Source organism: Durio zibethinus, chromosome 13 (genome assembly GCF_047325235.1).
Source record: "Durio zibethinus cultivar Kanyao isolate XHJ-2024 chromosome 13, ASM4732523v1, whole genome shotgun sequence".
Classification (NCBI taxonomy): domain Eukaryota; kingdom Viridiplantae; phylum Streptophyta; class Magnoliopsida; order Malvales; family Malvaceae; genus Durio; species Durio zibethinus.
In genome coordinates, this window is record NC_143174.1 from 16661850 (window position 1) to 16733938 (window position 72089).

Genomic DNA, 72089 nt, shown 5'->3' on the forward strand with positions numbered 1-72089 from the left:
TTTAAAATTTAATTTAAAAATTAACATAATTATATAAAAAAATTTAACCACAATTTCATAATTTAATCTAACAAATATAAATATTTTAATATGCATAAATAATAATAAAATAATATATAAAAATTAAAAAAAATTAAAAAAAATTTTTTTTACCTGAACCGGACCGATCAACGGTCCGATCAACGCACGATTTGGTTCGGTAGTTCGGTCCCGCAGTTCGATCCGATCTGGGTGAATTAACGGTTTAGCACCGGTTCAGTTCGGTCTAGGCGGCTCGATTTCGGGTCAGTCAGACCGATCAGAGGCTGATAAAAGAAACGGGTCGAGGGTCGGGTGCACGGACCCCGAGTCGGGTCACGGGTTGACGCGCGGATCCTGGGTGCTTAAAATGACATCGTTTTGGGCTTTATCAAAACGACGTCATTTTGGTTTTCAGTGTTTATATAAAAGGTTCAAAATTTTTTTTTCACTCATTCTTTCTTTTCTTCTTAAAAAGAAAAACCATTCTTCCTCTGTTTTTTTCTTCAGGCGATTGGGGCCGGTGGCCGTCCGTCGTGACGGTCGTCGAGGTCCTCATCGACGGCAAACTTCGGCCACCGTCAATGGTGCAGAAAAATTTCAAAAAAACTCTCACGAACTCCTCTCGACCTCATGAGCAGACATCTGACCTTCTTTTCACCAAAAAGAGTCTCAATTTCCCTAGATATGCTTTCAAAGTTTTGATGAGAAATTTTTTTTGTATTCTGACCCTTTTTTTTTTTTTCGAAACTGAGCCCCTATTTTTTTTCTTGCAGGAAGCTTGGTGCTGAGTTCCTCCCTATGGAAGGACTGTGTATTTTTTTTTGTGTTTCTGCTAAAATTTTTTTAAAATAGAAACTTTTTTTTGCTTTTTTTTTTTGTAAAAATTTTTACCTTTTTTTTTTTTTGGTTCCTCCTCCTCCTTGTTTGCAAGCTCTATTTATAGAGCTTTTTGGGATTCAAATCCCAGATCTTCTGGGATTCGAATCTCATTTTTTTCAATTGAGAAATCACGCCTGTCGTTCGTGATTGATGGCTTATCAATCAGCAGTTGGCAGCTAGCGACGGTAATTTTAGACTTTAAGAATTGTGCATTTAATGCACTAGATTTGAATCGGATAAGGAAGAAGAAGAAGGAAAAAGAAAAGAGGAAAGAAAGAAAAAAAGAAGAAGAAGAGAAACGTAAAAAAACAGGAAGAAGGAGAGAACAAAAATAAAATAAATAATAATAATAATAAAAATAAAAAATGGTGTTTACAGTTGCCCCTCTTTGCCTATTTTTGTGAATCAAGAATAAGGCAAAGACAAACAAACAACCATTTTGCTTGGAAAGATGAAACATTGAAAAAAGAGAAAAAAAAAGAAAAAATTTTTTTTGTTTTTTTGTTTTATTTTTGGTTCGACAGAAAAAGGCCTCCTCTTAATAGAGGTTCAATCAATATTTTTAAAAGTTTAAAAGGTTACTCTTAGCAGAGGCTTAACAACTTTAAAAATCTCATATCTTGAAAAGGGTTCCTCTCAGTAGAGGCTCAACAACTTTAAAATTCTCATATGGAAAAGCTCCCCTTAGTAGAGGCTCAACAACTTTAAAATTTTCTTAAAAAAGCTCTTCTCAACAAAGGTTCAATAACTTTAAAATTTTCTTTTAAAATTTTCTTGAAAAAGCTCCTCTCAGCAAAGGCTCAACAACTTTAAAATTTTTATCTTGAAAAAGCTCCTCTCAGTAGAGGCTTAACAACTTCAAAAATCTCATATCTTGAAAAGGACTCCTCTTAGCAAAGGCTCAAAAACTTTAAAATTCTTATCTTGGAAAGGGCTCCTCTCAGCAAAGGTTTAACAACTTTAAAATCTCATCTTGAAAAGGGCTCATCTCAGTAAAGGCTCAACAACTTTAAAATTTTCTTCTTAAAAAAGCTCATCTCAGCAGAGGCTCAAAACTTTAAAATCTTTAAAATCTCATCTTGAAAAAGCTTCTCTCAGCAGAGGGTCAACAACTTTAAAATTTTATCTTGGAAAGGGCTCCTCTCAGCAGAGGCTTAACAACTTTAAAAATCTCATCTAGTTTTAAATTTGAGTTCTCATCTTTGAACAAGTAAATTTCTCTCTTTTGAATTTTTTTGTTTGATCATTGTCTTTACCAAAATCTTGTTTTTCATTAAGAAATGGAAATTTTCTATCTTTGTTACAACTTCTCATGAATGCATGTATTGAGTGCTCTAAATGCAATGTATGTAATGCAATCAAAATTATTCATTGTAGTAAAAAGGTTCTCAAAATCTCTCACTTTTTTACTTCAAAATTCTCAACAATTGCTATATGACCAATCTGTTCTTAACTTCTGACCATTATATTCTTCATTTTTCTTCTTCTAAAGTCTGCAACATCAATGTCTTGTCATGCTTTCCTCATCTTTTTTCATTTGCCTTTGTCAACTTTAAAAGTAATGCTGAAATCTTTCATGTTTGTTTTTCTTTTCATCATTTTTAGTTCAAGACAAATAAAATGTAATCACACATTTCTCTTATTCATTTGTACGATGAACAAAAATATCAGACAAGGATAAAAGAAAGGATAGGTGTATTTCATTAAGCTAATAACAAGTGCATGGCAAAGTGTTTGAGTTGAAACAAAGGTGCCCAAATAATGATCACAAGATAATCATGAACAAAATATTTCCAAATTTAAAAAAAAAAAAACTAAATAAGATGATTTCTTTGATCATTCAAAGTTTGTTAAACTATACTTGCCCCTGTGTTATGAGATCTTCTTCTGATGATGCTTCTGCTTCACATCCAAGCTGTCTTTTCAGGTTTTCAGCTTAGATAAGTCATTATTTTTTTCTTTTTTTTAAGTAAAATATTTCTTCACAACATCTGAATTTATTGGGGTAGGTAAATCACCTCCATCCATTTTTGTCAAAATCAATGTCCTACTGAAAAAGGTTTTTTTCACCATATACGGGCTTTTCTAATTTGGTATCCATTTTTTTCGATTATCATGTTGATTCGAAAGGATTCTTTTTAGCACTAAGTCTCTTTCCTTAAAGCAACGGGGATGAATTTTCTTGTCATGTGCTCTCATCATCCTCTTTTGATATAATTAATCATGACAAAGTGCTGACAGTCTTTTTTCTTCAATGAGGTTTAACTGCTCATAACGATTTCGAACCCATTCTGCTTCCTCTAACTCTACATCTATCAGGACTCTCAGTGAGAAAATTTCCACTTCGACCGGTAGCACAGCTTCCATTCCATATACCAAAGAGAACGGGGTGGCCCCAGTAGATGTTCGAACTGATGTTCTATAAGCATGCAAAGCAAAAGGTAACTTTTCATGCCAATCTTTGTAAGTATCAGTCATTTTCTTTAGGATTCTTTTGATATCTTATTCGTAGCCTTTACTGCCCCATTCATTTTCGGACGATATGGTGCTAAATTACGATGGCGAATCTTGAACTGAGTGTATACTTCATTCATCATTTTGTTATTTAAGTTTTTCGCATTATCAAAAATAATTCTCTTTAAAAGCCCATATTTGTATATTATCTCTCTTTTTATGAACTTACATACCACATATCGGGTCACGCTAGCATATGATGTAGCTTCTACCCATTTGGTGAAATAATCAATCATCACAAAAATGAATCTATGCCCATTCGAAGTTTTTGAAGTGATGAGACCAATGACATCCATGCCCCACATAGAGAATGGCCACGGAGGAGCCAGAACGTGTAATGTTGATGGTGGAGCATGAATTTTGTCAGCATAAATATGACATTTATGACATCTCCTAACATAATCAATACAGTCACCCTCTATTATCAACCAATAATAGTCAGCCCTCATAATTTGTCTATCCATCATATGACCATTTGTATATGCCCCACAAACTCTATCATGCACTTCAATAATCTTCTTTGCTTCAGCTGCATTTACACATCTTAAGGGCACTTGATCTCGACCTCTTTTGTAAAGGATATCTCCATCAATAAAAAAACTCATAGCCAATCTTTTGATAGTCCTCTTATCATTTTCTGTTACATGTTATGGGTATTATTAGCTTTTAATGTATTGCATGATATCATGATACCATGGCCTCCCATCAACTTTTTTTTCAATACCTGAGCAATGTGTTGGTACATCTTTTACATCTAGCTTGATGGGTTAGATTTCAATATTTGCATCTATTTTAATCATTGTAGCTAGAGTAGCCAGTGCATCAATAATTTGGTTTTCCTCTCTAGGTAGATGCTTAAACTGAACTTCTTTAAATTGCTTGACTAACTCAAAGATGTAGTTATGGTACCAAATCAACTTAGAGTCTCTTGTCTTTCATTCACCTCGTAACTGATAGATGACTAGAGCTGAATTTTCAAACACATCTAACACTTTGATCTTCTTTTCAATTGTTGCTTGTAGACCCATAACACAAGCCTCATATTCAGCCATATTGTTTGCGTAATTAAAATTTAACCTGGCTGTGATGGGGTAATAATGTCCATTAGGAGATATCAAAATTGCCTCAATACCATGACCTAAAGTATTAGCAGCTCTATCAAAATACATCCTTTATGATTTTTCAAAAGGTTCATTTTCTTCAATGGCCATCACATCCTCATCAGAAAATTCTAATTTCATTGGCTTATAATCTTCGACTGCACGATCAGTAAGAAATTCAGCTATTGCACTCCCTTTAATAGCCTTTTGAGTCACATAAATGATATCATATTCTGAAAGCATAATTTGCCACCATGCTATTCTTCTTGTCAATGAGAGTTTTTCAAAGATATACTTAATAGGATCCAGCTTTGCTATGAGCCAAGTAGTGTGATAAAACATGTATCGTCTAAGCCTTCGAGTTGTCCAAGTTAATACACAACACATCTTCTCTAATGGTGAATACTTGGACTCATAATCAGTGAATTTTTTACTCAAACAGTAAATTACTTGTTCTCTCTTATCAGTTTCATCTTTTTGCCCTAACATACATCCCATTGAATTTTCATGCACTGTCAAGTACAAAATCAAAGGTTTTCCTGGCATTGATGGCACAAACACAGGTAGATTTGATAAGTATTCTTTGATTTTATTAAAAGCTTCTTAGCATTCATCATTCCATTCTCTAAGATCATATTTTCTAAAAAACTTGAAAATAGGATCACACTTATAAGTGAGTTGAGAGATGAAGTGAGCAATATAGTTTAATCTCCTTAAGAAACCTCGCACTTCTTTTGAGGTATGAGGAGGAGATAAGTTTTAGATGGCTTGTATCTTATCTGGATCAACTTTAATTTTTTTTTCACTAACTATAAAGCCAAATAATTTTTTTGATTTGGCTTCAAATGTGCATTTGATAGGATTTAACTTCAACTGAAATCTTTTCAACCTGTCGAACAACTTTTTAAGATTGACTATATGATCCTTTCTTTCATGAGATTTTACGATTAAATCATCCACATACACTTCTATCTCTTTATGCATTATGTCATGAAAGAGAGTCACCATTGCTCTTTGATAAGTAGCACCAGCATTTTTCAACCCAAAAGGCATAACCTTATAACAGAATGTCCCTCACATGGTCAAAAATGTGGTTTTTTCATATCATCTTCAGCCATCTTGATTTGATTATAGTCTGAGAAACCATCCATAAAGGAAAATATGGAGTGCCTAGCAATATTATCTACTAGAGTATCGATGTGAGGTAGAGAAAAGTTATCCTTAGAGCTTGCCCTATTCAAGTCTCGATAATCGACACATATTCTCATTTTTTCATCTTTCTTAGGAACTGGCACTATGTTGACTATCCATTCAGGATATTTTACCACTTTCAAAAATCCAGCATCGAATTGTTTCTTCACTTCTTCTTTAATTTTCAGCAGCATCTCTGGTTTTATATGCCTTAGCTTTTGTTGCATCAGCTTACATCCTGGTTTTAAAGGTAACTTATGCTTTACAATATCAGTGCTGTGTCTCGGTATATCCTGGTAAGTCCACGTGAATACATCTACATATTTTTAGAATAGCTCTTTTAGCTTCTATCTTTTAGCTGGTAAAAGAGATATACCAACTTTAACTTTTTTTTTTGTTTTCACCATCTCTCAAATTCATTAATTTGATAATTTTTTGATGGGGTTGAATTGGCTTATCTTCATGTTCTATTTATTTTAACAAATCAAGAGGCAGTGTGTAGTTATCTAAATCTTTCTCATTATCAAGTTCATCAACATGAATTAAATTTTCAAAATCAAATCCGAGATTATTACCATGATTATTTTCGTGTTCATTATTTAGGACCCTGCAAAGGGTAAGATGAAGAGAATATTGGCACACAAAAATAGAATGGCAAGAAAATAATGGACAGAAAAGAATGAAAAGTAAAATGAAGATGAAAATAATAGAAGAAATGCAGATGCATCTTCTAAGTTTTTTATTAAAACAATAAACATAAACACACCATAAAAGATCTCTTAATACTCGTAGACAGTAATAAGAGATTTAAAGTTTCACAATACATTACTTTTTCAAAGTTTTAAAAACAACAGGTAGCTCTGTAACTTTCTAATTATCTAGCTCAAAATCTAAAAGACAAGGGTACACGAACAGCTTTTCACTTCGACTATTCTTTTCTCTATCATCCACCATTTGAATGGGCAGTTTTGAAAATTTTTCCACGAATCTTGCACTTGGGGCTCCCGATAAATCTGGATAAATGAATCTTCCTGAGTGAAAAGAATCATAGAGGTATGGAATAATCATGGGCTCTGACTCCGGCTTATATCTCCTGAGATTAGCTATCCTCTTATCTCTTTTCTCATTCACCATTCTTATTCTGTCCCTTCTTGTTGGCTTATATCCTAAGCCAAATCTATCTCTCTTTTCATATATGACCGATGGCTTCGTGATTCCTTGTAAGTTCTTCCCAAGTCTGGCTTCAGGTCACCATCTTATCTTGGTAAGCTGTTTGACTACCATTTTAGTTATTGTAGACAAGTGTGGCGAATACAATTTAGATCTTTCAGCTATATATGTTGCATTGGTAATCTCGAAAGATCTATAAGAGCATTCCAGAGCTACATCTGTTGATTTCATATAAGGAGTATTTATTAGTTGAGTTACTAATAAATCTTCTTATCCTACCACGCATGTTAGCTTTCCTTCAACAATGAATTTAACTTTATGATGTAATGAGGATGAGACAACACTTGTCATATGGATCCACGGTCTACCCAATAAACAACTGTATGAAGAAGAGATGTCCATAACTTGAAATTTCATGTTGAAAGTGCATGGGCCAATCTACAATGGCACTTCTATATCTTCTAGCACCTCTCTTCTGGTTCCATCAAAGGCTCTCACTATCATATGATTAGGTTTCATATAAGATCCATTAACAGAAAGTTTTGCCAGAATAGTCACAGGCATAACATTGATGGATGAGCCATTATCAATCAAAATCTTAGCTATTATATGACTTTACATTTCACAATAATGTGAAGAACCTTGGTACTTCCTCTACCTTCAGGAGGAATCTCTTCATCATTGAAAGAGATATAGTTTGAAATCGTCAAATTACCAACAAGTTGTTTTACATATTCAACAGAAGCATTGCGAGACACATATGCTTTATTTAGCACCTTCAGCAAAGCATTATGGTGTGACTCTGAACTGAGCAATAATGACAATAACGAAATTTTAGCTGGCATTTTGTTAAGCTGTTCTACCACGCTGTACTCGCTATGTTTTATTAACTTTAGAAATTTACCCGTTTCATTCTCAAATACTGGCTTCTGGCATTCTTTTTCTGAAGTTGCGTCAAGACCACTCTGACTTTCATTTTCTTCTCCTACCTTGGCTTTCTCCTTTTTAGCTTTTTTTAGAGCCTCTAGGGTATAGCACCTGCCACTTCGAGTTATGCCTCCTACACCCATTATGTTGGCAGTATCTGGGTTGACTATGACATCATAATCATACTTTCAAGGTACTACTTTATCATTTTGATATGAAAAAGGGTCAGAAACTTTAATTGTCACCACTGGTCGAGAAATAAGTTTTTCTAGCTTCAATGTTGGCTTCTCATCATAATAGATAGTTACTAGTCTACGCACAAACTTATTCTTTGAATTAATGGTAGACACTTTAGCTTTCACCAACTCTTCTCTCTTTTGGTAAAACTCTATTCGACCCTCATCCATCAATTTTTACACCTCTTGATGGAATTGGTGACAATTCTCGATAGAATACCTCAAAACACCTTTGTGATAATTGTAGCTTTCAGTTGAGTTAATCATTTTAGAGTAATTTTGAGGTTCTATTGGCTTAAACATGTCAGCTTTGACCAATACTTCGAACACCCTAACCATCGGAGTCTTAACTTCATTTATTTTTTCTTTTATATCTCTCTTTGCCCATCAATTAAGGTATTTATTGATGGTCTGGTATGATTTGGTAGAGGGTTCCCATTGACATTTGGAGTCCCTTGTTGATTGGTATCAAAATTTAATACTCCTTCATTGATTAACCCCTGCACTTTACATTTCAAAACAGTACAGTTCTCAATGGAATGACTTGGATTCTCATAATGATAATCACAATGAGAATTGAGGTCATACCATTTGGGAAATGGAGGTTTCATAGGTTCAATAATAATAGGAGCAAGTAGATGTTTCTCAACAAGTTGAGGATACAAATCTGTGTATGTCATGAGAATGAGATCGAAAGTAAATTTTTCTTAGGTATTTCTTGAGGCTTTTGGACCACTATTAGGTTTTCATTCTGGTCTTGTAGGTACATTAAGACAATTATAGGAATATGTGGGTGTCCAAAAAGATGGCTGAAAATAGGATGGATAAGTTGATGGTTGTAGTGGTTGGTATGGTTGATATGGATGAGGGATGGATGTAACATTGTTTATAAAAGGGTAATGGGTTTAGTAGACTGGTACAGGATAGGGCGTGAAACCTCTAAACTATTACCCTACATAGTTTACTGCTTGAGCTTTATTTTCTTTCTTTTTAGGAGCTCCACCTTTCTTTACTCCACTTGTCTCTCTTGTATTGAACTTGCCATTCTTTATAGCACTTTCGATAATCTCACTCGATATCACCATATCTATAAAGTTCTTGGTTGCATTGCCCATCAATCTCTCATAGTATGGTGCTTTCAGAGTATTCATAAATAAAATAGTTGTTTCTTTTTCAGTGAGAGGAGGTTGAACTTGTGTAGCCACGTCTCTCCATCTTTGTGCATACTCTTTAAAGTTTTCAGTTACTTTCTTTTCCATACTTTGTAGAGATAGACGATTTGCAACCATATCCGTGACATGCCGATATTGTGTAAGGAATGCATTTGTAAGCTCTTACCAAGAACGAATACGAGTCCTATCTAATTGAACATACCATTTAGCTGTAAAACCCATAAGATTATCTTGAAATATGTGTATTAACAACTTCTCATCACGAGCATGTGCTGCCATCTTTCGACAATACATGGTCATATGGGTCATCGGGCATTTTGTACCATCATATTTTTTAAATTCAGGGACCTTAAATTTAGGCGAAATGACTATATCAGGGACTAAACAAAGCTCAGTTGCATCTGTGAAACCATAAAAATTCATTCCTTCCACTGCTCTAAGCCTTTTTTCTAATAACCTCATCTTTTTTTTAGCACTATTATCTTTCACTTTCTCAGATATCTTTATCCCTAGCTTTTCTCTTTCTTTGGGATCATCCAAATCAAGAACTAGAATTGGCTCGGATGATTTTTTTCATCATAATAGGATTAACAAAATTTTAAAATTTCTCATAGCAGGTGTAGATGTCATTCCTGGATAAGGATTGGGATATCCACCAGGAATAAAAATTTGTACTTTAGTTCTTTCAAAAGGTTGAGTCGGTTGTGGCTCAAATCCTGAAAGATAAACAGGATCCACCATGTCTGGCGATTGCTTTTAAAAGCAGGGATTTTCTTCCACTGCTTTTTTTCTTGTCAAGTTTCTTAAGCATATCCATTATTGTACTAAGATCCTCTCTTAGTTCTTCTTGAGCTTTTTTTATTCTCTCGAATCGCCTGATCTATTCTTACTCCATAATTCTTGTTTGAGTCCTGGTGTTGTATGAATGACGAGTAGGTTGAGTCAAAATTTTTGAAGGGCGAGCTATTTTTGAACCTTTATTACCACAAATTTTTTTTTAAAAAATCAGAATGCCATGTGTCAAAATTTTTATTTTTTAAAAAAAATGGTGCAAATGATGCATGAATGCAAGTGAAAAAATATTTGCTCCTGGACAAATTTTAATACTAGAAATTTTCATTGATTCCATATAACTTTGATGACATGAGATTTATCATCCTAGAATTATATCCATAGAAGTGTTTGACTTGCTCATAATGGTCTTTTGCCTAGTCTAGAAAGTTTACTAGACGCTGTCCATATTCTCCTACAGGATTGACTTCTTGTCTTAATGTTTCTACCTTTTCAACCATCTCCTATGCATTTTTTACTGCCTTACAAACTCAACTGGTTATGTGCTTTATGTACTGTTGCCTTTCTAAACTTTCTGCTTTCCACATCATGCAAGCATCTCTTTCTGAATCACATGTGAAGATTCAATCTTTTTCCTTTCTATACCACTCATCTATTATTACTGAAATATGGTTCTTGTGATCTTGCAGTTGTAGCTCCAACCCTCGGATTATCAAATAAAGTGATTCTTTCTCATTTAGTACTTCAAAGTGTCTTTTTTTTTCTTTTTTGCAAGCATGGCTTTCAACCTTTCCTTTTCGTTTTGGCATTCCACCAATCTTGTTAAGGTTGTAGAATATAATCCCTTCCAATTCTGACATTCTTGAGAAATTTTGGTGGTCTCCTCTTGCTTTTCTTGAGCTTTGCCCTTCCATTAGTTTATTCCCTATGGACCTCATCCATTTCACATTGTCGACTAAGGTAAGACTTGGTTACTTTTTTAGTTTTGAATTGAACTCGTAACCTCTTATTTTTCTGGTGTAGATCTTTTAAATCACTATTGGCTAGATCCCATTCTTTTATGACTTTTTTTAATCTACTTTTTTGTATCTCTACTTCATATTTAAATTGCCCTACTTTCTCACGAAGTCTCAAATTTTTTGTTTTTATTTCTTCTTTTTCAGCTTCTAATTCTTTTTTGACAAGCTCAACTTCTGATAATTGCACATCTTTTGAAAGATTAACCAATTGATATGAGCTATCATCAGGAGGGAGTACTATGCCTCTAGGCCGCCTTGCTTTTCAAATATGGTAATCAGAAGTGACTTTGTCGATGAGAGGCCCTAACCTCATTCTTCATGTTTTCTTTTATGCTTGGATCAACTACTTCGAGGTTCTTGATGGATTCGGTTCCCCATAAATGAATTCTACTTGGACCAAACCATGAGTAGCAGGAACAAACTGCTTTGCACCAAATTACCTAAGTACCATCAATAGAGTGTAACTTACAATACCCCTAATCCTAACAATGGTATCCATGGCTCATTTCTTCCATGATACAACAAGGGCACACGAGGCATCCAAGGTATCATTCACTCGATTTCATCCCCAGTAAGCTTTTGCAAAAAAAGACCCAATCTTTCTTAGTCTTTAATGTTGACCATTGGCTTTTACAAAACTCTTCGATTGGTGCCTTATTTCAAAGGTATGATTTCAAAAATGCACTCTTTCCACACTTGAAATGACTTCTAACCCATACGTATAATAGAGATGCACATCTTATAAATCGTCCTTTTCCATTTCGTCGATAGAAATTCAATGACCTTATGGTTTCGGCTAGGACTGCTAGAGCGGGATTAATTGCTTGGGTTTCAATTTGCTTGAAAAAGTTTATGATAGTTATCTCAATGTAACCCAAAGTCTTCGGAAAGATTACCATGCCATACAATGCTAGAGCAAACACAGCCATAACTTGATCATCATTTAAATGCTCCTGAATGAAGTTTTGAAGAAAATCCTAACGAATGCTGAGATGTTCACCTTTAAATTTCGTGAAGGAATCAATGGTTTCTACTTTAACCCCTATAAGCTCGATTAACTTTTTACAATAACCTGATTTTGACTTTCAGGTAAATACTTTATCTAGACATTGTAGTTCTATCTCGAGTAAAATCGAATACTCATTGATAGTTGGCACCAAATCTTTCTGATTAAAAGTGAAGCATCTATGGGATGGATCCCAAAACTGTATAGCTGTTTTGACCAGCTGTTCATCAATCACTACTGAAATGAGGGATGCAATCTACCTATACTTTTTACAAAAGCTTTCTTTTTTTTCTTCACTTAATTGACCCCAGACAGTAGCTAGCTCTTTTAAATCATTCTGTGTGAGATCTAAATGCACTTTCTCGGGTAATTCAGACACATAACCGGTAGGCAAACAATCTCTATTCTTTTGTTGAACTTCTTTCGACCAAACATGCATTTCATTATACGATTCACATGGCATACTGACTGAGGATGAGCAAATTTATAGTTCTACGGGGATCCATAAAAACTTCTTAGAAGAAATATGTCATAGAGCAAATATCTCGATGCAAAACTATATGATATGATTAATGCGAAAAAAGAAACAAAATTGAGTTAACGTGGTTCAAAAAAAAACATTTTTTTGTTTTTTAATGTTTTTGAGATTTTTTTTTTTGTTTTGTTTCAAATTATACATAACTTTTATTCTTAGGTATTTCCTACAAAAATATGGACAAGGCTCTACATAAGGCTAGTTTTCTAGGCTAATTATATGCTGGGTTTGGATTGACAGGGTCTAAAGGTTCTCAAATTGTTTTTCACTGTCGTCCATGTTAGACTAATAAAGCACCCTGATCCTCACCCATTACAGGCTATGAACGAAAATGGTTCAATCCGAGTGGAAGTATTTCGCTTGTCATTGCGAAAGTTATCACCTCACGAGAGCATATGTACTTTACTTCCCCTTATAAAGGACGGAGCCCGGGTATAGAGCTCATGTATGAGATGCATCGTATCATTGTGTGTAAATATATCCTAATTTATTGAAAGCAATATATACAAAAAAAATAAAACATAAGAGGCATAGTAAAAGAAATGTGTGTGAACTTTTTTGCTTTCTATTTTTGATTTGTTTTGTTTTTTTTTTTTTTCACTAAAAATGAAGAACAAAAATTTAAGAAATTGATTAAGACTATTTAAATCAAAATTTGAGGATAACAAGTAGTTAATTTTGGCCTGACTCTTAAAAATAAATGATTTCTCCCCAGTGGAGTCGTCAAGCTGTCGTAACGATTTTGTGTCCATCCGACGAATTTGGAAACAAAATAAAAAAATAACGGAGTCGCCACTAATCTTTTTTGGCTAGCTGCGATTGGCCACCTACTAAAACATATCCTTTTAAAAAAAATTTAAAATTAATATAAAAAGATAATTTTATGGTTTGTGAAATAGTTTGGGTTCGGGAGTCGGTTATGCGTGGGAAAGGATTAGCACCCCCACAGCGCTTGTTAAAAACGGTACCAATTAACAACGTGTTATCCTTTAATTTTGATAAAAATAGTCTAATTTTCGGTGTTCGAAAAATAATTTCCTTGATTTTTTTTATTTATTAAAAAAAATTTATTCTTGAGAAAAATAAATTAAAACCTTTTTATTGAAATAATTCTTAAAATGTTCCAGTACGTTGGTAACATTAGAATAATTTTTTTCTCACTTAGAGATTTCTTAGGCATCGCTTCTCGGAATACCTTAAAATCTCATCTTCGGAGGCTCAAATTTATTTTTCATAAAAAAATGGCATGCATGTAATGCAAAAAATGTTACCATGTTTATGCACACATTTTATTCTCCTTTGTTATAAATTTTATTAATTATTTTATTAATATTCTTATTTAAAATTGAAATTTTGAAGAAAAAGGAATTTAATTATATTGAAGATTTTTTATAAATATTCCAATATGCTGGTAATATTTTACAAAAAATCTTTTTACCTAGAGATTTCTTAAAGCATTACTACTCGGAATACTTTTAGAATCCCATCATTGGATAAAATTTCCTTTTTTCTTATTTATATTATTATTTAAATTAATTAATTTTATTTTTTATCAAGAAAAGAAAATTTTATTGTATTGAAATTTTTTTTATAAATACTCCAATACACTGGCAGTATTAAAAAAAAAACTTTTCACCTAGAGATTTCGTAGGCATCACTACTCGGAATACCTTTAAATCTCATCATTGGATAAAAGTTTCCTTTTCTTTCATTTTTTATTACTTTAGTATTATTATTAAATTTATTTTTATATTATTATTTTTAAAGTTTATTTTAAGAATTAACATAATTATATAAAAAAAATTTAACCACAATTTCATCATTTAATCTAACAAATATAAATATTTTAATATGCATAAATATTAATAAAATAATATATAAAAATAAGAAAAATTCAAAAAAAAAATTTTTTTTACCTGAACCGAACCGATCAACAGTCCAGTCAATGCGCGATTCGGTTCAACAGTTTGATCCGGTGGTTCGATCCGATCTGGGTGAATCAACGGTTCAGTACCGATTCGATTCAGTCTAGACGGCTCGATTTCGGTTCAGTTAGATCGGTCAGAGGCTGATGAAGAAAGCAAGTCGCGAGTCGGGTGCGCGGATCTTAGGTCGGGTCGCGTGTTGACGCACGGATCATGGGTGCTTAAAACGACGTTGTTTTGAGCTTTATCGAAACGACGCCATTTTGGTTTTCAGCATTTATATAAAAGGTTCAAACAAATTTTTTTCACTCATTCTTTCCTTCCTCCGAAAAAAAAAAACCCTTCTTCCTCTGTTTTTTTTCAGGCGATTGGGGTCGGTGGCCATTTTTGTGAAGGCCGCCGTGGTCTTTGTCGACGACTTACTCCGACCACCATCAACGGTGTCGAAAAATTTCAAAAAAACTCTCATGAACTCCTGAGCATAGATCTGACCTCCTTTTCACCAAAAAGAGTCCCCACTTCCCTAGATCTGCTTTCAAAGTTTATTTGAGAAATTTTTTTTTGTATTCTAACCCTTTTTTTTTTTTTCAAAACTGACCCTCCTTTTTTTTCCTGTAGGAAGCTTGACGCTGGGTTCCTCTCTACGGGAGGACTGTGTATTTTTTTTTGTGTTTCTACTAAAATTTTTTTAAAATAGAAACTTTTTTTTGCTTTTTTTTTTATAAAAATTTTTGCCTTTTTTTTTTTGTTCCTCCTCTTCATTTGCATGCTCTATTTATAGTGCTTTTTGGGATTCAAATCCTAGATCTTCTGAGATTCGAATCCCATTTTTTTAAACTAAGAAATCATGCCTGCCGTTCGTGATTAGCGACTTATCGGTCGGTCGTTGGCAGCTAGTGGCGATAATTTTGGACTTTAGGGATTGTGTATTTAATGCACTAGATTTGAATCGGATAAGGAAGAAGAAGAAGGAAAAAGAAATGAGGAAAGAAAAAAGAAAAAAAAGAAGAAGAAAAACGTAAAAAACAGGAAGAAATAGAGAAAAAAATTAAATAAATAATAATAATAATAATAATAATAATAATAATAATAATAATAAAATGGTGTTTACAGAAAGTATAGCAAAGAAAATGCTAAATAGCCTTGTTTGGAAAGCAAGAAAATACAAGTGTAGAGAAAAGAATGTGCTAAAACTTAAAACTAAAAATCTAAAAATTTATCTAAAAGCTCTCTTTTGGCCGACTACTCCACTTTATTTATAGGCAAATGGAAGATGTTTCAGCCTTTAAAATTGCAGCAAAAATATCTAATTAACTGCCAATCTTTTAGATCTTTCTTCCTCTATTCATTTATGTCTTAACTTGCTTGTTTGGTTTCTTTAGCTCCATTTTCTTTCAAGCCTTCTTTTTATGATTTTTTGAACTCCAGAAAGTCAACATTATAACCAATAGGAAGCCTTCAAATGTCCAACTCAACAGCTCTAATTGGTTCTTTTTAAATCTCTAAGAATTGTGCCATAATGCCTTTGATCATATGGCTAAATATCAATGGCACAAGCTTGCATTTTGCATTTTTCTTTTGGTGCCTACTTTAGCAAATTCACTTTTCATTTTTCTACCAAAATTTAAACCATTAAAGGGACAAATTATGTGGTATAATCTTTAGAAAAATTCTAGAAAATTGCAAATTGAAAATTAGCTTCTAATTACACTAATGCACTTAATATCTTTCCAGCATTTATAAAGATACTACAAAGGTAATAATGCACTAATGAGCTAAAAATATCATTTTCAAATGAGAAATATAAGAATTAAGATTTGATATAAGGTTTCATAAAGTTTAATTGGGGTAAAAAAATCATAGAAGAAAGAGTTAAAAAAAAAAACTCCTATAAGAAGTAATGTAGCACAATTACATTAGTTATGGCAATTTCTATCATTTAGCACCATAAATCCTCCAAAATGAGTCCAAATACTCCAAAATTTCTCATTTTCTATATTTCTAACTACTTTTGGAATATTTTTGCAATTAGAAATATTTTTGCCAAAATTTTCAATTAATAAGCCAAAATGTAAGAGAAATTGTACTAAAAATGGTTAAGAACATGTTAAAATTTTAGTGTAATCAAGCATCCTACCCTTTTTTGTACTATTGTTTTCTCTTTCTTTAAACTTGTCATTTTTTATGGCATTTTTAATAATCTCCCCTAAAATCACCATGTTAGCAAAGTTCTTTATTGTGTTGCCTATCATTTTCTTATAGTAAGGTGTTTTTAAAATACTAACCAAAAGTGCTATAGTCTCTTTCTCAATCAAAGGTGATTAAACTTGCGTAGCCACATTCCTTTACTTTTGGGCATGCTCTTTAAATAACTCTATTGCCTTCTTCTCCATACTTTATAAAGAAAAGCGATTAGAAACTAAGTCTAAGATATGGCAACATTGTGCAAGGAATGATCGAGCAAGTTGCTTTCAAGAATGGATATGGGTTTTGTCTAATTGAGCATATCACATTGTAGTTGAGCCAACAAGACTATCCTAGAACACATGCATCAACAGTTTTTCATCACTAGTATAAGCAACCATTTTTCGACAATACAAAATGACATGAGTTATTAGACACTTCGTATCATCATGCTTTTTAAACTTAGAGACCTTGAATTTTGGCGAGATTACAACATTTAGGACTAAGCAAATGATGGTTGTATCCATGAAATCATAAGAGTCTATCTCCTCGACTACCAGTAACCTCTCTCCCAATAGGTTTATCTTTCATTTGGCTTTCGAGTCTTCTGAAGTCCCAAATCCTTTAGTTCAACTTTTTTTTTCTTTTGGGTCATTTAAGTTAGGGACTTGAACTAGTTTAGCTATCTTTTTTATGAAGATAGAATTAATGAAGCTTTTGAAACTACCCTTTAGTTAACACAGAAGATATTCCAGGATAGGTATATCCAACAAGAAACATGAATTATTGTTGAAAAATTCCTTAAGAAAATTGAACTTGGTATGGGCCATACTCAAGAAAGTACAAAAGGTTGACAACATTTTGTGATGGATTGTCCTCTAAATTGGAATCTTTCTGTAAGACTTTCCTCTTATTCAACTCTCTCTTGAGCTCTTTTTAGGTTTTTTTTTTTTTTTTATTTCTCAAAGTGGTTTATGTTTTCTTGATTCATTCATCTAGCTTGGGCCTGCATATTGTACTAATGGCGAATGGGTTGAACCAAATTCCTAGACGGTTGAACTATCTTTAAACTTTGTATACTACAATTAGCATGCTCATATTACTAAGTATTTATGCAAGAAAGTTTTAAAAATTAACCTAACTTGCTTAAGAGTCCTATATGCATGAATGAATGAATGCATTGAATGCTTGATACAAAGCAAATTATGATGCATAAGCTTATAAATGTATGCATAACAATGTATGAAAGGATAAACAAATACATGTACTAATATTTGCCATATTATGATGCATCAATGAATGCATGATGATGCATTAAAGTATGATACATAATAGCTTAACAATAGATAAAAAAACCTAAATAAAATTTCTCAATTTTTCATAAGATTAATACAAATAAAACTAAAAAAATCCATTCATATGTCCTAACTAGGGTTATTATTTAATGATGGGTAGATATGAATTTAACCTACGGTTGGCATCTTATATTTTACTACATGTGGTTTGGATTCACAATATAAGGGTTTCCAAATTGTTTTTTATATCCTTGTCCATGATAGACTAGTAAGGCACTCTATTATTTGCTCATCATAAGCTAAAAGCAAAAAAAGTTTAATTTGAGTGAAAGTATTTTATTAGCCACTATGAAGACATTAAAACCTAACAAAAGTGTAAGTACTTTATTCCCTCTTAGAGGGATAGAGTTAGAGTATAGAGTTTATGTTATGCACATATACATGAATGACATAATAAATATTTTTAAAAAATAAATAAATAAAGAAAAAAATTCTTAAAAAGAACTAGATTTATTAGATTTTGGATAACACAAATTTATTTGCTAGCTTGACTTTGAATTAATCTCCAGTGAAGTCGCCAAATTGTCATAATGTACAAGTTCATGAACTTAACTATTAGACATGTGCTTAAGAGTTACCACCAATCTTTTTTTGTAATTGGTCACTTAACTGCTTCTGTCCCATTTTAAAGAGAAATCTCAAGCTTGACTCAAGTATATTTAAAATATAGATTGTAGTCTATAAAACCAAATTAGGTTTGAGAATACAGTTATGTATAAAAAATGTTATAGCACCCTCATAATACCTATAAAAAAATGGCACTAGTTGTTTTTGTGTTATCCATTAAGCCTTTAAAAAAATTTTCATGTATTGAGAATTTTCTTAATTGACTCTAATAATTTGACAAAAAATTAAAAAAATTCTCTCACCTCATGAGTGTATAAGAAAACTATTATTTTTCTTGAAGAAGTTTCATCGTCAGATCATTTAATGCTTTTTTACATTTTACGAAATTTTAGGAAAAAATGATTAATTTTAAGGAAAAATTAATATTTTAATTTTTTTTCAAATCTTTGAAATTACTTTTCATTTTAAGAAAAAAATGGATATTTTATCTTTTTCTTCAAAAATTTGAAATTATTTTCATTTAAGGAAAAATTGATATTTCAACTTTTTTCTCCAAACTTTTTTGAAATTATTTTTATTTTAAAGAAAAATTAATATTTTATCTTTTTCTTCATTTCTTGAAATTATCTTTTTGTATAAGAAAAATTTGATATTTCAACCTTTTCTTAATATTTTTGAAATTATTTTTATTATATTTTTTTCTAAAATAATTTCACCAAAAAATATTAAATAAATAAAATAACATAAAAATATACCAAAAAAATTCTTGGCTTGGCTCAACTCAAGGAAAGGCTTGGCTATGGGAATAAATTCGGCTCGTGGCTTGCTTTCGGCTCAAAAATAGCTTACAATAACTTAAGGGGTTGGAACGGGTCATGACCGAGTTGGGTCACCTGTAAAGCAGTGCGTGGATCTTTGTAAATGACCTGATTTCTTACTTCCTTAAAACTACATTGTTTTGATTATTGTATAAAAACCTTCATATTTTTGTTTCTTTCTTTCATTTCAACTCTTTTTTCTCTCTCTTTACAACGTTATTCTCCTCCCTCTCTCTACAAGAAGCAAATGAACATTGACCAAAAACTTCAAAGGTTTCCAGATTCTGACGAAGTGCCATTGTCGCCATCGCTATCTGGTCACCATCGGTCGCTACCCACTGGCATTGGCTGGCATCTAAATTTCACTTAAAAGTTCGTTTTGATCTCATCATCTCGATCTGGGTTTGAATTCTTAAAATTTATCCTTTAACGTCTTAAATATGAAATCTTAGTCTTGACTTTCCACCGTCGTTTTAGCCTTTTCTTGCTGTTCGATCATTTCAAGTTTTCAATATGTCACTTCCCTCATCGTTCTTTTCCTCTTCACCATCGAATCTCCTAAGATCACATCAACCACTGTTGACCACCATCGTTGCTGCCGCAATGACTGTTGTTTAAAACTCCAGAACCACTAACAAAGTTATACACCTTTTTTGCTAGACCAAAAATCCTTAGGAAAGAAACTACTGCTAGAAAAGGTTAATGAAAATTGGCTTTTGATTAACTCTTATTTTTCTTTGGGTTTATTGATCATGGTTCATCTGTACTGTTGGATTCAGGCTTGCTTGTGGGTTTTTTATCGATCATGTGCACATTGATTCTGTGTGGGTTTGGCTTGGCAATGAGATGGATAGGCTAAATTTTGATTCCTAATTGAATTGTGGTATTGAGGCTCTTGATTAAGTTTTTTTTTTTTTTCTCATGAAAATTCCCTTATGTATTGTTGATTCATTTCCCCTTATTGCAATGTATTGGTGGTGATCCTTGGGTTAGGCCATTGTGTATTTATAGTCAGTAGGTGTTGGTAATAGAGAATTGAGGTTGATGAAGAAGCTAGAAATAGTAGATCGAAAGTGGCTGTGGTGGATTATGATTTATGTAAGTAGGAAAGTTTGGCAATATTGTTGGTTGTCAAGACTTGTTTGATTTTTTGGCTACCAATGGTTGCTCTTTTCCTTTTTTGCTCGACAATTTACAAGGCCATTTATGGGCACTGAATGATAGAATCCCAGAATAATTAGAATCATATTTATTTTAAACAAAACTAAGAATTATCCTCAGGATCAATCCCAAATTGTTTTTGACGAGATTTATCACCTAGTGATAACCTTAGCCAATTTTCAAAATTTAGAATAAAAATAGAAAACAAAAAGGATAAAATAAATAAAAATAAAAATCCAATCGAATATCCTTATATTCGATAATTGGGCTTAAAAGGGTTCAAGCTGAATCTATTTAGGCCCAAGACTAAATGAGGTATCGATATAAATAATCAGTAATTTAATAGTAAATCATCAATAATTTATTAATAATTAATTTATACCGTAATAGTAAATCATTCATAAATTAATAGTACTTCAATGCTAACTTTGTAGTATAATATGGATAGCTTAGTAGTAAATCAATAATAAAATAATACTAATCAATGATAACTTATTTGTTAATCATTGATAAATTTTTTATACTTGAAGTTGTTAACAATTAAACCTTGGTTACTAACAAAAAATGAAGTTACAAATTTCATTGTAAGAAGTTATGATAAATATAATATGAACCTTTTTAATAAAAACAGTTAGTGAGAAACTTCTAAATTTGAATAAAACAATAACATTATTATATAAAAAGAAAATGAACTTATATTAGAATTGAACTCTCACTTTCTTGCGAGAAATTCAATGTTTAATATATGATGACACGAATTTTGTCAATAATTACTAAAAATATATCATAAGTTACTAAAAAATTACTTAAATTATATCAAGACTGTAGACACCCAATTTGGTCCAGGCTCGGATCAATTGGACATGGTCCAAATGGGTATTATAGGCTTATTTTCCTTTTAATTTTAATTTAATTTTATTATTTTTCATTATTATTATGATTATTATTATTATTTATCAATATTATTTATCTATTACTATTATTTTATTATTATTATTTTCTTTTAGTTATTTGTTAATATATTTATTTATTATTTTTATTTTTATCTTTTTTTCTTGATCAATTTTCAACTGAGATTAGGATTAGGATCAGAAAAAATGGAATGAATTTGGCCGTAAATTTAGAAATTGACAGAGTTGGGATTGGATTCAAAGTTTGAATTCCAATCCCAGATGGAATTGGGATTGATCAGAAACTCTTCTGATCAATCCCTATAAATAGATGTTGAAATAGAACCTAATGACACATAAAGGAGAACAGAAAGAAAATAGAAGCAAAAAAAAATTCGAAGGCGGCTTTAGAATTTTTAGAAAAATTTTTGGAGATTTTAGCATTTTTTTCTAGAAAATTTCTAACAATTTTCCAAATTTCGGTGAAATTTTTTACGAAACTTGAATTTTTCAACGAAGTTTTTATCCAACTTTGAAGTTTTCAACGTGTTTTTCCAGATTCCGGTAGAACATTCAACCAGAATCTGAAAATTGTTTAGAGAGAAAGAACAGAAAAGAAGGGAAGAGAGAGAAAATAAGAGGAAAAATCTGAAGAAAGATCGAGTTTCAGCCTTATATACCCTCTCCAACATGACGTCATTTTTGTGTTAATAAACCCAGAGGATCCGCACATTTTGCCAAGATCCAACCAGACCCGTAATGCACCCGAACCAGCGACCCGCTTCTCCACCTAGGTTCCAGTCGAGCTGAGCCGAGCCGTTTCCTGCTCGACCGCACATTTGCGCTGATTTTATCTTTCAAGTCGAGCTGAGTCGTTCCAATATTTTTTTTAATTATTTAATTATTTATTATTATTATTATTATTATTATTTAGAATTATTTGGTATTTCTTATTATTTTATTTTATTTCTTATTTCTTATTTTTTAATAATTTTTCTAAAATAAAATTCAAAAAAAAATTTAAAAGGAAAAGTTGAAAGTATCAATTTTCCTTAAAAAAATAAAATAAAATTTCTAAAATAAAAATTTCCAAAAGCATTTTGGGGAAAGTTGAAATTATCAATTTCCCTTGAAGAGAAAAGGATTTAAAAAATATTTTAGAAAAAAGTTGAAAGTATCAATTTTTTTTTAAAATTAAATTAAAAAAAAAAGCATTTTGAGGAAAAGTTAGAAGTACTAAGGAAAAGTTAAAAGTATTAATTTTTCTTAAAATAAAAACTCCCAAATGCTTTAAGAAAAAGTTGAAAGCATCAATTTTTCTTGTGCAAAAGCAATGAGTTTTTTTTTTTAAATTGAAAAGAAAAGGATTTATATCTAAAGTTGAATTTTTATTTCTTTTCCTTTTCTTTCTTGAAAAATTTTTAATGTTAAATAATCCGACGACAGAGTCTTTGTAAGTAAAACAATAGTTTTCTTGCATATTCTTGAAGTGAAGAAATTTTCTTAATTTTTTGCCAAAACTATTGGAGTTAATTAAGAATAATTTTCAATAATTAATTACTTGGTAAAATTTTTAAAGCTTATTGAATAACACAAAATTAAGTTAGTACCATCTTTCGATGGGCATTGTGAGAGTGCTATAACCTTCCTCACCTGTAACCGTACTCTCGAACCTTGTTCTGGTTAATGGACCTAAACTTATTCTTTTAGGGACCTTTAGTCAAACTTAGGTGTTTCTTGAAAGGATAGATTCCTTAGGTGACCAATCGCACCTAAACAAAAAAGATTGGTGGGGACTTCTAAAGTTAATGTCTAGCGATAAATCCCTAGATCTAAACATTATGATAGTTTGATGACTCCACTAGGGACAAGCCGAGAGTCAGGCCAACAAATAAATTTGTGTTATCCAAAAGCCTAATAAAATTCAACCCTTTGTATAGATTTGTTTTTATCCATGAATATTTATTTACTTTGTTAATTATGTCATTCATATGCATGAGCATAATATGAGCTCTATACCCAAGCTTTGTCCCTCTAGGAGGGAGTAAAGTACCTATTGCTTTCGTGAGGTTTAATGCCTCCGTAGTGGCTAGATAAATACTCCCACTCAAATTAAACTTTTTCTGCTTGTAACCTGTAATAGGTGAGGATTGGGGTGCCTTACTAGTCTGTAATAAACAATGATGTAAGGAATAATTTGGGAACCTTTAGACTTTTAACTTTGAACCACATATGGTGAACTTTAAGAATGCCTAACCTATAGATAGAGCCATCTCCCTCCCTTTAGAATTGACCAAAAGCATAGGGTTCATTTCTCTTATTTTGTGTGATGTTTTAATTTACTTAGTTATTTATTTCTTCTTATTTGGTATACTAACCTTTTTTTCTTATTCATGTTTGCATGATCCATACTCATATCATAAAGTTGCATAAAGGACATTTGTCTAAAAGATGATCTTCAACAATGAGTTTTTCATGAACTCTACAGAACGATTAGTTTGCTCTTTATCTGTACTAACTTTTTGTAAGTCACCCAATGAAGTAAAGGTCCATTCAAACAAGATTCAACTAAAGATGAGGGATTGTTTACCAATCGGCTATGATTTTACTTTCTCTCAAGAAACATTTGTCCTCCTTAAACAAAATAATCTAAAGGATTTGATTAACATATGGAAGAAGATGAGTCCATCAAGATAAGGGTAGTTTTGTCAACGACATGGGCATATGGCACACTTTATCGCAATAAGTGTCGACAATCAACTAATTAAAGCTGCAACATAATTCTAGGATCCTACATACAAATGTTTCATCTTCAATGAAGTTGATATGACACCAACCATCGAAGAATATTCGACTTTGTTAGGTTTGCACCTCAAGGCTCTTGACAAGATATATGTAAAAAAACGTAAGTCAAGATTTTATAAAGATTTAGCCCGTCTTATGGGGATAAATAAAGAGATTGTGGATTCTTATACAAAGAAAAAACAAGAACAGGTTTGCTTACCCTGAAAGTTTTTCATGATTTTCTAGTGCAACATTCCGACGAAGAAAGGGGGTTAGATATATTTGCCCTAGCCATATACAGAATGGTGATATTTTCAAAGATTTTGGGTTATGTTGAAATAGCAGTGATTAACTTCTTTGAAAGTGTGATTAATGGCTATAACCCTTCAATGGTATATTAGCAGAGACTGTCAGATCTTTGAGTTACTGTCACAGGAATGGAGGGCGTTTTATAGGTTACATATAGTTATTGTACTTATGGATGAAAAGCTATTTCAAGTGGAGAAAAGGTACTTTCTCAAAGCTTTATGTCCGCAATCGAGCTCTAATTAAGAAATTTTGCAAAAGTAGGTGGTCATAACCAAAGTCTAAAAAGGAGTGGATAGCTTTTCTACAAAAACTAACAAGTGCTGAAGTAAGATGGTTAGTCTCATGGATGAATCATGAACCTATACTGTATCAGTGTGGAGATAACACTATGGTCTCACTTTTGGGTTTATGAGGAGCAACAAATTATGCGTCGCTTCTAGTGAGAAGGCAGTTTGGGACAGAACAGTTCATTCTTATGACGTATGAGCTTCATCAATTAGATTTCACTTATAGTGAGCCAAAAGTATTTTAGAGGATGAATGAGATGATTAAAGCATGAAAAAACCCTCATAAAGTGAATCCTAGATCATTCACTAATAAGATCACTCAGGGATACTTGGTTTGGAAAGCAAGACGAAGATAAAAAATGGTATTCACTTATGAAAACTTTCAACCACCAATAAGAGAAAAGCTTAAAGAGACACCATCAGAATTAAAGCTTACGATAAGAGAATTTGAGTCTAAAAAGGATAAGTTAAATCAAAAAATTTAAAAGCTTCTAGAAGAGAAAGATCGATGAAAAGATAGAGCTGAAAAGCATGAAGCTAAAGTTTACAAATTTGCTAGGGAACATGACACGGCTATCAAAGACTTATCAGAGTTACACCATGAATATAAGAGATTATGTGTGAGGGTACAAACCAAAGAGATAATAATTATTGAGCTGACTGAAGAGAATGCATGATCAAAACAAGAATATGCTAAATTGGAAGAAAAAAGTACCTAAGTATAGATAGAGAATAACATGTTGAATAGCTACCTAAGCAAGTTGAGACAGAAGTTGAATAAATAAGAAGACTATATTGCTACATTGATTAAAGAGCATAGAGAGTTATCATACCAAGTTTAGTGTGGTAAAAAAGAAAACTTAGGAAGACAGAAGTATATTGAGCACTTAACAACCCAAATTTGTAAAGAGGTATGTGAGGCAAGAGAGATGGTAGAAAAAGCAGAGGTATTGAAGTAAGTGATGGCCCCAGTAGGAGAACATGGATAGTGTCTCCTAAACTTCATCGAGGAAGCCAGAGCCTAACATGAGTAGATCAAAGGATTTTATGGTTATAACTCTAGGATGATAAACTCTATGTAAACAAAAGTTCTTTGGAATAAATGAAATCTTTTGGTTAAGCACTGTCTTAAGGCAAATGTTCTTTGCATACATGTATTTTCATTCATTGCATCCTTATTTATTACATTTAACAAAGTAACCATGAGATAGTCATATAAACTTGCTAATTATAGATATGGTATTAAAGGTTCAAGGATAGCTTCATCCAGTAAGAACCCCGCCCACCGATATAACACAAGAGCCAAAACTAGATAAATGGAGCAAGAAAACTCTCATCAATTTGAAAAACTAGAAAAAGCACAAGAAAAGATTGAGAATGAGTTAAGCAAAATTCTGGATGCTCTCAACAAGCTAAAAAATGGAAAAAAAATAGAAAAAAATACAAGTCAACAAGGCTCCACATCACAAAAAGTGGCTAACCCTTTATATCCTCAAAGTTTTGGTCCTCAACAAGCCCAGTCCACACAAGATATATCACCATAATAGTTCACATATCCTGTATACCCTGGAATGCCATCAGTTTCAAACCTAGGGCATTACCATAGCTATGTAAATCCTGTCTTTACTGAAAAGATAGTAGAATCGATCCAAGTTCTTGATCTAGATAACTTGAAAGAGAAAGAGAAAGAAAAGGCAAAAGTGGTGGAATCTTAAGAAGATTCGAAGATTAGTATACTTGAACAAAGGTTACGGGTTGTAGAAAGAATTAAATTTTATGGTTTTGTCGACACTACTGGGCTTTGCTTAGTCCCAGATATAGTCATTCCACCAAAGTTTAAAGTACTAGAATTTGAGAAACATGATGGTACAAAATGCTCAAAAACTCATATCACCATGTACTATCGAAAGATGGTAGCCTATGCCCATAATGAAAAACTATTGATGCATGTTTTTCAAGATAGCCTTACAGACTTTGTTACCAAGTAGTATGTCCAGCTGGACAGAACCTGTATTCATTCTTGGAGTGATATGATCCATGACTTCATTAGTCAATATCAATATATTATGGATCTGGCTCCTAATTGTTTGTCTTTATAGTACTTGAAAAAAAAGGTAAATGAGTCTTTCAAGGAATACACCCAAAGATGAAAAGATGTAGCTTCTTAGGTGTAACCTTCTCTGACTGAGAAAGAGACTATAGTGATATTTGTCAACACTTTAAAATCTTCTTATTATAAAAAGATGATAGAGAATGCAACTAAAAATTTTACTGACATGATGATTTCAAGAGAAATTATTAAGAGTGCCATCAAGAATGGCAAGTTAGAAGGAGTCGAAGCATCCACAAAAGAGCTTCAAAAAAGAAAGAGACTGAAGTTCAAGCTGTAAGCTTTGATAAACAATAATTCAAGGGTTATCAACCCTACTCACTATAAGAATACTTTCCATATTACCCTTCTGTGAATAACAGTTCCCCTTACCCATACCAACCAATCCCATAATCCTCTTATCCCTAAACATATCAACCCTCTTTTAAGCCTCAAAACACTATATATAATCCTAACACTCAACCTACCTCAAGACTTCAGACCCGTTCAGCTAGCCCAATAGGTGGTTCACGAGAGCAACGAATTACTTATGAAAAGCTTATATTTAACCAAATTCTATGACTTATACAGAATTATATCATGAGCTTTACAACAATCATCTAATTGTTCATAGTAAATTAGAGCCACTCAAGCCACCTTACCCTAAGTGGTATGATCCCACAGCCCATTGTGACTATCACTACGGGTTACTGGTTATTCCACTAAAAGTTGCACTATCTTGAAATATAAAATGCAACGGCTAATCAAGGATAGAATGATTAGCTTTGATATAGGAGGGGTAACTATACCTAATATTAGTGGCAATCTTTTGCCTAGTCATAACGTAAATACCCTGAATTATGAATATAAGTGTCATGTGAAAAGAAAAGTTACAGATATTAAGACTCCTCTCAGTCAGCTATTTGATGTTTTGTAAAAAGCTAACATGATATAACTAGTGAGTCCGCACAACTATCATGGAGCATATGTAGCAGACACTAGTTATAAATATCATAATCGAGCAATTAGTCACCCTATCGAAACTTGTAAGCATTTCACCAAGAGATACAAAGGCTTTTGGATTCATACTAGTTGGAAGTCTATGAAGAAAAAGAAGTTTTAAAGAGTGTTAAAGTATCCATATTAACAAGCTTGCAAAATTATTTTCAAAGTCAGTAACAATTCACTGTGGAAACAAGCCAAAGTCAGTCATAGACAAACTCATTCCTAGGTCGATAACTTTTAAAGTCCTAGCTTTATTCCCATATAAAGATGATAAAGTTGTACCCTGGAAATATGGTTACGATACAATAGTTTAGGGGCAAGAAGAGAATGTCTCTAAGACTGATGCCTCTAACATAACAGGTGTAAGGGGTATCACTCGAAGTGAAAGATGCTACACTCCAGAAATGCTGGAGAAGGTAAGAAAAAAAAGCCAAGATAGGTGAAGAGTGAAATAACCCTGAAGTGGAACTTGAAGAGGATCGTCCAAAGTCAGTGTCAGAAAAAAAGCTTGTGAATTCTTAAAGTTGATAAAGTATAGTGAATATTCAGTTGTTGAACAATTGAACAAAATACCGACATGAATCTCATTATTATCATTGTTGTTAACCTCAGAACCACATCGAAATGCTCTGTTAAAGGTGTTAAACCAGGCATAGTTGGCATATAATGTGTCTATTGAGTATGTGAACCATTTAGTCGAAAACTTGGTTATGTCAAATTATATTTCATTTAGTGATGATGAGATTCCCCCAAAAGGAAGTGAAAGTGTCAAGGCTTTGCATATCACTATCAAGTGCAAGAGCTATATCATAACCAAGGTCCTTATTGATAATGGCTCCGCTATCAATGTCATGTCTATGTCAATTTTGGCAAGGTTATCTATTGACTACTCACATATGAAAAATAGTCAAATGGTTATACGAGCTTTTGATGGGACTAGATGGAAAGTTCTGAGAGATATCGAGATACCCTTACAAATTGAGCCATGCATTTTTAATGTGAAGTTTCAGGTAATGGATATCTCTCTATCTTATAGCTATTTGCTAGAAAGATCATGGATTCACATGACATGTGTTGTGCCCTCTACCCTTCACCAAAAGATCAAGTTTAATGTGGAAGGCCAGTTAGTGATAGTGTTTGGAGATGAGGACATGTTGGTAACTCAACCATTGAATGCCTCATATGTGAAAGCTGCTGAGAAAACAATTGAATGCTCTTATCGATCTTTTGAGTTAGTTAATTCTGTGGGTGAATAATTTAAAAATCAACCCTTTTCAAAGATAGTGATGAGCCAAGTCATCAATAAAGGTTGGTATCCAGGAATAGGGCTGGGCAAGAACTTACAGGGAATAAAAGAGCCCCCAATGGTGGTGGACAACAGTGAAAGGCTAGGCCTAGGCTATGAAGTAGTAGAATGGGAGATCAAGAGAAGACTAGTAAATAAAACAGTAAGATTAATGATCATCCTATACTTATATGAGATTTTCAGGCCAAGAGGATTCATGTACCCAAATAAAAAAGAAAATTATGAACAAAGCATGGAAGAGGCATTCGCCCAGTTGACCATCCATGCTATTGAAGATGAAACAAGGCTTGAACAAAAAAGGTGGGTCTGTCCTTGTCCATCAGATTGTGAGTTAAATAATTGGAACACCATTAAAATGCCTTTTACCCTTAAGACTAATCTAATGTAATTGCACATCCCGATAGCTATTGCCTACGGCATTGGGGTGATCTTTCTTGTTTGGGCCATTTATTTTTTATTATTTTAATAAAAATTAGAAAGGATGCATTTTCATTCATTTCTTCTTATGCTTTTATTTTTGCCATTTTTTCATTTTTTCAAACACATTTTGCCAATATATCCCATTTCGTTCAATTTCAGGTCTTTAAATGAACAAGAAGATAATTATGATAACGATTAAGGGTTAATTTTAAAAATTCAATTAACACGGATGAGCATGACAATGAAGATGATTCTGAAGAGTATGTTATACCTCCGAACCTAATAAGATTGATTAAATAAGAAAATAAGTCAATTGAGCCTCATCAAGAGATAATTGACTTTATGAATTTAAGAGATAAAGAGAATAAAAAAGATGTTAGAATTGGTACTTCACTTTTATCGAGAGATAGACAACGTTTGAAAAGTCTACTTCAAGAATTCATAGATATGTTTGCTTGGTCTTACCAAGATATGCTAAGGCTAAATACGAAGATAGTAAAGCATAGACTACCCTTGAAGCTAGAATATAAGTCAGTCCAACAGAAAATTAAGGCAAATAAAGCCTGAAATATTGCTAAAAATCAAAGAAGAGGTGAAGAAGCAGTTTGATGTAAGTTTTTTATAAATGACTAATCCAGAGTGGGTAGCCAATATAGTATCAGTTTTTAAAAAAGATGAAAAAGTACAGATATGTGTAGACTATTGTGATTTGAATAAGGCTAGCCCAAAAGATAACTTTTCTTTACCTTATATCGACACACTAGTAGATAACACAACTAAGCATTTAATGTTTTTCTTCATGGATGGGTTCTTAGGGTATAATCAGATAAAAATGACTGTAAATGATATGGAAAAGACCACTTTCGTGATCATATAGGGGATCTTTTACTACAAGGTCATGTCTTTTGGGTTAAAGAATGCTGGGGAACATACCAAAGAACCACGGTGACGCTCTTTCATGACATGATACATAAGAAAATTGAGGTGTATGTAAACGATATGATTGTAAAATCTTGTGCAAATGAAGATCATGTCACCAATCTCAAAAAGCTATTTGAGAGGTTAAAAAAATTCCAACTTAAGTTAAACCCTGCCAAGTGTATTTTTAGGGCAAAGTCAGGAAAATTACTAGGATTTGTGATCAGTGAAAGAAAGATTGAGGTCGATCCAAACAAAATATGAGCTATTCAAAATTTGTCACCTCCTAGTACACCAAAGAAAGTTTGAGGTTTCTTGGGAAGATTGAACTACATCTCATGATTCATATCTCAGCTTACCTATAAATTTGATCTCATTTTTAAGCTTCCCCATAAAAATAATTCTGGAGAATAGAACGAGGAATGCCAAGTAGATTTTGATAAAATTAAGCAATACTTATCAAATCCTTTAGTGTTGGTGCCACCTGTTTCGAGAAAACCCTTAATTTTATATTTGATAGTGTGTGAGAATTCAATGGGATGTGTGCTGAGGCAACAAGATAAATATGGCCGAAAGGAGAGAGCTATTTACTATATGAGTAAAAAAATTCACAAAAAATGAACCTAAGTATTTTTCATTAGAGAAAATGTGTTGTGTATTAGCTTGGACTGTTAAAAGACTCAAACAATACATGCTTTATCACATCACTTGACTCATAGCAAAATTAGATCCAATTAAATACATTTTTGAGAAGCCTTTTTTGTTTACGAGAATTGTTAGGTGGCAAGTAATGCTCTCGAAATATGATATCATATATGTAAGCCAAAAGGTAATAAAAAAAGTACAATAACTGAGTTTCTTGTAAATCATGCTATTGAAAAATATGAACCAATGAGATTAGAGTTTTTTTATGAAGACCTGATGACTGTTTCCTAGTTAGAAAAGGAGAAACATGAAGAAAAATGTTGAAAGATGTATTTTGATGGAACTGTTAATGCCTTGGGACATGAAATTAGGGTAATTCTGATTTTTTCAGAAGAACAATACTACTCTATAACAGTGAGGTTAAATTTTAATTACACAAATAATATCACTGAATATGAGGCATGTGTCACGGGTTTACAGGCTGCTATAGATAGAAAATTTAAAGCATTAAAAGTGTTTGGGGATTCGTCTCTAGTTATATATCAATTGAAAGAAGAATGGGAGACGAGAGATTTAAAACTCGTTCCATATTACAAGTAAATTTTAGAGTTGATAAAACAGTTTGAAGATGTCAAGTTTGATCATTTGTCTCAAGAGGAGAATTTGATAGCTGATGCCTTGGTTACTCTGACTGTAATTATCTGAATTAGTGATAATATTGACATTCAGCCTATCAAGTTAGATGTCAAAGATATGCCAGCTCACTGTTCTAATATAAAAGAGGAAAAAGATGGAAAGCCCTAATATTATAATATCTTGCAGTACATTAAGAACCATCAATACCCAATCTAAGCAACAGAGAACAATAAAAAGGTCATCCGAAAATTAGCTATGAACTTTTTTCTGGATGAGGATGTTTTGTACAAAAAGAGCCATGATCAAGTATTGTTGAGATGCGTAAGTAAAGTTGAGGCAAAAAAAATTATTGAAAAGGTGCATGATGGAATATGTAGGGCACATGCCAATGGACATATGATGGTAAGACAGATCATGAGAGCAGGGTATTATTGGTTAACAATAGAGAGTGATTGCATTGACTGTGCTTATAAATGTCATAAGTGCCAGATTTATACTGACAAGATCCATGCTCCGTCATCTGCTCTATATGTTTTGGCACCACTTTGACCATTCTCGATGTGGGGCATAGATGTCATTGGTCATATTACCCCAAAGACTTCTAATAGGCATAGATTTATTTTTATGATGATAGATTACTTCACGAAATGGATAGAGGCAGTATCATATGTAAATGTAACACGATCTATGATTTATAAATTTATAAAAAGATAGATCATTTACAGATATGGACTTTCGAAGAGAATCATTTCGGACAATGCTAAAAATTTGAATAGCAAGATGATGCAAGAAATATGTGCCCAATACAATATCAAGCATCATAACTCAGCACCATACCGTCTGAAAATGAATGAAACAATTGAGGCAGCTAATAAAAATATAAAAAGAATTCTTGAAAAGATGATCGAGACTTATAAAGATTGACATGAGAAGTTGTCATTTGTATTGCATGAGTATCAAACGTCAATGCACACCTCTACTGGGGTAACTCTATTTTCTTTGATTTATGGGATAGAAACTGTACTGCTAGTGAAAGTAGAGATCCCATCCTTGAGGGTTCTAAAAAAATTTGAATTGGAAAAAGCTGAATGGATTCGAGAACACTATGAACATTTAAATTTCATAGAAAAAAAGAGATTGACAGTGCTGTGCCATTATCAGCTATATCAAAAAAGAATGATAAGGGCTCATGACAAAAAAGTTTAACCTCATTATTTTCAAGAGAGAGAGTTGGTTTTGAAACGAATTCTCCCATATCAACATGATAATAAAGGGAAATAGACTCCGAATTGGGAGGGGCCATATGTGGTGAAACAGGCTTTCTTGGGTGGAGCATTAATATTGGTTGAGATGGATAGAAATGATTTACCCCATCTTATAAATTTTGATGCTGTGAAGAAGTATTATGCTTAAAAAAAGAAAAAAAGAAAAAAATGAAAATGAAAAATGAAGACTCAAGATGAAAACCCTAAAAGGGCGATTTAAGTTATAAAGGGTTTATCTAAGTTGAAAACCTGAAAAGGTAGCTTAGATAAAGAGAATACAACATCAAATCTAAAAATTTATTAGCATAAAGGCTAGCAAATTCGAAGGAGCTCTAAGTTTGTTAAGTGCATCAGATGGTCGAATTTTTAGAAGAACCTTGAGTTATGTTATCATGATTGTCCGATTATTCATTTTTGGGCATTGTCTCCCCATACCTATCTTTATAATTCCTTCTTAACCAAAGTTTGACACATTTTTTTCTAATAAAAGACATTCTTCTTCATTCTTTGTGTGCCTCTTTTGTTGATTATTTCCTAACCATTCCTATTATTTTCTCATTAATACCTTGCAATGGAAGAAATGTGTGAATACATTCTTACTTTTTGATATTGAAATAATGATTGATAAATAAATAATAACATGAAAGATTTTTACATTACATTGGAAAGGTTAGGAGTGATAAAGGCAAATTTGAGATATTCAGTTCTTGATAAATACATTGAATTTGGAAAGAGATTGCTTACAGAAAGGATATAAGAATTAAATGAAAGAGATGATTAAGAGTTACGCTGACTTGGTCTTTGAAGAACAAAAGATTCAAGGCCCAAGAAAAGAGTTTAAGAAACTTGAGTACCACAATTGAATAAAAATTAATTAGCCAACATTTGCATAGCATGCATTGGATTTCATGCGCATTGCATAACATATACTACATTCAAGAAAGTATAGTGCATAAATTCAAGAAGCAGGGGTATTTCAGGATCCCATATGGAGAAGACATATGTGAAATTTTTTTTTTAAATTTTCGTTTGAGAAAAAGCTTATGAGGTAAGTTTCTAATCCTTGAAAAATGATATCTTTTGGTATCAGGAACGATTTGTAAGACCTTTTGGCATAATCTCCTAAAGTTCCTTCAAACAAGATTTTTTACTCTTCTGGACGTGATTGTCAAGGAGCCATTTACTTTCAAAGTTCGTTACCTCTGTTTAGAGGAGTTATTTATTTTTCAAAGTTGTTGAGCCTCTGTTTAGAGGAGCAATTTATTTTCCAAAGTTGTGGTGCCTCTGTTTAGAGGAGCAATTTACTTTTAAAAGCTGTGATGCTTCTGTTTAGAGGAGTTATTTATTTCTTCAAAAGTTGTTAAGCCTTTGATTAGAGGAGCTTTGTTTATTTTTCTCAAAGTTGTTGAGCCTTTGTTTAGAGGAGCAATTTATTTTTCAAAGTTGTGGTGCCTTTGTTTAGAGGAGCAATTTACTTTCAAAAGTTGTATTGCCTCTGTCTAGAGTAGCTTTATTTATTTCTTTAAAAATTGTTAAGCCTCTGATTATAGGAGCTTTGTTTATTTTTCTTAAAGTTGTTGAGTCTCTGTTTACGGGAGCAATTTATTTTTCAAAGTTATGATGCCTCTGTTTAAAAGAGCAATTTACTTTCAAAAGTTGTATTACCTCTGTCTAGATGAGCTTTATTTATTTTTTCAAAAGTTGAGCCTCTGTTTAGAGGAGCTTTGTTTACTTTTCAAAGTCATTGAGCCTCTACCTAGAGAGCAATTTTCTTTTCAAAAGTCGTTGAGTTTCTATTTAGAGGAGCTTTATTTTTCAAAAGTCGTTGAACCTCTGCCTAGAGGAACTTTGTTTATTTTACTCAAAGTCGTTGAGCCTCTACCTAGAAGAGTTTTAATCAAAAGTTTAACTAAAAAACAACAAAAAAAAGTGTTGAGAAGAGTCTTGAATGGGTGTCTATGTCTTTGCACAATTTCTGTTTCATAGAAAATATGTAAAGAGAGGCAGCTGTAGACACTCAATTTGATCTAGGCTCGGATCAATTGAGCTTGGTCCAAATGGGTATTATGGGCTCATTTTCCTTTTCCTTTTAATTTAATTTAATTTAAATTAATTTAAATTTTATTATTTTTCATTATTATTATGATTATTATTATTATTATTTATCTATTAATATTTTTTATCTATTATTATTTTATTATTATTATTTTCTTTTAGTTATCTGTTAATATATTTATCTATTATTTTTATTATTATTTTTTTCTTGATAAATTTTTGGTTGGGATTAGGATTAGGATCATAAAAAAAATTGGAATGATTTGGCCGTGAATTTGGGAATTGGCAAAGTTGGGATTTGATTCAAAGTTTGAATCCCAATCCCAAATGAAATTGGGATTGATCAAAAACTCTTCTAATCAATCCCTATAAATAGATATTGAAGTAGAACCTAAGGACACATAGAGGAGAACAGAAAGAAAATAGAAGCAAAAAAAAATTCGAAGGCGGCTTTAGAATTTTTAGAAAACTTTTTGGAGATTTTAGCATTTTTTTTCTGAAAAATTTCTGAAAAATTTTCAGATTCCGATGAATTTTTCGACGAAACTTAAATTTTGCGACGAAGTTTTCGGTCAACTTTAAAGTTTCCAACGTGTTTTTCCTGATTTCGATAGAACATTCAACTGAAATCTAAAATTGTTTAGAGAGAAAGAGGATAAAAGAAGGGAAGAGAGAGAAAATGAGAGGGGAAATATGAAGAAAGATCGAGTTTTAACCTTATATACCCTCTCCAATACGACGTCGTTTTTACGTTAGTAAACCCAGAGGATCCACGCGTTTTGTCAAGATCCGACTCGACCCGTAACGCACCCGAACCAACGACCTGCTTCTTCGCCTAGATTCTAATCGAGCCGAGCCGTTTCCTGTTGAGCTGCACATTTGAGTCGATTTTATCTCTCAAGCTGAGCCGAATCCAAGCCAAGCCGAGCCATTCTAAGAATTTTTTTAATTAATTAATTAATATTATTATTATTATTATTTAGAATTATTTGGTATTTCTTACTATTTTATTTTATTATTTATTTTTTAATGATTTTTCTAAAATAAAATTAAAAAACATTTTTTTGAAGGAAAAGTTGAAAGTATCAATTTTCCTTAAAAAAATAAAATAAAATTTCTAAAATAAAAATTTCCAAAAGCATTTTGGAAAAAATTAAAAGTATCAATTTTTCTTGAAGATAAAAAGATTTAAAAAATATTTTTAGGAAAAAGTTGAAAGTATTAATTTTTTTTTGAAATTAAACTAAAAAAATATTTTGAGAAAAAGTTGGAAGTACCAATTTTCTTTAAAAGTAAAAAAAATTTTTTAAGAAAAAGTTAAAAAGTATCAATTTTCTTTATGCAAAAGTAATGCGTTTTTTTAAAAGTGAAAAGAAAAGGATTTATATATAAAGTTGAATTTTTATTTCTTTTCCTTTTCTTTCTTGAAAAATTTTTTAATGTTAAATAATCCGACGACGGAGTCTTTGCAAGTGAAATAATAGTTTTTTTACATATTCTTGAGGTGAGGGAATTTTCTTAATTTTCTGTCAAAAGTATTGGAGTTAATTAAAATTAATTTTCAATAATTAATTACTTGGTAAAATTTTTAATACTTATTGGATAACACAAAATTAAGTTCTTTCGATGGGCATTGTGAGGGTACTATAACCTTCCTCATACGTAACCGTACTCCCAAACCCTGTTCTGGTTAATGGACCTGAACTTATTTTTTTAGGGACCCTTAGTCAAGCTTAGTTGTTTCGTGAAATGATAAATTCTTTAAGTGACCAATCGCACCTGAACAAAAAAGATTGGTGGTGACTCCTAATATCAATATCTAGTGATAAATCCCCGGATTTAAATGTTATGACAAAGACGTTATTAAAATTTTATCAAAAATTATCAAAATTATATAAATAGTTACCAAAATTATATCATAAGTTGCTAAATTAATATGAAATGTTACCAAATTTGTATTGAAAGTTATCAAAATTTTATCAAAAATTTTTTAAATTAAAATTATATAAAAAATTATCAAATTTTATTAAAAGTATAAAAAATACAAATTAAATTGTTAGTATTTATTATTATTTTTAAAAATATAAAAGTTATCAAATTTTACTTATATTATACCCAAATCAAAATTAAAGTATTGATATTTATAATTATCATTATCATAGCATCCAAAATATTATTTATTGAGATGAATTTTTAAAAATAAAAATTACACGTGCATCATCATACATGTGTATAAAATTAATATATATATATATATATAGATAATGCACACCTTTGCATAAAATTTACGTTACATCGTTAATTTTGAAATATTTGATTCTTCATATTTAGTTTATCATTGAACTCGTTAAGGATGCCTTAATGGGCAGAATATTTTAAATTCTCAATTATTAGATATTCTATTTTTGAAATTAAAAATGGTGGGTCGACTTTAATTTTCTATATAAACCTAATACCTTTTGAGAAAAAAAAAAGAAAGAAAGAAAAACTTATAATCATTAAAAATAATCATTTTTGTTTAATTAAAAAAAGTTAAAGGTACAGGCTCCCTAATTTTTTCCATCAAGTGAAAAGACAGTAATACCCATATCAACTTGTTGCCCTTAATTTCCAAAAAGGTCAAAAAAAAATTAACCAACCTACCCACAAATATATATATTTTTTTCCAAATGCATCCCACAACTTGTCATTAAATTATTTACAGTCTGTAAATTTCAGCTCAAAGGACAATAATGCCCTTCCTAATAATGCATATTATCATGCACTTCATGGTAATTACGTCACTTGAAAATCCCCATTAAAAACCGGCGGTTCATGTTAAAATTTTTGCACTGCCTATCTCGACTCTCCTCCCCCGGTCCATCGTGTTTCCTACATCTCGCTGAAACTCCGGCTCTCGGCTCTCGGCTCTGAAACAACTTCAACGTACTTGAAGGGAATTCAGATCCCATAACCCTTGGTAATTCTTTTTGTCTACGTTGCCTCCTTGTACATTTGTTTTTATGTTTTACATATCAGTTCATTAGATTCAAGTACCTAAGAATGTTGGAATGAGGCTTTAATGTCAACTTCCACGAGGCTCTTCCAAGTGGGGATTGTGGTTTTTGCTTGAAATTTTGTGTTTCTATGAAGAAATTTTCGCTTAGATATGTTTCTTTTACTTTTTGGTATTACTGTTTACGTGTCAGTTTGAAAGTTCAGTTTAGGGTTGATAAGTGGCATTTCTTATACGATTTTTGCTTTGTCATGCATACATGTGAGTGCATGTCTTTTCTTTGTTGTGCTCGGGATGAAATTTGATTGAAAATTATAATTTATTCAGTTTAAAAAACAGACATGAAACCCTATAGTTTATAGTTGTTTAATGGTAACTATGTGAGTGGATATGTCTTTTGCATTAAGTTTCAGCACTTTTGGTAATTTTTAACCTTTTTTTTTTGTTGATTCTGTATGTTATGGTGATTGGATATTTTGATCGGAATTTGCATCAATTTTGACATTTTGAATTAAACCGTATAGTCAGATGTTGTCACAATGCATGTTTTCTTTCCTTCTACAGCCAATTTCATGGTTGTTCTGGGTTTATTTACTGCATCATTGATCCAATTAGTTCTTTTTGGGGTGACTTATCACTTTCAGATTAAACTACGCGGTGGTTCCATTAACTCTATTGTTTTTTTGCCATGATCTGAATGACTTTTCTTCTTGAACCGTTTTCTTTGTCTTCCTGTAGTGTTTGCTGCAGAAGCTCCGTCCTTTAGATTATTTTGTCTTTTCACTGTTAACTGTGCTAGCTAAAGGTGGCTGTGTTTATTGAACTAGCTTGTGCAGTCACGATCCTTGAGGTATAACATTCTTCTGAATTATGGTCCCTGCTTTTGGCTCCACGTGTGTGCCAATTTTATGCACTGCTTTATTGAAGTCTTTTAATTTAATGAACAAAGAGACAAGCAAGATGAATGACCATTTTATGCTAATTTGTGGTTGTCTTTTTCTTTCCTTTTGTGTTTGTGTGTGGGTTGGGGGGGGGGGGGGGGGAATTATTCTTTTTCTCAATTTCATCTTACTCATGTGTTTTATGTTTTAAATAGACCATGTGAAACACGTTTTAAATAGGCCGTGTGTATGCTCTATTTTTTTTCTAGCTGGAACTTTTCCTATATGGAAGGTACTTAGATCGTGAATGAAAAATTGTTTATAGAAGTAGATTTAAAGAAACTATGTGCTGCTTAAATCCATGTCGGTTGAATTCATTGCCAAATTATGCATCTTCATTGTTTATCCTCACTCATAAATATTGCACTTTGTGCCCCTATGGATTTTTGTCTATGTTGAAATAATTTTGTTATCTAGAGTGTGGCAGGCTCGTCATATGGTTTTTCACGTTGTGTGACGACCCATTCTTTTTCATCCGTGACAGTGCAACTGTGGATTGGCAATAGCTAAGAGTGAATATCTCTTGTGCACTAAGGAAGATAATCAAGTTAGATGTAGTTAATTGCATAATGTCCTGTGGATAATAAAACTTCCACATTCTTTACGTATCATAATTATGGGGACTAGTTGTTTAGCCCTTTCTTGGCATTTCAGAGATAAATTTGAAATGCCATTTCATTGCGTCAACACAATGCTATATTATCAGAAAATTTTGACACAAACTAACAGAAGAGTAATTTTAATCCTAAAAAAGCCACTAAACTTTGAATTAAAAAAAATTGGATTAGGATTTTATCATCGAAATCTAAAAAAAAAAAAAGAATTTGAATATCTAATTTTATTCTTGGTGAAAAGTTACTGACAAAGTAATCGTCTGGAAGAAGTTAATTTGGCATTTAAAATAATCTGGAGCTAGTTCTTTATCTAGATGTATTTCCAATATAGTTATTTACGGAATGTTATTCATTTCGTTCGTTAACTTTCTTTCTGATCTTTTCTTAAAAGTGGTATCTTCTTCAAGTTCATTCCATATGGATGAAGCTATGTTAAATGCTACCTGATTGTGACCCAGATCTTGAACATTATGCAGTTTCCCTGTACCCTCTGTACTTCAAACATATTCTTCATTCTTCTGTCTTTGTAGTTATTAAGTTGCCCATTACCAGCTAGATACCGCAAGCTGATAATTATTACTTAAACATGATCCAGATTGTTAGAATCATTATTAATAAGCTGAAGAGAGAAAGGATCTTGATAGGATACTGAGGACTTCTTTGGCCTTGCCTTATGATTGGAAATTGCAATTGAGAGCAAACTCTCTACAATCATAAAGCAGGTAGTAACCTGGTTATGCAATGAGAGCAAATTCATCATGATAAGAATCTTTGACTGGAAATTTTGCCTTATTTGTCATTTTGCTTGTGGTAAAATTTAGTAGTTCGCCTGGTGGAATAACGATTATCTTTTGCATGGCAGTTGACTTGAATGCTATATCCATTTTTTTTAATTTATTCTAGTAACTGCTATTTTTTTTTTTGTTGATCTACCTAGATTTCCTTTGTTATATACTTTGTGTAAGTGTTTGGTACTGCAAGATTTATAAAGTAAATACAATAATCAATTGTTTTAGATTATGCTTTGTGGTAGTTGTTTTTATAACGTCTCAATAATATAAATGGCAAAAAAACCACTGTCTCTTCTATTTCTTCTGTAATGTTGGAATAAGGTCTATGTTTCTTTTAGCATTGCACTGGATTGATGTTTTCTTCTTATGAATTTTAGTAATTTTTGTTTTTATTGTTTAATTCATTCCTTCATTTCACAAGTGAACACTAGTCTTGGTACTTTAAAGTCTTTAAAATACATGTATTTTGTCTTTCTTGCAGAAGATGAGTAGCTTGGTTGAGAGGCTTCGGGTTAGATCAGATCGAAAGCCAATTTATAGTCTGGATGAATCAGATGATGATGCCGATTTTGTGTCTGGAAAATCTGGTAAAACTGAGATGTTAGAAAGGATAGTCAGGACTGATGCGGTCAGTTTTCTCTTTTTCTTCTGTAATATTTGTTTTTATGTTTCTGATACAACTATTGCCTCTAAATAAGATGCCTATTCTTCCTTTCCTTTTTGTATCACATTTAATCTTTATATATACTTTGTGTTGTGAAAAATACTGAAGGTCAATTGCAGAGAACAATGTTGGCATTATCTTTCATTCTTTTGTTTTATGTTTTTGTTCTTCTTAATTTAGATATGGGACGTTCAAATGGTTCTTGCTAATTTAGTTTTACTTTCAATTTACCATGTTTTAATGATTAAAATCACAGAAAGAAAACTCGTGCCAAGCCTGTGGAGAGAGTGAGAATCTCTTGAGTTGCGAAACATGTACTTATGCGTACCACCTAAAGTGTTTACTTCCCCCATTAAAAGCTGCTCCACCTCCTGACAACTGGAGATGCCCTGAATGCGTACGATTCGATAGTACTTTGCGATATAGTGAACACATTTCTTGGATAATTTTGATAGTTTGCGGCAGCTGAGAATTATCTTTTTGCTCTTGTAGGTTAGCCCTCTGAATGATATTGACAAGATATTGGATTGTGAAATGCGTCCTACTGTGGCTGATGATAATGATGCTTCCAAGCTGGGTTCAAAACAAATATTTGTGAAACAGTATCTTGTGAAGTGGAAAGGATTATCTTATTTGCATTGCACTTGGTAATTTTATGGGTAATTGCATTTATGATATTTTTTAAGCAAACATTGACTATATAGCTACTCGATTGTGTTAGGGTACCTGAGAAGGAGTTCCTAAAAGCTTTCAAGTCCAATCCTCGTTTAAGGACCAAGGTGAACAACTTCCATCGACAAATGACATCAAACAATAGCTCTGAAGATGACTTTGTTGCCATTAGACCTGAGTGGACAACAGTTGATCGAATTCTTGCTTGCAGGTTCACCTATATAAAACTTTCTTTTTAATATATATAAGTTATATGTTCTCAATTTTGATCATTTGATTTTGATTTGGATGATAGTTTCATTTGGAAGTATATATATATATCTAAGTTGTACGTCCTTGATTTTGATCATTTGATTTTGATTTGGAATAATGTTTCACTTTGAAGGTTCTCTACTGGTTGGGTCTCTCTCACTCTCTCTTTTGGTTTTTTTTGTTTTGTTTTTTGTTTGTGTTCTTATTTTTGGTTTGATTTTATTATTTTTGCCTGGGGGGGTATAAATGGCATCATTAATTTAAAAATACTAAGAGCTTGCAGAAAAAAAAGTGTGATTTTATCTTTTAGTTAAAGTTGGAACATGCAGACATACAATAATCATTCTCTCTTATTCAACATCACCTGAGTTCTGGGCAGTGTTATACTTTACTGTTTGCAGATCTGGATTGGTGTTTTTATGTGCTTTTTTCAGCATTGGTTGCTGGTTCAATAGCTTACATAGAAGTCTGATAAGCATACTAAATTTTTTAGGGGAGATGATGATGATGAGGAGTACCTTGTGAAGTATAAAGAACTTCCTTATGATGAATGTTATTGGGAGTTCGAATCAGACATATCTGCATTTCAACCTGAAATTGAGAGATTTAATAAAATTCAGTCCAAATCTCATAAATCTTCTGCTAGTAAGCAAAAAAGCAGCCTTCGAGATGCTTTTGAGTCCAAGAAAAAATCAAAGGAATTTCAACAGTATGAACATAGTCCTGACTTTCTTTTTGGAGGTACATTCTGATTTTTCCCTTGCAATCTGGAACTTTTCTGAGTATGCTTACACATAATTTGGTAATTATTAATTGCTGACATCATTTTCATGGAATTCTAGGCTCTTTGCATCCTTACCAACTTGAAGGGCTGAACTTCTTGCGTTTTTCTTGGTCCAAACAAACACATGTAATTCTTGCTGATGAGATGGGCCTTGGTAAGTCCTGTTTGAAGAGAGGTTGCTTTTTGAAGGAGTTTGAGTAGTTTATATCTTGATAATGGGGTTGCAAATGCTTTGATTTTGTTGGTTGCAGGTAAAACCATCCAGAGTATTGCTTTTTTAGCATCTCTTTTTGAAGAGAATGTTGCTCCTCATTTGGTAGTGGCACCACTTTCAACATTACGGAACTGGGAACGGGAGTTTGCAACATGGGCTCCTCAAATGAATGTTGTATGTACATGAAAAATATCAAATTGTTAGTTTTGGTTGCCAATATATGCTATTGTAATTGAGGGTACACATGATGCAGGTTATGTATGTTGGCTCTGCCCAAGCCCGTGCAGTTATAAGGGAATATGAATTTTATCATCCTAAAAGTCATAAAAAGATCAGGAAAAAGAAATCTGGTCAAATTGTTAGTGAAAGCAAGCAAGATAGGATAAAGTTTGATGTCCTGTTAACATCATATGAGATGATTAACTTGGACACAGCATCATTGAAGCCAATAAAGTGGGAGTGCATGGTGAAATTTTGTTGCTCATTGAATCTGTTTGGTAGTTTGTAAGTGAGTTTTTGCTAATTCTAGCATCATTTTGTAGATCGTTGATGAAGGTCATCGGCTCAAGAATAAGGATTCAAAGTTGTTTCTTTCATTGAAGCAGTATACCAGTTACCACCGCACTCTTTTGACTGGAACTCCTCTTCAGGTTTATTCTTTGTTTTTGGTATTATATTGGAGATAGTGAAAATCATCACAAATATCATTAAAATTTCAGATACCTAGATTTGGATGACACTTTGCCATGCTTGTTCAATGAATTATGAATATGCTGTCCAGCATTGGCCCAATTATGTTGCATGTTAGTCCTTTCATCCCATGTTTTGCAACATGCTTTCTTTTTGGTGTCTCAAGATTAACACTGCTCTCCAAGTTTTCATAATTTAAGTCTTTCAGTTCTTTATTTACTCTTTGTTATTTTTTGTTACCTTTTTACCTAAATAGCCATTAAATTTTTATTTGAGATAAAATTTTCAAAATTTAAAATTTCAGTGTTAACAAATAAAGTCAAGCAGTATATGTCACTTCTTTTAAGAACTGGCACTAACCTATGTACTTAACGATATGCATTCATGTCTTGTGTCTTTAACTAAAGTGGAAACTTGTTTAGGAATAAAACGCTCATTTCTAGAAGTGTATTAGTTAATGTCTTGTTTATATTCTCCTAGGTCATCAATTCTTTCCCAAGGATGAAAGAAGGCTACCCAGTTTGAGTTCTGGTTCTAGCTTTCTGTTTGCTGATTCTTAACATTTTATAATTACTCCAGTTTGTCATCTGTTTTGTCTCAGAATAGTAAATTTTAATTTAATTAGATTTTTGTATGGTATTACGATTTATGACTTGTGGCTATTTGTTTTGTTTTAGAACAATCTGGATGAACTTTTCATGCTAATGCACTTCCTTGATGCCGGAAAGGTTAGTATCATGTTAGTTCTGTGGAATATGGATTATTAATCAAGAAGGGTTGCTGGAAGATTTTATAAGGCTTTATTTTGTTCACCTACTTGCAGTTTGGAAGTTTAGAGGAGTTCCAGGAAGAATTTAAGGATATCAGTCAGGAGGAGCAGATTTCTAGACTTCATAAAATGTTGGCCCCACATCTCCTTAGAAGTATAAATCTTAAACCTTTCCTGAGGATCTTATGTATTATTTTGCTTGCTTAGTGGCATGCTTCTCCTTCTTATGAACAAAATGTTGTCTAACTGGTAGTGGCTTTGATTTCAATACCTCCATATCCTGTGGACAACTTGCATGGTACTTCAACACCTGTTCCTGTAAAGCAATGCAGGCTATTTCGCATTGGCTTTCTTTTCGTTTGATTCAATGGGCTTTGTCTTATTGGGAAAGAATATTTATATTCTTTTGGGCTTGCTAAAGCTATAGTTCTTGGATCCGTATTTTGTTTATTTACTGGTTCAACTTACAATCTTGCTGAAAAACTAGTTGCAAATTATTTATGAATGCAGGGGTGAAGAAGGATGTCATGAAGGAACTTCCTCCCAAGAAGGAACTCATTTTACGTGTTGAATTAAGTAGCAAGCAGAAAGAATATTACAAGGCGATTTTGACTCGTAACTATCAAATACTTACCCGACGTGGTGGTCCACAAGTAAGCTCACATGTTTCGAAATAAGCTTCTTCTCTCCCCCCAGCCACTGTTTTGCCAGGGCAGGTTGCCCTACTACTTAGCTGACATATGTTTTTCCCTGGTTAGATATCTCTAATCAATGTGGTTATGGAGTTGCGAAAACTATGTTGTCATCCTTATATGTTGGAAGGGGTTGAACCAGATATTGAAGATGCAAATGAGGCTTACAAGTAAAGTTATATGCTTATTTTTCTGCTAAAATTTCAATATTTTAACTTTGTTTTTTTTTTTGTTATAATGGGAATTGTTTATCTTGACCTACTGTTGAAAGTATTCTTCTGTATGCTATATATCTCCTTTAGACTTTTAGTGATCTAAAATTATGTACTGATCTACTTCTACCTTTTCTTTATGGCTTTACAGACAGCTCTTGGAATCATCTGGAAAATTGCAACTGTTGGACAAGATGATGGTAAAGCTTAAAGAGCAGGGACATAGAGTTCTTATATATTCACAATTCCAGCACATGTTGGACTTACTGGAGGATTACTGTACTTACAAGGTGTTAATGTGATGCTGTTTCTGTTTACATCCTTCTGCATTAACATGAAGTTTTTATGCTGAAATGGTTGGTTCACAGACATGTGGAAAAATTTTACTTATTATGTTGTTTTATTTTCAGAACTGGCAGTATGAACGTATAGATGGAAAGGTTGGTGGAGCTGAGAGGCAGATACGCATAGATCGGTTTAATGCCAAAAACTCTTCCCGGTTTTGTTTTTTGCTTTCTACCAGAGCTGGTGGCTTGGGTATAAATCTTGCTACTGCAGATACGGTTATCATTTACGATAGGTCAAACAATTACCCTCTTATATATCCTTTCCATTTTCTGTTTCCACTTTTTCTGTTTGTAGTGGGAGATTTATATGATGGAATGTTTTCTTTCATGGTAGTTGATTGTTTAGTCTTAAGCTTTATTTGATTGAGTAGGGTAAATCTTGATTGCGGGGTAAGACGAACTGCTTTTGGATTGAATGATATTCTGCTAAAATGGAAGGACTGAATTCCCAAAATTAATGTAGAAGTTTTAGTAATTGAGCAAGTTGCATATTGCGTTGTGGTCACTAGAGCGAATGTTGTAAGGACCAGAAACCTAATATTGCCTATACAATACCTAGTGGCCGCATATTAGGTTTCTGCTATTGTAGAGTGAATGATATAAGGATTTAAAATTACAATATTGCTAGCTTAATAAATGAACTATTGCTAGTTTGTATGTTTTCCCTGTATGATATTGAAACCTTAATGACTTCAAAGTTTTGTTTGCTTGTTTATTTATTATTGTAAATTTTTTATTACTAGATATTCAGATTGTACATGTTCCCCTACTTTGTTTTTGGTTCACTTAGTGAAAATATGTGTCATTCTCCATAGTGATTGGAATCCCCACGCTGATTTACAAGCAATGGCTAGAGCTCATCGGCTCGGGCAAACGAACAAGGTTAAAGTTGATTCCTTGTTTTATATAAGGCAAGCCTTTCTCTCCCCCTCCCCCCCCTCCCTTTATGTTTTCTGATGAGGAGTATTATCTGTGTTATAGGTGATGATTTATCGGCTCATAACTCGAGGATCCATAGAAGAAAGGATGATGCAGATGACCAAGAAGAAAATGGTTTTGGAGCATCTTGTTGTTGGGAGGCTAAAGGCTCAAAATATTAATCAGGTATTGTAGATTTTTGACATAATGGTGATTGAGAAAGATTTGGAAATTAACTAAGTTGTGGGCTAGGAATGAGCATGGAATGATTACATGGTTTAGAAGGATATAACTTACCAGGCTTATAAATGAGTATATTTGTATATTATTATGTTGGAATAAGATGGGGTTTAGAAGCAAAACTTAAAGAATCCTAAATGAATAAATTGCCGGAGAACAACACTAGGTTAAAACTCAATATGAAAGGAGATTGTCATTTGAGCAATCCCTACCAATGATGTGAATGCATTTTTCCTGGGCTGTCCTTGCCAATTGTCCGTGCATTGTCAATAAACCAAAACAGTGTGTTGTGACTTCTCGAAACTCCAATATAGTGTGTTTCTCATGCTTGTGCTCATGAATGAAAGTAAGTTGTTTGGTTTCTACTGGGAGATGTTGGGTTAGAGTAAGGTTTTATTGTCAGATCTTGCTTCCTCTCCAAAAAGAAGAAATACAATCATGTGGCTGAAAATGTAATTGGTTGTTATTTACTTTAGGAGGAGTTGGATGACATCATCAGATATGGCTCAAAAGAACTATTTGCTGATGAGAATGATGAAGCAGGAAAGTCTCGTCAAATTCATTATGATGATGCTGCTATTGATAGGTATTCTATTTTTCTCTCTTGTTGCTGTGATTTGATTTGATGTATGCCTCTGCAGCTTAAAAGTTTAATTCCTGTTTTTTTTACCTTTTGATAGATTACTTGATCGTGAACAAGTTGGCGATGAAGAGGCCTCAGTGGATGATGAAGAGGAGGATGGATTTTTGAAGGCCTTTAAGGTTTGTCTATCTTTTTATCTTAAATTGCTTAATTTAGCTATTACTTATCAGCTATGCTTCCTTCTTCTTACTGGTTGATCAACTAACTTGGCTTGAATAAGTGACTATATAGGCTTAAAATAAATATGACCTGATACATGTTGCTAATTGAATTGTTTTTGAAATTCTCATCATTAAAATTCCAAATCTAGCACATCTAAAATTAACATTTTTGGAAGAAAGAGTTTTCTTCTAGGTGTCTCCCTGGTACATATATTGGTCTGACTTTTTCTGAGTGCCAAAAATTAGTAATTCTGGAACCTGCCTTTACGGAACCTTGTTTTGCAGAATATTTCAATAATAGAATATTCAGTGCAATGATAGTAGATTGGTTTCTTGAGGGTTGTTTTGTGTGGATTGCAGTTGTGAGACTTGCCACCTAATTGTCTAAGATATTTTACTTTGATGGGACATTCTTTCACTCGGAATAATATTAGTACCCCTAGGTATTAGTCTGCCATATCCAGAAGGCTTTTTATTTCTCCATGGGTTATGTTAGGCAATAGTTAAAATTTTTTTACTTGTAGTACTTGCTTGTAATTGAGAAATTAAACATTGGCAAGCGAAGTCATTTACTGAATTGGGGGCTCGCTGAAATCTGTTGCAATGGCAAAATAGGATCTGATGTAAGCATTGGATCTTTTGTTTGTTCTTTGTACATAGACCGGTAATAAGAAATGGGTGTGCACTTGGTTTGGATATGTTTGGAATGGAGCATCCATTTTTTGGCCATTTCCAATGAATGATATTTAAAACTTAGGTATAATGTCTGAATTGGATAAAGATTTGAGCAAGTGTGACCTGTCATTAGATAATTGGCTTTCTTGGACAAGCATGATTGGACTGCCAAATAGAGAACTTTATCACATATACTGCTGAGTATATTGTTGGTGTTGCAAGTTTGTTGAATCACATGGATTCATTCACTGCCTTTTGGTTTCTTACTGAAAAGAAATACTGTTATTTGTTGCAGGTAGCTAATTTTGAATTCATTGAGGAAGCAGAAACTGTTGCAGAGGAAGAAGCTCAAAAGGTGGCCGTGGAAAATAAAAATACCATGAACAATTCTGAAAGAACAAGTTACTGGGAAGAGTTGTTGCGAGACAGATATGAAGTTCATAAAGTTGAGGAGTCCAATGCTCTGGGAAAAGGAAAGAGAAACCGTAAGCAGGTATTGTATTATCACCATAACATCGAAACTTGATTGAGGACCTCAGCAGTTGGTTTGTTTAAGGTGCCTCAGCAGTTGTATGGCTTAGCTCAACCCTGCTTATTGATCGTGCTTGTTCCTAATGTTGTGGTGGTACTTATTGATTTCCTAGTGTTATCTTAGGAAGATTTATTTTCTATTCTTTTTGCTAAGGAATTTATCATCTGCCTTCTGAATTTCTTCAGATGGTATCTGTAGAAGAAGATGACCTTGCTGGTTTGGAAGATGTAAGCTCTGATGGTGAGGATGATAACTTTGAAGCTGAATTGACTGATGGTGATACAACTTCCTCTGGAAATCAATCTGGGAGAAAGCCTTACAGGAAGAGAGTTCGTGGTATGTTTTTCCTGTCCTCAAAAGGTGTCGATGCTTCAGTGGCAAGAATATATTAATATGTTTCAATCAACTTTTCAATTTCTAAGTAATTTTGCAGTGGATAACATGGAGCCAATTCCTCTGATGGAAGGTGAAGGGAAGTCATTCAGGGTGCTTGGGTTCAATCAGAGTCAGAGGGCTGCATTTGTACAGATATTGATGAGGTCAGTCCTTCTGTTATAATGTTTTGGGTGCTATTTGATGGGTTATTTCTCTCTTTGTGTGGGTAAACATTATTAACTAGCTTTTACTTGGGACAGTTTTGATTGCTAGAATGTGAAGCTTTGATGGGTTTAATATTCTGAGTCTCATTGTGGTATGTTGATTGGTGTAATTTATTTTACACTTCAGGTTTGGGATTGGGGATTTTGACTGGAAGGAGTTTGCGTCTCGCTTAAAACAGAAGACTTATGATGAAATAAAAGAGTATGCAAAGTGACTTTTTCTTATTTGTTTATCTCTTGCCATATCTGTGTATGTATTATAGATATTTTGAACATGTTATACTGAAGTCTTAGCTAGTATTTTACAGGTAGTGACATTTTATGTTCGTTTTCTATTGGGTTTGAATGATCTTTGCACATATGTGATTTGGAGTTTGTAGAAAATACAGCTGTGGAGTTACTAACTTTCTATCATTTGCCTGTGCTGTAGAATGGGTGGTTGTCGGATTCATTCTAACTTGTGCACTTTAAGCCTTTTATATCTCATTCTCTGCTAATGATTGGTTCCAACACTTTTTATCAATCTAATTTCCTTTGTTGCAATTTGCTTGTGCGAATCTTATTCTCCTGCTATGTTTCTTTTACTGCATGTGTATAGTATGAGTGCTCTACATAGTAACTTATAATTACATTTTTTGCTATTGGATTTGAGTGGTATATGTGGCTGGAGTTTGTAGAAAATACAACTGTTAAGTTTTTAACTTTCTATCTGTTGGGTGTGCTGTAGAATGGATGGTTGTCAGAATTCATGCTATTGTGCGTTCTAAGCCTTTTTTATCTCCTCTTTTACTGATTGGTTCCAAGAGTTTTTATCAATCTTCATTTCCTCTATTGCAATTTGCTTGCGCAAATCTTGTTCTCCTGCTATGTTTCTTTTACTGCATATGTGAGAGCATGAGATAACCAAATAGTCACTTATAGTCCTTTGTTTTTTTTAATCTTATTTTCAGTTATGGTACTCTTTTCCTGACTCATATTGCTGAAGATATAACCGACTCTCCTACATTTTCAGGTGATTGATCAATGCTGCATGGCATTTTTTTTGTTTTCTTTACCTTCAATTTTGGTTTTCCCTTGGTGTTTGACATTCAATCTACAATTTAAATCTTTGTTTGTAGATGGTGTTCCAAAAGAAGGTCTCAGAATTCAAGATGTACTGGTTAGGATAGCTGTCCTGCTTTTAGTAAGCAAGAAGGTGAGTGTTGCCAATTTGGATTTTTGGAGTTTGATTCTTCTCCTTTTCTTTTTATAAATTTCAAAAGTGAAACATAATGTTTCTTGGAGAAATGTTGATTTTCATGTATGATGTAAAATTTCAGATGTTCTTTTGCATTTTAAAGGGTACTTTGGAATAAAGTGTTTTAGGCTACTAAAAAAATAAGGAAAATATAAAAGTAATTTTAGTCAAATTATGATTGGAAATTTACTGTATATATGAAATTAATGGCAAAGATATACCCATAACTTTGAGATTGACCCATTGAATATATTATCTTGTTTTGTCAATATTTGAAAAACAGGTGAAGGATGCATCAGAAAAACCTGGCACCCGCATTTTCACCGATGATATTATCATGCGCTACCCCACATTAAAGGGTGGAAAATTTTGGAAAGAGGAACATGATTTGTTGTTACTGCGTGCTGTTTTAAAGTACGTATCTCTGAGGTTCTGGACATTCACTGCTGCCACCGCATGGCTGCAGTTATATTTTTTATACCTTTTCATTTTTATAGTTAACAATGAAATATTAGTGACTTGGTGATTAGAAAAGTAATGTTTTACGGTCAATATTGTTTGAGGGTCTTTAAGTGTGGAGGTGCATTGTTGGAACCCCATCCTTTTCTGCAATAAATCATGGTCTGCTGACAAATTAGTGGCCAGTTTTTTTGTACTAGTGGAAGTCTAGTGAAGTTGGGGGATCTCATGCTGATACACAGATTGCACTCCAAGGATCCATTTTGTACAACCAATCTATGACTCCAACCTAGTTGACTTTGGATGGACGTTCTCCACCCTAGTGAGCTCTCTGCCTGAGTGACTGCTCTTTATGTGGTGTATTATAGGGAAGTCTTAGATGTAAAAGGAAGTAAAGCATGTGCTATATACATCAAGTTCGGATCTTTCTATGTCCATGTAATAGGTTATTGGAGGGACCTACATTAGTTCAATTAGCATGCCGATGCCTGTCTGTTATGTTCCTATGCTAGCTGCTTTTGAATGTCGGTATTGTACTTTTAGTATACGGAGGTCATGAAGGACATATGTCCAAATTATAGAGTGGTAATTTGCATAAAATTTATGATAGGCATGAGTGTCAACAAGTTTTATGCATGATATCTACTCTAATGCAATTGTTATACTGATGAGTCAAGATTTGATTTGTGCATTATATTAATACTTTGTCATATATTAACTTATTTGATTGTTAGGCATGGGTATGGAAGATGGCAGGCTATTGTTGATGATAAAGGCTTGACAATTCAGGAGGTCATTTGTCAAGAGTTGAATCTTCCCTTTATAAATCTTCCTGTTCCAGGGCAAGCTGGTTCTCAAGTGCAAAATGGTGCTAATACAACCAATGTAGAATCAACAGGAAACCAGACTCGGGGAAATGGCTCTGGGAATGATGTAGGAGGTGAGGTTGCCCAAGGAGTTGCTGATGCTGTGAACCAAGCACAACTGTACCAGGATTCTTCCATTTTGTATCATTTTAGAGATATGCAGAGAAGGCAGGTTGAATATATCAAGAAAAGGGTGCTTCTCTTGGAAAAGGGGCTCACTGCAGAGTATCAGAAAGAATATTATGTAAGTTGAACTACTGCTAACAGAAACTGCAATGTTGGCTAAGGGTGTTGTTCTATTGCATATGTAGTGTCATTGGCTGAGATACCTGGTTAGAAGTTCTGGCCTAAGCAATTCTTGGGAACTTTGGCTTATAGTGTTCTATACTGTTTGACTTCCTTTTAATAAGAGGGGAGAAAAATACATCATATTACATGCAAGGACATCCATCTACAGTGAAAAGGGAAGTAAAATAATAAAGGAATGCTACCAAGTCAACAGAAATAGGTTGCTTTTTTTTTATAGGGCAGGTGGAGTTGGTTTGAATGGGGGAACTGTACTCATCCAGCATTATTAATTATACCAGTTTTTTTCACTTCAAGAGCCTGAATGCTGACACATTCCAAGATTCTTATTCAGTGCCTTCGCATATTATCTTATGACAATATGAGCCCAGGCATTAGTGGTGATTTTTACTCCAGTAATGTCCCCCTTTGTGTTTTAATCATTTTCCACATCACTGTTGAACTAATTAGTGATTTGGAATTTTGTTAAGTCATCATTTCTGAATGATAGTTGAACAACATGATAAAAAAGAGTTTGGTTCTTGTTTATGGGGTTTTTGGAATGTGATTTTATATTTGGAGCATTGAAATTTGAGATGGGATCTTGGCCGCATTTGAAATTATTTGAAATGGAAATTAAACCTAGGCTTGTCATTTCTCAGGTACATTAGTAATATCGTACTGGTTAGTTGTGCAAACCTATGGGGGTGTCTTTTGGTAAGTTATAATTTGACTTCTTGAAGCATTGCTGCTGCTGTCTACATTTAAATTCATTATTCAAGCCCTTTTTATCTGTGTTGTTATGTTGCAAAGGTTTTCATAGTTATTACTGTCTTGTAGACAATCCATTTGGTCTAGTTCAATGGTTGGCTGCATAGCTAGAAACTATCTTCTAGTTTTGTAGCTTGAACTCCATGTTACAATGTTAAATCTATGATAAACATGCATATTCTCCATTGCAAAAACTGGTTTTTAGCTGTTGCATGTACATTGAAATTAAATAATGCTTACAGATGCTAGCAGACTTACTGTTTTCTCTTGTCCTTAATTTTGCTCTTAGGGTGAGATGAAAACAAATGAGCTGGCAAGTGAAGAGCAAGAGAATGGACAAAAGGTTGAAGACATGCCAAATGCAAGGTCAACAGAGATCCCTTCCCAAGTGATTGACCACTTACCTCCAACGGAAGTAATTGGTAAGTTGTAATTTCTTGACCATAAAATTGGTTGAGAATAGTTATTACCTATTTACAATTGATCAGACATCATTCTCATATATGAGTACCATTGTCTTAAAGCAGGCAAGTTAAATTCATTACAGGAAGCAGACACTAATTTTTTCCTCTTAACTATAGATAGTTTGCTTTCTGGATTACCAGATAATCATCTCTAGTCTGAAGAGAAATGATTATATATAGTCATAATCTAAAAGGAGGGTAGATAAAAGAAAGAGATAACTAGTCCTCTATCACCTTCTCTTCACCTTATATGATTTCTTTGCGTTGGTCAAAGAGTTGCTGCGAATGGTTGTATGATCTTTTACAGTTCCACAGTTTGCATTGGTGATGACTAGAATTATCCTTGTGCAGCATCTGAAGAAATTTCAGCAGCTGCTTGCAATGATGATGCAGATCGATTGAAATTGCCTCAGCATTACAATAAGGTAAATTGCCTCAGCATTACAATAAGGTACATCATTGTGTTTGAAGGGGCTTGAACAAATAAGATTAAGTGGATAGGATGTTATTGCACTCTTTTTTCAGCATTCTAGCAAATGGAAATTGTGGAAAGTGAGGTCAAGGGCCATGTTTTAATTAACAGGTTTCTTGTTTTTTGTCCAATTTGTTGCAGGTTTGCAAGATATTGGAGGACAACGTTGAAGTTGTTCAGTCAAGGCTGGATTTGAAGAAGAACCTCCATTCTTTGGAAGAAATTTGTGGGGACATATCTTGGATTCTTTCACCCGCACAGCACAATCCTCATACTTCAGAGAAGGAATCACAGAGCACTGCAGCTGGGTCCATTTCACTACCTAATCAACAGCCTGCCTTTGTGACTGAAATTGAGATGGAGGACGCACCAAGGGAATCTAAACCGGAGAAACCTGCTATTGTGGACGAAATTGGCATAGATTTAACGGGATCTGATCCACTTAAAGATAGCAGCTCAGATTGGCGCCAAGATCCAATAAAAAAAGATAGTAAATTGGCATGTGGTGTTTCTGCTTCAGCGGATTCATCTCAGATTGACTCAAAATGTTTGTCACAAGAGACTAATGGAAATGATGTTGTGACGATGGAAGAAACAGGGAATGAAGACAGCGGCAAATCTGATGCTATGGCTAGTGGAACTGAGAGGGGAAGCACAAAGAAATCTGGAGCGGGAGTCATTGTTTTGGATGATTGAATGCATAGGGTTGATTTATTGAAACTTTCCTTGATTCTCTTTTAATAATCCCGTTAGACATATTTTTAAAGGATTCTTGCTGTTTTTGAAGAAATTGCTTCATTTTCAAAATTCTAGTGTTCTATGAATATTTAATTTGCTTCAATTTTGTTATCTTATAAATCTCACCATCCTCCGTAAAATGTACTTGAAAATTTCAAATTGAAAGTGTTAATGTTAATTTTTTAAGATTAAAAAAAAAAAAGAATTATAAAATTCTTGGAAAGAAGAACGGAGGATGAAATTGAAAGCAAACAAGATGTGATTTTGTAAGAATAAGTATTAAGATTCTTTGATAGTAATAAAACATAATCACACAAAATCCATATTCTCGTGTTGTTATGTACTTTTGTCTTTTTGTTTTTTGTATTTTTAATTTTGCCTCATGAGATGGGCAACAAAACGGTGGGACCATCCAACTTCGGACAATGTGAATCCTATTATTGAAAAAATGCTGGCCAGTTTTGCATTTCTTCCGACTGCCTAACTTAAAGAAGCAAAGCCAATAAATCAATGGTTTCGGTTTCTTACTGCAGCGAATTAGAAAAATACTAAAAGCTTTGTCTTTGCATGTTGACTTTCAACGGTATCCAATTTGTTTCTTTTACGAAAAATTATTTTCAAAAAAGAATTTTTATATTTTCAGATTTTTTTAGTAAGAAATTAGTTGGTTAATAAAAAATGATTTACGGATTAACAAAAAATACAATTATTTTTCTAAAAATGATCTTATGAATTTAAAAAGAAGAAGACATTTTTCAAAAAAGAGATATATGTGAGTAAAATTATTTATCAATATTTTTTAGTATAATTTTACTTATAAATATTATTATATTAATAAATAAATAATATATTATTAATAAATAATATACTATTAATATAATATATTAATAAATAATATTCTAATAAATTAATAAATAATATTATAATCTATTAACAAATAATATTATATTAATAAATAATATATAAATCAATATTATTATATTAATAAATATTATAATAATATATTAACATATAATTTATTATTAATAAATAATATACTGTTAATATAATATATTAATAAATAATAGTATAATATATTAATAGATAATATAAAGAATAATAAATAGTTTTATTTTAAGTATTTTTATATTAACATAATATTTTAATATTAAATATTATTATTAAAATATAATTATTTTTGAATATTAATAAATTTAATAATAAATAATTTCAACATACTTTAATAATAAATTATTTTAAATATTTAATAAATTATATTAATATTATTTAAAAAATAAAATTTTCATAAAATAACCAAATAACAAAAAATATTTTTTATTAATTCATCCAAATAACATAAATTCTTTTTCAATTTAAAAAATATGAATATATTTTTAAAATTATTGTTTAAAAATTATTTTTCGCGAAATAAACAAAGTTATATATGATTTCATTCTTCTCTTTCTATTCATACTTGGATGTTTCAAGCAAACCAAACGACAGAATAAGTTCTTTCTTACGCTTCCCTCCCACCCAACTTTTCGTCTTTATGTTTTGTTTTTTTATCGCGAATTAATTATTTAGATTTTTGTCGGTAATATTTTATTTTTTACTGCGTTAATGTACACAATTTATACAAAATCTTGAGTAAGTGAAAAATTGGATCAGCCATGTGCATAATGAATAATGAAATAAGTAGTATTATGTATGAAGTCTGAAATTGAAATTGAAATGTAACAATAATTTTACTATGTTGAGTTTTTTTTCCCCCCAATAACAGTATAATCTAATCTAGGTTTATATTTGGTACATGATGCTCCTAAACCATGTCTACAGCTCTTTTTGTTCAAATAAGGCTCAATTCTAATACGAAGTCCATAATAACAACATAGTAACATGACGATAATTCACTTTTGGTGTAGTTTTTTTTTTTTTTTTTTTTTAATTTTAAAAAGCACATATAAAATATTGAATATCCTATATATTAATCTTGTACATTTTTGCTTTATATGTGGCATTTCATTTTTTTTCTTTTATTTTTTTTTGCTAGGCTCCTTGTTTTTTTTTTTTTTAATTTCTTTTTTATTTGGTTTCCTTTTTATTTTATTTTATTTTTTAGATAAATTTTGTAATAAAAAAATCAATAAAAATTGAGATGATAAAATAATTCATATTCGATAAATTTTGATTAATTGACCATAATCTAACATAAATAAATTTTTTTTAAATGACTCAAGATTGAGTTGAGATTTTTTTTTTTTTGTTTTAATCAGAGTTGAATCAGAGACAAGTTTAAGGTATTCCATTCTATCTTAGATATGTATAGAAAAATTTTATTTAAATTTATATTTTTAAATAGGTGTTAATAAAATTATTTAATATCTTAATTTAATAAATTTACATGGTATTGGCAAAAATAAAATAAAATCATGCGGCATCCCTTTTGGTTTCTTTTAATTTTCCTAGTTTTGCTATATCCTTTGTTTTTTTTTTTTTTAATTTTTTAAAATTATATAAATTTTGTAAGAAAAAAAGTCAAAAGAGGTAAAGAGAAAAAAACTATCCATATATAATGGGTTTCAATTTGTATCTATTCAATATGTTTTATTTTTTTTTAAATTCGAGATTAAGTTGATTATTTTTTTTCAAAAATTGAATCGGAGGCGAGTTTAGGGTGTTCCAACTCAGGTATATATAAAAATATATATCTTATTTTTTATTTAATTTCATAGTTATATATGTATTATAGTAATAAAATTATTATTTAATAGCTTATTTTAATAAAAATATATTTATATATAATTAAGGTGTAATTTATATTAAAAATAATTTTTTTATAAACATTAAACAAAATTAAAATTATCCAATTAATTTTTTATCAATTCAAATTTAATGCTAATTTTAAACTTTAAAGGTTGTTAAGACTATCCACATGACACCGATTATGTTATTTTTTTCTCTTTTCTTTTAAGTCAAATCAATACCTAAATTTTACTAAAAAAAACCAAGTATAATATCTTTTATTTTCCCTACATGCCACTTTCTTTAAAATCAACAAATTTTTTTCTCTTTTTTTTTTTTCGTTTTTTTCTTTACTTTCTTCCACCATCAAATCAAAACCAAGTAAAAAACCTTTTGATTTTGTTTTCACACACAAACAATTCTCCTTCCCGTTTCTTCTCTCTATTCTATTTTCCAACAACAAATCAAATTCATACTTTAAATTTTTGACCAAATGATGACCATTCCTTAAGTTATCCAAATGTTATCTTTTTTTTTTAGATTTAATATCTAAGTATATCTCTCACATTTCACCTTCAAACCTATCTTCTCTCATTCTCCTTCGTGTTTGGTCAGCTTTTATCATTATTTTTTTTATTTGCTCATTCTTTTCTAGCCTTTCTTCTTCCCAACATCAAAACAGAATTTCAATCTTCCATTTCTTTCGTTTTTTTCTCTTCTTTAATTCTTTTCCCATTCAACATTTTTTAAAATCTTGATCATGAGAGAAGTTGAAAAGCATGGTTTGTAGAGAGAGCAACCTTTTTTAAATTTAAATTTATTAATTTACTTTTCTTTATTCTCTAAATTCATTCACGGGACATGATAATTTTTTAGTTAATTTGTTTAATTTTAATCTAATGAATTTTAAGAATTTTTTTGATCAATGAATTGGGAAGATCTGATACCTCATCAAAATGTTCCGTTGGTGATCGAAAATGAAACAAAATGACATTTTTTTAGCCAAGCTTTGTTGTTTTTCTTATTTTTCAATTTCATTAGTTTATTTTTTTAAATTTTTTGCTTTTATCTGTAGCATAAAAAATTCTCAATATTGCACTTGGACTGATTGTTTTTTGAATTTAGAGCACCGTGGGGAAAGATAATTAAGAAGCAATTGAGTTTACATAAATAGTAGGTGTAATTTGTTCTATTCGATATATTTCTTTAATTTTCTCAATTGGTCTATCTACGTAGTGTATCAGTTATCCTTCTTTTAGAATGCAGTAAAATAATAAAATTTTTCATGTTTGTGTGTCAAACATATTCTCTATAGTTGATAGTTTTTTATTAAGTTATAATTGATTATTTCAACTTCAAGCCATTGTTATTAGCTTGAGAAAAAGAATTTTTTCATTGTACGAAGCTAGATATTTTCAATGAATGTCACTTAAAGATTGAGTAATCTAACTTATTTCATTGATTTGTTGAGTGTTCGATGAAGTGTACATGTATTTTTCTGCACCTTCAATCTTCACTTTGTTAAATGCTTTTTTAGTTTAAGGATATGCTGAAGCTTTAGTCATAGGAAAGATAATAGATATGTAGCCAATTGACATGAATGAAAGGATAATTGGTCTTAAGAGGCTCAATCCAGGCTCAATCTAACACCAAAGCCAACAATTTATCCTTTGCATAAGACTTTTATTTATTTATGTAGCTTTCCAAGTCTCCTTTTTTGGAAGGTAAATGGAGCTTTGAGTTATTTGGATCCAAAAGCTCAGGACCTTTTGCTGCTAGAATCATATTTGAGTGAGTTACCTTTGATAGCTAATGGTCTTCAATTTTTGGAATGATTGGCAGCTGATTTTTTTTATGACCTCTTTTTACTTTGCTAGAGATTCCCTACGACATTGGCGAAATTCCTAAGCATCAGCTATCAAATCATAGCATGAAAAGTGTTCTAATTGTTTTAAATAATTCCATTTCCTCACTTTCTCAATACAACCAGCCTAGACATCTTAATGTTTTTCCTATGTATGTATATTATTACAGAAATTTATAAAAGTTGCAACAATCAAAATTATAGTACTTAGTAATTTTTATAAGCTATATATATGAGTATTTATAACTCTTTATATGTCTCATTCTAAATTGAAATGTTGACAATAGACAAAGTATTGCTTTGATAATTATATTATATAACTTTTCTTATGTTTTGATGCTTGCAGCTTTTGTGTGCTGCCGTCTTCTAGATAATTGTAGTGGTGGAGGTAATGTTTAATTATTTATTTTATGTTGTTTCTATTACTCATTTGCAGCTTTTGAGTTATTAATCATTGATAGTTAGTTTATATTTTTAATGATATGATATTCTCTACAATAGAATACTAATTGAGTTTACAAATAGACAAAAATAATTGTTTTCCATGTGTCTACTCCTACCTTTATCACTTTCTACGAGCAAGAAAAGATCATAAATGAATGTTACTGCATTTTTATGTAAAGTACTAGTTGGATGGTATATGTGGATTTAAAGCTAACATACAAAAATTTGTACAAAATTTGTCAGTAATATAACTTCCTTATGGCTTGATGAACATTCCCCGCAATTCTAGGTTGACGGCAAATCGTTTTTCGCTCAATTGCTATAATTTTTGACATGAGAAAGCGTATCTACAATTCAGGCACTGGATGCCATAATGTTTATATATATGTATTACTTGAAAGATAGTAATTGAGCTAATATTAGAAGTTGGCTTAATATTAATGTTTAATGGGCATTAATTCTAAGATAGTAATATTAGATGCTAATGCCTTTTTCTTTTTTCTTTATAGTTTCCTATTCTTTTGAGCAAAATATATACTTGAAATAAAATTTCAAATGTATTATATTTTATTTTACTTCTCTCTGTTTTTGGTGCTTAAGTTTATTTGAATTATTCATCTTTATATTACTTTAGTTTGTTGATTTTAGGGTTAGCTTTTCTCAGAATAATCTTTCTTTTCTCATTTTTGCATTTGATGTCCAACACCTTTCGTTTCTTTCTTTTGTTTTTTTGTTTATTTTACGAAGTGAAAGCAAAAAATATTGTAGGATGCTTTTGAGGTGTTTGTTGTACGTATTGCTTGAATGTAGAGACTTTCTTTCCCAACTTCTTTTGCCATTATCTCTAATTGGTAAGCTTAGCTTCAAACTGATTTTATACTATCTTTGTTCTATAGATTGCATTAAGTACCATTAAATAAGAGCTTGAATAGCTAACCGGTTAACAAAATGCTATTTAAAAAATGAAACTGATACAAGATCTACTATACAATTTACTTAAAAGCCTTCATAACCAATAATAATATGTTTAGAAGGCTAAACTTACTGCTACTGATATAGATTCAAAGTGGTGAGTTGATAAGAAGGCCTTCATAATCAATTTTTTTTTTTTTATCTTTTATGTATTTTAAAAAATTTTTCCTTTTTGCATCCTTATTTTTCATTGCCTGTATAAAAGGAGAAAATTATAATTTTTTAAAGTATAAAATATTAGATTTTAGAATAATATAGTTTGACTTAGGCATAAATTGATATAATTTTTTTTCATAAAAACTTTTTTCGTGAAAAAAAACAAAAATACAGTCACCCCTTGCAACAAAAAAAGTGGTCATGGGGAAGTTCATAGCTACAAAGATTTTTCTTTATAAGCTATGAAAATAAGTTTATTGTCAGTTTTTGTAATGAAAATTCATAAAATGTTGTTGAGATTAAAGGTGATAACGGTTTAGATTAAATCAAATTTGGTTTGTTTTTTTTAGATAATATATAGTATTATAAATTTTAAAATGTAATTCAAATTTGAACTTATCTTTTTTTGAAACTAATCCGAATCAAATTTATGGTTCGGTTCATCAATTTTTAAATTTTTTTTTATATAATATTTTAATAAGATTTTTAATATATAATAGATTTATATATAATTATTATTTTTATTTTATAAAAATTTAAAAATATATAGAAACTAACAAAAATATATAATTTGGTTTGGATTTTTCGATTTTTCACATATTGATTAAAAATTCAATCCGAATTTAATATATAAATTTAATAGCTAAACTTGATTTGAACTGAATAAAAAAATGACAATCCAAATTGAACTAAATGCTGCAATTTCAAATAAATTTTTGATTTTCTAAATTCTTTTCTCACCCTAGATGGGATTGTGATTTGTTGTGTTGGACCATTATTAAAAAAAAGAGACATAATCTTTTTAAAGTAGAATTTGTATGATGAATGATTCCCCCACATGGAAGATGTCGTGGGAATTACCATTGAAAAGACAATTACGAAAGAATCAAACAAAGACAATGCCATAATTTGCTTTAAAAAAAGAGACAATACCGCCATAGTATTGCTTTTCAAATTTAATGAAAAAAGTCCACGTGTTATGAAAATTCATATTCAATCTATAATATATTATCTGCTTATACTTAAAATTTTCACAATAATAATATAACTTTTAATAAAAGGTTCATGAAAAGGCTTGATTTGGATTTAATGAAAGGTTCATATGTAATAGTATAGCTTTTAAAAATTTACCATATTGTTGACATCAATTTTGTCCCAAAAAAAATAAAAATAATAATACAAAATACAAAAAAAAAATACAAAACAAAAAGAAGAAGAATAGCAGAAAATAAAAAATAAAAAAAAATCAAGGATGGCAGTGGTGCCATCCCCGGCACCACTGCCACCAGGCCCACCACCCATCTCATACCCTGTTTACCCCATTCCTTATTCATCCTACCCTACTACCAGAAAATACAGAAGAAATAAAGAGGCATGGGGCTCGTGCTTACATCCCATGCCGAGCCCCATGCCTTTCCCCCCAAATATGTACGGTTGGAGCTTTATAAATAGAGCTCCTAGCCAAAACAAAAAAAATAGAGATAAGAAGGGGAGTAATGCTGCAAAAATAAACTATCAAAACACACCAAAAAAAATAAAATAGAAACCACAGTCCTCGCCGAATCGACGAAGAACCCAGCGCCAATAAGGTACCTGCAACAAAAAAAAAAGGTTATTAGTTTGAGTATTTTTTATAAAAAAAAAAATACAAAAAACTTAGAACCCCGATCTACGTCGATCGAGACCGTTTTCGATGAAGAGGAGATCAGATCTGGAAAGATCACATCGAAAGGAACCTCCTGGTCACTTTTGAAGTTTTCGACCACCGGTGACGGCGGACCAGGCGGCGGTCGGCGCGATGCTCCAGCACCCGGATGGCAAGGGCGTCGGACCTCTGCCCAGAGCCCTTCTTTCCTTTTTTTTTTTTTATCTCAGAAACAAAAAAATGAACTGAAACAAAAAAAAAGGCTGCTTTTATAAAGAAAGCATAAAAGTAAAACGACGTCGTTTTGAGCATAAGGCCAAAACGATACCGTTTCAAGCATAAGAGGATCCGCGCGTGGACCGAACCTGACCCGAGATCCGCACAAACTGACCTGCCAATCTGCCTCAGCCACCCTCCAGTCGGTTCGACGAACCGCCAGTGAACCGGTCTGAACCGCTGAATCGCCCGAGCCGCCCATTGAACCGAACCTGTCAGACCGGTCCAGACTAACGTTGACCGGATCGTTGACTGGTCCGGATTAGGTAAAATTTTTTTTTTTTTAATTTTCTATTTTTTAGATTATTATTTTTAATATTTTAAGTATTTTTTATTGATGCATGATAAATTCTTAAATTTGATGAAATGAATGGTTAATTGTTTAAATAATAATAAAATTAAAAACAAGTAATAATTAAATATATATATATATATATATTAAAAATGCTCCAAAAAAAATAATTTTTATTATTTTTTTTGCCTAGATGTTGGAGGGAATAAAAGAATATTTTTCTAAAAAATAATTCCGCCTAGATGTTGGGGAATTATTATAAATAAATTTTCAAAAAAAAAACACATAAGAAATTTTTAATTAATTTTCAAAAAATTATAAAAAAAATTGAACTTGCTTCGAAAGTTCGCCTAGATTATGGGGATTTTTAGAAGTGTTCACGTTTTACTTAAACCTTAAACACTAATTTTTAATTTTCAAAATCCCAAGTTTTTAAAACCCCATAAAAATTCAAAATCTCTTAAATCCAAACCCCCTAAAATCCAAAACCCCTAAAATCCAAAACCTCCACAAAATCCAAAATCTCAAACTTTTAAACTCTTAAACCTAAACCTTCTAAATCCAAAATCTCTAAAATCCAAACCCTTAAATCAAAACTCCAAACCTCAAAACCCAAACCCTAAAATCTCTAAACTTTAAAATCAAAACCCTAAACATTTCATATCATAAAATTCAAGCTTTAAAACCCTCTAAACCTTAAAACCAAACCTTCAAAACCTATACTCAAGCCTTTACTCAAAACCTCTTAACAATCCTAAAGACACATGTAAAAATTCTATTTGAAGTAATTTGTTCCTGAATACAGCCTAAATGATAGGGTATTTAGAAAATTTTACTTTGTTAAGTCTTTTCACACAATTCTTTAATTTGCATTAATAGAAGATTAATAAATAAAAAGTGTAATAGTAAATTGGGATCTTAAATATAAATAGTCGCACCTAAGCTCTGCCTAGACGTTGGAGAGTCGGGGTGGCCTCATTATATTTAAGAATCCAACTTTTAAATTGCATCTCATTTTACATGATATTCATTAGCATACATACGTTAGCATGTTATCATCAATAATTGTCTGCATTATTCTCTCTTTAATTTATTATTCGATGATAAAATATTTTATAATAAAAAAGAATAATACATTTTAGAAAAAAAATTTTTGTGATATTATAAATAACATTTCGAATGAAATAATTCTTGGTACTTTGCCTAGATGTTGGAGAGTCACCAATAATTTTCTATAAAGAGTGTTATTTCATTTTAAGGATTATTGTGTTAAATCTTAAGAGAAAAGAGTTATTTCAAATTCTGCCTAGATGTTGGAGAATTTTAAGATAATTCTTTAACTTAAAGATTTTCTCAATATTTCTAAATAAAAATTTTAGCAAAAATATTTTTTTTCAAATGAAGGGAATTAGTGTTAAATTTCAAATTAAAATAATTTTTATCCAACACCAAAAATAGCGCATAGTTGAATGGTACCAATTTATAGGCGTTGTGGAGGTGCTAATCCTTTCCCATGCGTAATCGACTCCCGGACCCAACCTGATTTTTCGTAGATCAAAATCTATCTTTTTAATAAACTTTAAACCCGTTTTTATAGTTTTATTAAAAAGATAAACTTTTTGGTGGCCAATCACACCCTAACAAAGATTGGTTGTGACTTCTTCTTTTTATTTTTCTCAATTTTAAAACACAATATTTTTACGTCTGACGATCCTAAAACCATTACGACAGCTTGGCGACTCCGCTGGAGACTTTTGAGAGTCAATCCAAATTTTAGTTATGCGCTATTAATAGCTGTTGGATTTAATTAGTTTTATTTGATATTTAATTTAATTCTCTTTATTTTAATTTTTTAAAATATACATACAAGTTAATAAATAAAATAAATTGCTTGTTAGCTATTACTTTATTTTGATTTTGTGTTTATGATTTATTCATGTTATTTTGATTAATACATTACTTTGCACACACTTTGCATATTTATTCGCATCCCTTTTAGGAGGAAGTGAAGTAGCTACACTCTTGTAAGGTGATAACCTCGGCATTTGCTAGTGAAACACTTCCACTCAGATTGAACCCTTTCCGTTAGTAACCTGTAATGGGTGAGGATTGGGGAACCTTACTAGTCTATACGGACAACGATGTGAGGAATAGTCTGGGAACCGTTAGACGCATAAACCTTAACCCAGCATCGTAAGCCATATGAATCTTACCAATCTTTTTATAGAAATAACCAAAAATGGATGATAAAAGAAAAGCATTTTCTTAAAAAAAATATATAAAATTTCTTTTTACATGTAGTTCATTCATTTGGTAATTGTTCAAATTTTACAATTTCATAAAATATTTTAGAATAAAGTGATTTTTTTTTTAAAGATTATCCAACAAGCCAACAAAAAAAAAAAAAAAACAAAAAAAAGGGTTTTTAAAAAAATTAAAGATTTTTCTTAAATTCTTTGTTTATTGGCCTAATAAAAAGAATCAATTTTCATGTCCTAGTTATTTTGTTTTTCCCTCTAATTTTTTTTTTATTTTGTTTCATCTTTTGCATTTCATACATCATAAAAAATAATACATGTATCCCATTCTATATGCATCATAAAAGGTAGTGTCAGTTTCACTAGGTTGGCATAATACAAGCATTGTATTCCATGTAAAAATATAACATGCACTTGATAGGTTCATGCATTCCATACAAGTATGCTGTATTAGTCATAGGAATACATCTCATCATTCATGTAAACATGTCATTGCATTTCATGTATATAAATTCATGAATGGTGGGGTCGTATGGAACAAACGTTACATTTCATATCCCACTATCCCTGTAATATAATATTCCTTACATACACAGTCATGGTTGATAAAAATTTTCATTTGGGTCATTTGTACATATAAAAATTCATTGTCATAGGCATATACGCATTTCATGACATTATTTAGCCATCATATTCATGTATTCATACTTTGCGTGTCATTGTTTTTGTGATATTCATTCAATAAGGGTAGTAATCTAGAATTTTTTGTCTAAGTCCTGGAATAAGTTGTCTGTCTTGTTGGAAATCAGAGTCACGAAAATGGGAGATCAATTGGAAGCAAAGATTAGTGCTTTGGAGTTAAATCAAGAGGAATTATGACTTAAGCTTCGAGAGATGAAATGACAAATGGCTCAATTGATAGAAATGGTTAAAAGTAGTGGTATGGTTGAGTTAGTTACTCCTCAAAGACCGTTGTCACTTCCATCAAGTCAAGGTCAATTGGCTCTCGTTAGTTCCAGCACTCTGCCAGAGCATGTTAAAGTATTGGGTGATTTGAACAATGACCAAGGTTTGGGCGAACTTAAAAGAGGAATGGGTGAACTGACCATGCAAATGACTGAGCTCAAAAGTTTAATTTTCAAAAATAAGCCAACTGGCTTCAAACAACCTCCACAAACTATCCCGAGTCCAAACTCGCACTCAAATCCTTTTTATGACCATTTTCAACCTCATTTCCAAGTACCTAAGATTATGCCCCCAATTTTCATGCAACCACTAAGAATTTCACACCTGAACCCATGTTTACCATTTCATATTTCACAATCGCTTGTTCAGCATGTTATACCGTCACTACCTTTTGAACCCAATTTTTGACCCAAAGTTTTTCAATTCACCTTAAGACCTTTTCAGCAAAGCAAACCAACCATAGGACAGAAAAACTTTGGTAACACCAAAGAAAATTTTTTTGTTGATTTGATACCATGTCTTACACAGAGTTGTACCCATTACTTCTAAAAAATTATCTCATTGCCTCATCCCTGTTGAACCTCCAAACCATCTTTCCCTAAATGGTATAACCCTAATGCTCAATGTGAATACCATTTTGGTGTTGTGGGCCATTCTCTGAAAGATGCACAGTTTTGAAACACAGGGTGCAGGGATTGATGAAAGTCGAATATCTGAGTTTTGATGCCAAAATGAAACCAGTTATTCATAAGAACCTTTCTTTGATCCATGTCGAAATGGTAAGTAGTGCTGCAGGCAATAGTAAGGTTAGTCAAGATGATGAATAAAAAGCTTTTTAAGCAAAGAGTTATCCTCCTTAGTAATCATAGTCAACTATTTTTTAGGAGAGACAAAGGGAAGTGGGAGTAGGTTTGGCACTTTTTGGCCCCAGCCCTAGAATAGTTCACGATGTGTAAACTTGATGCTTTTGGAAATGAATGGAAACTTTTTTTAACCTAGATTTTCTATGAATTGATGCATCTGTTTATTTTATTAGCGTGCCTAAAAGAGTATAAGAAAGAATGATGGTTGCAAGTATGTTTTCACCAAACTTTTGAAATAGAAGGGATATATCTAGATGACCCATTTTGAATATAGGATGGAATTCAAGCTTTTCCTCACCAAAATAACAAAATTTGACTTGCGTATCGTGCATCATTTGCTTGAATTCATTACTTTTCATGCCAGCTAAGGACAAGGAATGATAATTGTAAATATACTTTCGTTAAACCTTTGAAGCAATTTTTTTTATATACAATAGAATTCATGCCATGCATTTCTGACTTCTGATGATTAATAAAAGGTTCAAGGATAGCTATCCTAGGAAACGAGGTCAGTTGAGTCTGCACATTTATAGCACTTGAGTCAGTACTAGAATCATGAAAAATAAAGAGGCCAATTGAATGGACTGAGTAGAAAAGACCCAAGGAGAAATCGGTGAAACAGTTACGGAAATGCAATAAAACGTGAACAGACAATTGGCATAATTAAAACAGATGATAGTGGAATTGACCAAAGGAAAAGAAGTTGTTAAGATGCACAGGATAATGGAGGAAATAGCTGTTGAGACACTATTGTATCCATCTGGGTTCACATATGTTCAAGATCCCCACGTGTCACAAGCACCTCCAACAACTGATCAACCTTATATTGGCCATTTTGCCAAGTTACCATCAGTTCAGACAAATGTCAATCCTGGGCATACTCCTCATGACTTCATTACTGTGCCAAATGTAGATGATCATAAAGAATTGAAGAAATTGAAAAGGGTGCTAGATCCATTAGAAGATATAGTGATGAAAGATAAGCACGATCTGTTGGAAGGGAGATTGAAAGCAATTGAAAGTCATGATGTGTATGAGAATGTTAGCGCTAATGAACTTAGTTTAGTACCTGATCTTGTTATTTCGTCAAAATTTAAAGCCCCAAGTTTTGAAAAGTACGATGGAATGAAATGCCCTTCAATACACATTACCATATACTGTCGAAAGATGACAGGCTACACTCATGATGATAAATTATTGATCTATTACTTTCAAGATAGTCTCACTAGACCTGCAGTAAAATGATATGCTCAGTTAGATCGAAGTAAGATTTGCTCTTGAAATGAATTGGCTAGGGCCTTTCTAGCACAATACAAGCATGTTAAAGATATGGTGCCAGATAGGTTATCCTTGCAAAACATGAAGAAAAGATTAATTGAAACATTCAAAGAATATGCACATAGATGGAAAGACATAGCAGCTTAAGTACAACCACCCTTGTCAGAGAAAAAAATTACTATTCTGTTTGTCAATTCTTTGGATACCTCCTATTATGAAAGAATGATTGGGAATCTCTCCAAATAATTTTTCAAACATGGTGATTTCTGGTGAAATTATAAAAAATGTAATTAAGAGTGGCAGGATTAAGTTAAAAGATGCGACAGATGTTGAAGAAGAAAGTACATCAGAATAGAATAAAAAAGAGGTGCAAGCAGTCATAATGGAAGGGCATCTACCTAATAGCTTTATCCCGTACAATCTTTATCTTGCTTATCAACCCCATCACCCTGCCATAAGCCATATCTCTCAAAACCCATATCTTTGCCAACCAAGCCAGCATTTGAGCTTTCTAGCAAACTCTCATCCTCAAGTGGTCATTCATGATCTTGTTCCTACATTTGAATCCACCACCCGACCAACAAAGAATCGAAAGAGACCAAGGAATGATCAAGAAAAATTACCTATCCTTATTTTTCACCTTTTATCTTTGCTAATAGAAGGTCGATATCTCACTCCTGTGCTTTTGAAAATAACACCAAATCCATCAACAAGTAATTATAATCCCAATGACAAGTGTGATTACCATATGGGGGCAATTGGCCATTCAACTGAAAAATACAGGCAGTTGAAAGAAAATGTTGAAGATCTTATCAAGAATGGTATTCTGAATCTGAAGATAATAGAACAATAAAAGTTGCTGACTCCATTCAATTGTCAAATGTGAGAAGTTGAGATGAAGATGGAGGTGTCAAGTTTTAAAAATCAGGATAGTATGATTTTTTTTTTTTACTATGTATATAAGACATGTGCATTGTGTCTCTAGGAGTTATTTAACTTGTTTTTGAAGAATTGAATACTTTGGACTTTTTTTTCATGAAATTTTCTCTTTATGCATTTGTTTGGATAAAAGTCCCACATAAGTAACTTTCAAAAAAAAAAAAAAAAACAAAGAGAAAAAGAAGTTTTATTTTGCAATAAAAAAGAAAAGATTCTTAAAGGAAATGGTGATGACTATTAGGAAAAAGCTCATCAAATACCTCTACACCTTTTCAAATACTTTCATGTCCCTAATCACTTAAATGATTGGACTCATCAACCATAACCTTTTAGGGAATGTGAGTTTGAGTTCAAACCTTAAAGGGCCGATAATCTTTTCCTGGGGAAAGAACAAAAGAGATTAATTTTGAAAGTTTGTTTTGAATTTCAAAAATCATATATTCTTTCAAATTTTTCAATTGATAATTCAATGTGTGTCAAAATTTTGCTATAACCATAGATACAAAAACGCTTGAGCCTTTTTCTTAAATAACCTTTGTTCCATGTTTTAAGGCACATTGAGAAAAAAAAAATCTTTCTGCCTAAGATAATTTATTTCATACCTTTATACCTTTTCTCTTCCTTTCACCAAGAAAATACCAAAAAATTTTAGAGCCCAAAGAGCCTTTTGAACTATGCGATCGATCTTATGCAACTTGGTCGTCGTTGGAACCTTGAGTAAAAAAGATGGGGCATAAAAAAAAAACAAAAAAACAAAACAAGCAAAAAAAAAAAAAAAACAAAAGGGACATATTCAATGATTTGCTCTTCTAACCAAGTGATTATGTTTGAAATGATGAATGGTCATCTTTCTCTATCCTTCTCGTAGATAAAAATTATCCATTTGTTACCTATTTGAGCTTATTAAATTTTTTATTCTAAAATAAACCCTAGCCAAGGATCATTTTTTACATTAGGAGGTAAAATTAGGATACATTCAAGATTAACTTCAAGAAAAGTATCCGATATTGAAAGCGTTTAACATGCCCTTCGGAGGTGAAAGTCTGGGGTAAAAAGTGAACAAAACTTCAATTGAAATTTCAAGATTCAAGAAAGTGAACGGCCAAAGATGAAGTTAAGTATTTCTAAGGTAAAATAAAGAAACCTTAGAGATAAGAATCTGAAGCTTCACTTAAAATTAAAAAAAATAAAAAAAAGAAAGAAAAAGAGAAAATATGTACCTTGAAAATGAGAATTCAAGGCAAAAAAAAAGGGGTGAGTAAAGTTGATGAAATTAAAGCCAAATGTTTGAAAAAAAAAAGGCAAAAGAAGAAAGTCAGAGAGTGCTCATCAGGATCCTTGGCCTAATCACCTTGAATAATATTTTTTGAGCCTATTTATCCATTCTTTTAGAACCCCTTTACCTCGGCCTACATTACACACCTTGAAAAGCCCATTTTGATCAAATGTGGATACTTGGATTGAAGAGCAATATCCTTGAATTTGTATATACTTGTTGAATTCTTCATTGACAAAAAAATATATATATAGCTCTAAGGTGAAACCCCAAAAGGGCAGTTTAGAGCTAAAGTCATTTTTGAGGCCTCATAATGAATTTCATAGTTCCAAGGTTCTATCCGAAATAAAGGTTTCGCTATAAAGCCTCTTGAAGGACCAATACCCATTAAAGACCTTCCTAAAAAAAAAAAATGACCAGCCTTATCTTCTTCTCAAATCTTGTTTGAAAAGTAATGGCTAGTTTTGACTCACATTGGAGTATCACATTTTCAATAAAAAAAAATGTTTTAAAAATTATCTCTTTTTGTGAGCCCAAGTTGAAATCTTTGCAAACCTTGTCGAGCCTTTTCATGATATATGCCCACTAGTAAAAGGAGTTGAATTGTCAATTATCCTCCCATCCATAAGCTTTCCAAATAGTGATCACCGACTTCCAAGAGATTTGAAAGTCTTGAGTTCTAAATTTTTCATTAATTACGAAAATACTTTATGTGGGGTAATTTTTGATCACTTTTGAAAATTTTTAAGATTATTGAAGCATTTTGTACATAATACTGAGATCATTTTTTGGGTGAAAATGAAACAATAAAAATTTAAACAGAAATTTTTCAAAAAAAAAAGAGGGGGCAAGAAAATTCTTTGCATTTGCATCGCTTGCATCTGCATCACAAGAAAGACATTTGTATTTGCATCACTTACATTGGCATTTGTATAAGACATTTGCATTCACACCATAAGAAGAATTTGCATTTGCATCATAGCATCTGTATTTTAAGAAAAGGTATTTGTAGGGGCATCTACATGAAAAGGACATTGTCATTTACATTGTGAAAAAGTCAAATGTAACAAGCATTTGCATTCTTACGTTGGCATTGACATTTGCATCGACATTTCCCTTAGCATCGTTTGATGAGAATAGACATTTGTATCATGTTTGCATTTATCAACTTTGTAAGAATTAAAAACAAAAAAAAAGGGGCATGTTTTTAAAGTTTTAAAGTTTCTGTTTAAGAAGAACTGTTTTCAATCAAGATTTCAAA

At 32.0% G+C, this 72089-nt stretch overlaps 1 protein-coding gene across 5 annotated transcripts; it reads left to right on the plus strand.

The window, feature by feature from the left end:
- Positions 1-38009: 38009 nt before the first annotated feature.
- On the plus strand, positions 38010-54981 carry LOC111302858 (CHD3-type chromatin-remodeling factor PICKLE-like). Of its 5 annotated transcripts, XM_089741920.1 has the most exons (32): positions 38010-38140; positions 38915-39026; positions 41004-41150; positions 41443-41583; positions 41679-41833; positions 41908-42069; positions 42604-42851; positions 42953-43048; positions 43146-43282; positions 43362-43574; positions 43651-43758; positions 44476-44526; positions 44622-44721; positions 45078-45220; positions 45326-45429; positions 45623-45761; positions 45882-46051; positions 46634-46700; positions 46800-46922; positions 47453-47562; positions 47657-47738; positions 48751-48948; positions 49173-49323; positions 49421-49526; positions 49714-49788; positions 50537-50598; positions 50705-50781; positions 51107-51237; positions 52017-52392; positions 53494-53626; positions 54020-54093; positions 54282-54981. In XM_089741920.1, the coding sequence occupies exons 3-32, from the start codon at positions 41007-41009 to the stop codon at positions 54834-54836; spliced, it is 4431 nt and encodes a 1476-aa protein (XP_089598046.1). In that variant the 5' UTR covers positions 38010-38140; positions 38915-39026; positions 41004-41006; the 3' UTR covers positions 54837-54981. The 5 variants fall into 5 exon arrangements, with proteins under 5 accessions (XP_089598046.1, XP_022754462.2, XP_022754458.2 ...); XM_022898727.2 differs by lacking the exon at positions 38915-39026 and having other exon boundaries at positions 54020-54119; XM_022898723.2 differs by lacking the exon at positions 38915-39026.
- Positions 54982-72089: the final 17108 nt, after the last annotated feature.

What these genes read in the sequence shown, in the direction of transcription:
- LOC111302858 (XM_089741920.1), top strand. Translation starts at nt 41,007, where the DNA reads ATGAGTAGCTTGGTTGAGAGGCTTCGGGTTAGATCAGATCGAAAGCCA. An exon ending in TGCTGATGAGATGGGCCTTG is followed by an intron (nt 43,049 to 43,145) that starts GTAAGTCCTGTT and finishes TGTTGGTTGCAG; the next exon opens with GTAAAACCATCCAGAGTATT. An exon ending in GGCCCCACATCTCCTTAGAA is followed by an intron (nt 44,722 to 45,077) that starts GTATAAATCTTA and finishes TTATGAATGCAG; the next exon opens with GGGTGAAGAAGGATGTCATG.